At 46.8% G+C, this 72,089-nt stretch overlaps 2 protein-coding genes across 2 annotated transcripts; one reads left to right on the forward strand and one right to left on the reverse strand.

Moving 5' to 3' along the window:
* The first annotated feature begins 6,946 nt into the window (after positions 1-6,946).
* On the forward strand, positions 6,947-7,868 carry LOC136480036 (uncharacterized). Its single transcript, XM_066477709.1, has 4 exons — positions 6,947-7,109; positions 7,262-7,411; positions 7,471-7,616; positions 7,755-7,868. Exons 1-4 carry the CDS (start codon positions 6,947-6,949, stop codon positions 7,866-7,868), a joined length of 573 nt encoding a protein of 190 aa, XP_066333806.1.
* A 22,192-nt stretch (positions 7,869-30,060) lies between these two features.
* LOC136480037 (uncharacterized) lies at positions 30,061-30,444 on the reverse strand. The gene has a single exon (XM_066477710.1). It carries the CDS (start codon positions 30,442-30,444, stop codon positions 30,061-30,063), a length of 384 nt encoding a protein of 127 aa, XP_066333807.1.
* Between the last annotated feature and the right edge of the window lie 41,645 nt (positions 30,445-72,089).

The following is a 72,089-nucleotide window of genomic DNA, read 5'->3' on the forward strand; positions in this document are numbered from 1 at the left end:
TGCAACTCAATTTTGTAGTAGTAAAGCAGCCCCAGAAGAAATCTATGAGTGGGGGCAGTGAACCCACGCTAATGGAAGTGCGTGAAAGACACCACATAGTCATCAAGTGGTGACAACATCTCCTCCTCACCGAGCAGCAACCACTCCTTAGCCGAGGTCCGCATACAGAGAAGGCCACAATGGACGAGGCCCTCCATACGCTAGAATGTGATGTTAGAGCAGCACCACGGATCCATTGGAAGATGGGGGTGGGTGGATATGAGCTCGACGGGGGCTAGGATGTGGATGCAGGAGGCCTAGGCGATTTGCGGTGGTGGTTGCCAATGCGAAGGCAAGAAGGAAAGGTATGAAACCCTGGGGTGGACCCTTTTGGTTTTATAGGGGCGATGGGTGCGAGCAAACCAATCGTCCGCCTAGATCTCCATGCCAACCATGATCTGCCACAACATCACGCCACAGGATATGCGCACGCAATCCCTATTCTTTCCCTTTGAAAACTTGCTGGACATTTCACCTCTCTGGACAGGCCATGACTCATCACAAATAAGAGGAATATGGATAAAAAACACCTCTATGGCCTAGCTGGGCCCAGGAGTTCAAAGGTTGGCCCATTGATGGTTCGGCAGCCGCTCTAGACACCCTTAAGATAAGGGATGGAAAGGCATGGGCCTGCAAGTGGCTAGTATCTAGGCACACGAGCACCACAAGCATCTCAGCCCACAATCAAGGCTTAGCCAGGCTAACCCTAGCTGGATCTATGTGAACAGGATGTCGGAACCCCAATCAAACTATCTAGCTAACGAACCACCAAATCTCACGACCATACCCGCGATGGGTCTGACCTCGGCAAGAAGGAATCACCGTCCACGCCGTGGGCGACAAAAGAAGGCTAGGGCCCTTAGAGTCCTACCTTTCGTAAAAAACCTCCAAAGGAGTATTCTACTCCTCCGCAGGCTCAGGGGCTACACCCACCGGGTGCGCTCATGCGCACCCACTAACAAGTCAAAAAATCCCTAGGCAATTCTACCTAAATCACTCGGGGGCTTGGGGGCTACTGTCGAGGACCAATACTAGGGTACCCGAAGAGGAGGAGCTAATAACCATCAATGTTGATCCATCCGAGCGGTCAAGAGCGTGACTACACCTCTTGCTAGGCTTCGCCTTGTCCGACCACCAAGGCCATGGGCTCTGCCTCATCTGACCCCTGAGGGTGGGCTCTGCCTTGGTGGACACTAAGGCTATAGGCTCCATCTTGCCTGACCCCCCAGGGTTGGGCTCCGCCTCGTCTGACCCCCGAGGGCGGGCTCTGCCTCGCCCGACATCTGAGGGTGGACTCCACCTCACTCGATGTCTGAGGGCTAGCTCTGCCTTGCCCGACATCTGAGGGCAGACTCTACGTCGCTCGATGTCTAAGGGCTGGCTTGGCTCACCCGACATCTAAGGGCAGGATCCGCCTCGCCCGACATCTGGGGGCAGACTTTGCCTCACCTGACGTCTACCGGCTGGCTCTGCCTCGCCTGATGTTTGAGGGCTGACTCCACCTCGCTCGATGTCTGAGGGATGGCTCCGCCTCACCCGGCATCTAAGGGCAGGCTCCGCCTCGCTGTAACTCCCTAAAATTTCATTTGCAAATTAGTAATTAAATTGGAGCATTTATTAGATTTTCTATGCATTTAACCTAGGCCAAATAATACATTTTGGTTAATTAAAATTAACTATAAGGTTTAAAAACATGTTTGTTGCATTCATGCCGAAGCATACTATTTCTGGTTGAGTGTAGGGCCAGGTTGTTTGAGGTTGAATTCAAAATTCATTTGAATTTGATCAATTTTCAAAGCTTAGAAACTAGGAAAGGATTTTCTTTTAAAAATTTCTTCTTTCTCCTATCTAGCCAACTCTAGAACTGGCCCAATTTTTCTTTTTCTTTTCCCACATCGGCAACCGGCCTTGGCCTACTGGCGGCCTAGCCCTGCGCTTCCCCTCCCTTCCTTTCCTTCGCACTCACGGCCTGCTTGCGGCCCGCTCTGCACCTTTGTTTTGGGTCGCTCCACGCGCGTGCCCCTGCAGCTCACTCCATGGTACAGCTCGGCGCTCAACCCAGCTCTTAGTGCCCATGCCCGCATGCCCGCTCTATTTCTCTAGCAACCAGGACCTGCCCATCAAACGCGCCTCCCTCCTTTCCTTCCCTGCCTCGCTGGTGATGGCGTGCTTGCCATTGGAGGCAACCGCACCCACCGGGCCACCGGGCCAGGAATGGAAGGCATCCAAATCTGCCCTCATCATGCTCCCTTCCTTCTATTGCAGTGCCCCACTCACCTACAAAACCCCAAGCTGAGCCCCACCCTCTCTCCTTTTCCCGTTCACCGTTCGAGCTCTCATCACCGCCCCGCAATCCGCCGTTCCAGTACCCAATCAACGTCGTCGATGTGCCCGTGAGCTCCACCGTACTCCACTAGAACCATAGGTGCCTTCATCTCTATGTTTTGGTATTAAATCACTCGAATTCATCCTCACCCATGCCTTTTTCTCTCTCCAGCCGCCGTCGTACGTCGCCGAACCCCTTCGGAGCCCTCTCGAACGCCGTGAACGTCTTCTCCGGACTTGCGGTGAGCTGCTCGTACTTCCTGTGCCCTCTTTTCGGTAGTTGATGCCCTAGAGCGCCGTATCGGTGAGCTCCAGTCACGCTGGCCATGGCGCCACCATGGGGGCCATCGCCTTAACATGTTCCACGTCCCTATTTCAATAACCGAGCGAGTTCGCGAGAGCCTATACTTCATTTTTGTGTGTTCGGTTTGATCTGGGGTGGTCTGAAACGCCGTACCGGAGTTCGCCGTGGTGCTCGGCTCATCACTGGCCATGGTGGGCTCGCCGAAGACACAGTGCAGGCGGCGGGGGTTATCCCGTTCATTCCTCGCCGTTGGATTCATGTGAACGGCTCTGATTAGAGCATACCCCTTCGGGGTCTTAACCGGTCCACCGTGGACCCGTGGACACGGTCCACAGCGCCGCGTCAGCGCGCGCCCACACACACATGGTGCACCGTGCCAACAAGAGTGAGCCATGTGGCTGACCAGTCAGCTGGCGATGTGGTCAACTGTGACCTGCCGCGCACTTTTGCTGTTTAGCTCCTCGGTTTTCAGTGAATCAACCCGCGGTCCAATACATTTCAAATGAATTACTTTTTGGTCCTATTTTTATTCGTTTTAGACCCTATAGTTTTAGGAAATAGTGCGTACCATCCATAATTTGTTTAAATTCAGATTTTATTAGTTTAAATTCAAAAATGAGTTCGGTTTATTTACAGAAATGCCATTGAAACTTGTTTTATTGATAACTTTTGAATTTTAAGTCCGATTTGAGTGATTCTTTCGCTCATGTGTTCGTAGCAGTACGTAGATTAGTTTTATAAGCTTTTCAATCCATGTTTTTACTTTTTGGTGTACTATTCTAATAGAAGTCTATTTGTATGCATGTAATGATTGGATTGGATGCTTGATTGGTGAATTGGAACACATTTAGAGGTTGATCGGTTCGAGGTGACTGAGGATCAGTAGGGGGATCAGTAGTACCAAGAGGAGGACTTTGAGGAAGGCAAGTGTAGCAAAGGTCCCTTGTGCCTATGAACTCTATAATTCATTTACATGCATGTGTCTAAATTTGAATTACCTTTAAGGACTTTACCTAGATTACTATTGTACCACATATCCTTGTTACCTATGGTTTGGGATGCATTTTGTATAGATGTTGTAGCGCTCAACATAAAATAATTGTTAAACATGACTAAAGGTATTATGTAATGTGATAAAATGGAGCTTTTTAGCAATAATTAGGGGGCTAGAGTACGGGGTTGAGTGCTCTAGTGCCTCTCCATAAGGACTTAATCCTGAAGCAGCCACTAGGAGATTTCGTACAACCCCGAGTGTCATATGGCTCTGACTTTAACCTGTTAACTAGATTGTACTAGCTCGTCTATAGCTTTCCGTAAGGGCAAGAGGGGGCACTAGTTGGTATGTTTCTTTTCCTACTAGGGTGTGTACCGTGCCACGACCACGAGTGCCACTCCGAGAGAAGGGCCACATACGGCTAGACGGCTTAAACCTTAGCAGCTATGACTTGTTAGTGTGATTTGAAAAGGGTTACATAGTGAAACCCTACCACACTTCCTAGGTAGAGGTTCTGTGGGCTTTGCAAACCCCGGCATTGGGAATCACGGCTCGGTGGGTAAAGTTGTACAATTTCTGCATAAATATTTAACCTGTTATAACCGACGTGCTCACAGATACGAGCGATCTGGATCCTTCATGATTAGTGGTTACTATGGATGGTTGGGAAATGGATATAATCTTGATTATTCATTACTACCAATTGGGTTGGGATTATTTACTAAAGTAGTGATTCAGGATGCTAAAACTTGAACAGCTAAACTTGCAAACCGCAGTCAAACTGTGTCAAGCCTTTGAGCCTCATAGATCCCTTTGATATACTTGCTAAGCATGGTGAGCTTACACTTGTTTTACATTCAATGAAAACCCCAGATGGGTAATAGATAACGTGTATGAAGAGTTTCCAGAAGATGTCTAGGACTACTAGATTGTTGTTCGCCAGTTGGAGTCCCTATGGCAGTTTAGTCTAGTTTCCGCTTTGTGTAATAATGTTGCCAATGAGCAAGATTATGTGATAACAGTATGATGAGATATGCGATGTAATAAAGTACTTTACTTCGATATTATTACAATTTGATGGTATATGTGTGTTTGGACATCCTGGGTGCACATATATGAGTACTTGATTTTGCTATGCAAAATTGGGTGCGACAAATTGGTATCAAAGCTATAACTGACTATAGGACAATCAACCTAGTTATAAATGGACGTTTCTAGGATCACATTATCTTTATTTTGCTACCTTTAATTTACTATAAAATTTTGCTTATATTCTATCCTTTATCTGTTGCAAAAATTATCTTATTCTAATACTCAACCTTTTCAATCTTATAGATGGCCCGCACCAAGCTGACACCCCGCAAGCGTACCATTGTGATGCCAACAAGGAGGACGAGGTTCATGCTTGGCAAGCACGTTCCTGCACATCTAGTGGAGGCTCTGAGGAGCATGGAGGAGGAACCGCCTATAGAGGTGCCCATGGAGGAACCTCTGGAGGAGCAGATGGAGGATGAACCCATGGATGAAGAGACTGAAGAGGTGCCCATGTTTGAGGAACCCATAGAGATAGAAGAATCTAGGGAGGAGCCCATGGAAGAAAATGGACAGGGTGGTCAGGATGGAGCTGGTGACCCTGATGATGGTGATGATTCTGATAATTCTAATTCTGATGATGGGGGTAATGATGGTGGTGATGGTGGAGATGATAGTGGAGATGATGGTGGTAATGGTGACAAAGATGGAGGAGACAATGGAAATGATGGTGATGATGACCATGATGCACTGCTGGCTCAAGGGTGGACCATGGAGATCCACTATGATTTGTAGGGTGATACCTACTACCACCCTAAGCTTCTCTCCCTTGTATGTCGGTACCACGCCAGATGCACTATGTAGTACCGGACAGAGCATTGGACCCACCCTGACTACACCGGCTTCTAAGAGACAGAGCTGTACATCCATGAAGGGACTCGAGTATGCTACATCCACCGTGCCATCACTGCATGGCTCACACATGCATCCTCCATCCGGGATGCTACTCGATAGGTGTTGGTGGTCAATCATGACCGCCACTTTGACGACATTGCATGGGAGGAGGATCATTATCTCCCCCCCCCCGTCGTAGCGGCCAATCCACCTGCAACATCGCCGCACCACTTGGGGAGGCGAACCATAGGCTTAGGCCTACCTTGATGAGCTTGGCCTAGACAAACACCGACTTGGATCAAGCTTTGGATGAGCTAGATGTCATGGGGAAGGCATACTTGCAGCTTGCCTGTGAGAATCCTATGTTGAAGCAACATCAAGGAGGTCCTGACGTGGAAGCGTCAGGTATTCCTGCTCAATCGCCCCTGAGGAACAGAGGAGGATTTGGAGACCCCCAACACCAGCACCAACATCGACCCATAGGAGGATTTCCTAAAAATATGTAATAAACACGCATAGATGTGTGAGAGAGTGTTTAGTTTCTTTTCTTTTAATGGTTGAACAATTGATACTTGAGTGGTTGGATGGTTGTCATGATGAACAATGTTTGATTTGGATTTTTGTCTTGATTGTGATAGCTTGTGGGCATGTCCACAGTCATTTAGTTAAGATTAAGGCTTAAGGATGATATGAATAAATAGTTGGGTTTCTTTGATATCTTGCTGTCCATTCTGTATCATTCTGAGCAGTCTACCTTTATCAGTTCATATCTCATGTTCTAGATGTCCAATGGTCATGAAAATTTTATGGAGATAACTAGACTTCTACATCTTTCTTTTGGCTCTGGAATCACCTCAATACCTATTATGAATTGTGAGATACAGCTGTTGTTATTTGATGTTTCTGTGCTGTCAGAATTCTGGAGCAGTACTGCTTGTCGTCTGTTTTTGCCTAATGAAACGTTAGAATCTGAAAATGTGTTCTAAATGAAAGTTGTAGAGAATTTTATAAGATTTTCAGAAAGTTAAAATTCGCATTCAGATGATAAAGAGAGAGCGGGATATGCTCGTTTTACTGCACTACTATCTGTCCAACTCGCCGGAAAGTTCATAACAATTATCTTCTTGTATACCCTATATATATATTTCTTATCTTGATCTTGTGATACCTACTATCATTAGGACATTATCTCTTAAAGGTTATATATTTTGGACATGTGAGACTTATATGATGTATCTATAGATGGTGAACACCAGGAGGAACAACCACGGAAGCAAGGACTTGCCACCGCCACCCCTATCACTATGGAGCAACTGATGATGATGCAAACTCAATTGCTTCAGCAGATGGCTTAGAGCATGCAGAATATTGGGAATGGGAATGGGAATGCACCCCCTCAAGTCAGAGACAAAAGAGGAGAGTTTCTGAAGGGACATCCACCTGTCTTCAAGCATTCCACTGACCCACTCCAAGCTGATGACTGGCTACGTGTAATTGAGAGGCAACTTGATATTGCACAGTGTGATGACAGAGAGAAGGTTTTGTATGCTTCTGGATAGCTGCAAGGAGCTGCACTTGACTGGTGGGACTCTTTCCACTTTGGCCATACTGAAGCTAATCCCATCACTTGGCAAGAGTTCGCAGTGCCTTCTGCTCTCATCATGTGCCTACAGGGTTGATGAAGCTAAAGAAGAAGGAATTCTTGGCTCTCAAGCAGGGGAGCATGTCTGTTGCAGAGCATCATGACAAGTTCATACAATTGTCATGGTACGCACCTACGGAAGTGGAAGATGATGAGAAGAGGCAGGAGCTATTTATGGAAGGTCTGAATGATGGTCTCCAGTACCAACTGTTGTCCCATACCTTTGCTAGTTTCGAGCAGCTGGTGGACAGGCCTTGGTTATAGAGAAACAAGCGCCGTCAAATGGAGGACAAGAAGAGGAAATTCTAGGGGGCAACAGCAAGGGAGTAGTAACTCTCATGTCCGCACTGCTCCTCAGCAAGCTTACCCACAGCAGCGCTATCAGAGTCAGTCTGGTCTGATCAACCACAACCAGGCAACCATAGTGTGCACAGTAGCAGTGACAACAATATAGGGCACCAGTCTAATGCTAGCAGCAAACCAAAAATGTTCCTATGAGGAATAATGTCCCTAATGGTCTACAGAAGAATGGCACACCAAAGGCGTCAAATGCAGTCAATGACAACAGATGCTTCAACTATGGAGAACCAGGACATTACTCCAATAGATGCCCCGAGAAGATGGCTAATATGCAGTAGAACTATGTCCGTGGAAAGGTGAATCATGTAACTGCAGAGATAGCTTAGGAGGCACCTGATGTGGTGATCGATACGTTTACGATCAACTCAAACTCAACTACAATTCTTGTTTATTCTGGTGCTTCGCATTCCTTCATAGCATATACTTTCATAAAGAAGCATGGTATTCCCATGTGTGTTATGAAGAAACCCATGTTAGTAAATTCACCTAGAGGGGAAATGAAAGCAAATTGGATATGCTTAGCTGCTAGTCTCATCATAAGGGGGTAGAATTTCAAGCCAACCTTGTTGTCATAGACTCATCTGGAATTGATGTTATCTTGGGTATGGATTGGTTGAGGTCCCGGAAGACAGTTATAAATTGTGGGAATAGTTCCATGAATCTAACCACTCCCTCTGGAGAGAAAGTTGAGTATGTGGCAACACAGTCAGCCTTGAAATCTGTCAGGTTAATCAATTGGAGGGCACAACCCTAGAGGATATATGGATAGTAAATGAGTATCTGGATGTCTTCCCTAAGGAGTTACCAGGTATGCCACCTGAATGAGATATTGAGTTTATAATTGAACTTTTACCTATAACTGCACCCATAGCTAAGAGACCCTATAGAATGGGAGTGAATGAATTAGCGAACTTAAGAAATAAATAAGGGAATTGCTAGATAAGGTTTATGTCCAACCTAGTTCTTCACCTTAGGGTGCACCAGTATTGTTTGTAGAGAAGAAAGATGGTACACAAAGAATGTGCATAGATTACAGATCACTTAATGAGGTCACAATTAAGAACAAGTATCCACTGCCTAGAATCGATGACCTATTTGACTAGTTGAAGGGAGCTTGTGTATTTTCCAAGATCGACCTCCTATCTGGATACCATCAGTTGAGAATAAGACGTTCTAACATTCCCAAAACTGCTTTTGTGACCTAATATGGATTATATCAGTTCACAGTCATGCCTTTTGGTCTGACAAATGCACCTGCTTACCTCATGTATTTGATGAACAAAGTATTCATGGAGTACCTTGACAAGTTTGTCGTTGTGTTCATTGATGATATATTAGTCTACTCTACGAATGAAGAAGAACATGAGGAACATTTGAGGTTAGTATTGCAGAAGCTTAGAGAACATCAACTCTATGCTAAGTTTAGCAAATGTGAGTTTGGGCTAAGAGAAGTATCTTTCCTTGGTCACATAATCTCTAATGGAGGAGGAGTAGCAGATCCCAAGAAGGTTAGAGATGTGTTGAGTTGGAAGCCACCTCAAGATGTTAGTGAGATTCAGAGTTTCCTTGGTATGGCTGGGTACTATAGGAGATTCATCAAGGGATTCTCTAAGTTAGCAAAACCCATGACTGCTTTGTTAGAAAAGAATGCCAAATTTGTATGGTCTAAGCAATGTCAGGATAGTTTTGAGGAGTTGAAGAAGAGACTGACTTCTGCCCTTGTGCTTATCTTACCTAATCTTACCAAAAGCTTCTCTATCTATTGTGATGCCTCATGGCAAGGTCTAGGCTGCATTCTTATGCAAGAGGGGTAGAGTTGTTGCCTATGCATCTAGACAGCTGAGAAAACATGAGTTAAATTACCTGACTTGTGATATGGAATTAGCAGTTGTGGTACATGCTCTCAAGATTTGGAGGCATTACCTGATTGGCCATAAGTGTGAGATTTATACGGATCATAAGAGTTTGAAGTATATATTCACTCAGTCAGATCTGAATTTGAGGCAGCACAGATGGCTAGAATTAATCAAGGATTATGATTTGGAGATACACTATCATCCAAAAAAAGCTAACGTTGTAGCAGATGCCTTGAGTAGGGGGAGTTATATAAACATGGCCTATGCAACTCAATTACCTAAAGAGTTGTGTGAGGAGTTCGAACACCAAAATTTGGGTATTGTGGCTAACACTACGGAGTTAGAGGTGGAACCTACTTTAGAACAAGAGATTCGTAAGGGACAGTTGAATGATGAGAAGATCAAAGAAATTGCTGAACGTATAGTAATTGGTAAAGCCCTAGGATTCCACATGGATGATCAAAGAACAATATGGGTTTGGTAAAAGGATTTGTGTGCTAGAAGTGAAGTCTATTAGAGAGTCTATCTTGAGGGAAGCTCATGACTCGGCTTATTCCATACACCCGAGGAGTACTAAATTGTATCTTGATTTGAAAGAGAGATATTAGTGGTATGGACTAAAAAGAGATGTGGCTGAACATGTGGCCATATGTGATACGTGCCAGAGGGTAAAGATAGAGCATCAGAGGCCAGCAGGTTTACTTCAACCTATGAAGATACATGAGTGGAAATGGGAAGAAGTTGGAATGGATTTCATAGTTGGATTACCCTGTACATAGAGGGGATATGACTCTATCTGGGTAATTGTAGACCATCTGACAAAAGTAGCACATTTCATGCCTGTCAAGACAACTTATTCTAGTGCGAAGTTGGTAGAGCTATACATGGAAATGATTGTATGTTTACATGGAGTACCAAAGAAGATTGTTTCAGATAGGGGTACACAGTTCACATCTCATTTTTGGTAGAAGTTGCATGAGTCCATGGACACGAAGTTGAACTTTAGCTCAGCTTATCATCCTCAGACAGATGGGCAGACCGAGAGAACCAATTAGATTTTAGAGGATATGTTGTGTCGGGTTCATAAACCTGGGGTCCCTCGGGGACCGTCCTCCGCGCCAAGGCTCGGCCTAAGAGTCTAAATACAATAGGCTAGAAGGATGGCCCAGTTGCCGGCCAGAAGGTCTGGACCAAAAGGAGCGGCACCCGCTCATCAACACCTTCGGCCCACCACTCCGATCGGAGCACTCGCTTCGACCTCCGGCTGTCTCTAGACGCCCTCTCCGATTGGAAGGCCTAGCCCAAAGTGCTACTTCCGGCTTTGACCCTACATCTTCAACTGAGGATCACAGGAACCCTGCTCACCGCTCTTCTCCGACCAATGCACTCAGAGCCAACTAGAACCGTCCAACCGGGGACGCCCGCTCGGAAGGAACCAGGAGACGTGTGGATAAAAGCAAGGCAAGGCTCACAAGTCAAAACCACTGTACTAGGACCATACCCTACATGGAATAGTACTCTACAGCTACCCTAACACAAAGATATCTCCCTCTACAGTATTGTAGGCGCCGCTAAAAACTCCCATGTGGTAAGCGCCCCCATGTGCCTCTGGGCATCGATAGCGTTATGGGCACCGGGATTTACCGTACTAGGTGAACGTGGTGAGACTCCTCACATGCCCTCTAGGCATCGAACAGGATTTGCAGGTACTGACAACTACTGTCCCTAAAGAAGGCAGCACGACCTCCCACATGTATCTGACATTCTATAGTGACATCAATAGTGTTGTAGGCGCCTAACATTATCTTGTACCCACCGGCGTGGGCAACAAGGCTCAGTAGGCATAGGCAACAAGGCTTGGTAACATATGCACCCTTTCCCTCTCACTTGTAAAGCCATCCCCTTCATCTAAAAAAGGGGGTGTGCTTCCCCCAACAAGGGGAAACCGATTCGAGTTAATCAAAGTTCCTAAGTTCACTAGCTCACAACCACAGAACAGCCAGGTTCAGACCTCAAGCACCTGCTTGAACACTTAGCTCATAGCGAAGTTCCTGTCACTCTCAGCCCTTCCAACCAGAGCCGACCGGACCTCTTGTACACCCCATCCTTCTCCTTCTTGTCTATAACCCCACTACAAACTTCGAGCACCTAGGCTTAGGAATAAAGTCACTGACCGAACCTGACTGGACGTAGGGCACGTTGCCTGAACTAGTATAAATCCTGTGTCATTGAGTGCTAGGCCACCTCCGATCACAATGTACAACAAAACTACAAATAATCCCTAGTTGGTTACTTTTTGTACCAAATGTTGGCGCCGTCCGTGGGGAAGACGTTGTACGTTCAACACTTTTTGGTCATCGGATGGTCCATTTTTCCGCCACCCCCCACAGTGGCGGGCTCGGGCAATACGATTCGCTTTGGCTTGTTGGAGTTTCCCACACCCTCGCCCGCCGGGATGCGGGTTCCACTCATCTTCGAGCCATCCCAGGCCTTCCTCTTCGGAAGCCTGGACTTCATCACCGACCAACTCGGCGTACTACCCCTCCACGAGAAGGCTTGTGACCCGGCACTCATCGGAGGGATGTCCTCCATTGACTCCGGGATGCGCAACTTCGACGACACAGCATCTGCGCTTCATTTCGAGCAAACTCTCTGCTCAAACCCCACTGTAAGTAATAAGCATACTGTTATTCGCTTTTTATTTGCTATCTACCACCGATCACCTAGAGGGAATGTACCGCCCATGCCACAAACACCGTATGATCGGTTCCCCTATGACCTCACATCCTCCATGGATGCATACGCTCGGGGGCTCTAAAGGATGCTGGCACCATCCCCCATCATGTCTAAATTCGTGGGAATGGCAGGCTACGTTCCTGCCATTTCCCATGAACTCCCGGATGGCGAGAGCGACGGTTCTAGCATCGGTGACATGGCACCCCGCCACCGTCCGTCTCGGGAGTGCACTATGGCGGACGCTCTGGGATAGCCGCTGGTGGTTTTGGAGTTTGCGTAAACTAACACACCTCCAGACCCACGTGCTAGGGCCCTCGTGTCTGTGCAAGCACATGCTAAGGAATTATGACAATGACGGCAGAACCAGCCACCGCCTGCGCCAGCGCAGTCGGTGCGACATGTTGCACCCCATGCGCCTGGCTCGGAGGGTGGCGCCTAGGGTCATGCCCATCAGGTCCAACACGACATCATGAACAACGAGAGCAATCTTCCACAATTTGCCCGGGCCAGCCATAAAATCGCTGTTGCGGCAATGCCTCTGTGCATCATTCCTGAGCCTATCGAGCCCTAGGAGCGCACAGTCTATAGGAACCTTCAGGTTTTGGTAGAAGCCGCCGCCGTCCAATAGGCGAAAAGCTCCACATTGCAACTCCAACCCACACCCTCTCTCCCCACTGGGGAGCGAAGACGCGCCACATGGGTCACTCCATCCGCTCACCGCTACAACCATTAGGAGCGACTCGGGAAGTGGGAATCGCACCATGATCCAACCTAGCACCCGCTCCACTCCAACCACCGGTACACGAGTGGCCCAATCCGCACTAGGACACTTGTAGCATCATCAACAACTAGCATTGGGCCCGGCACGATAGTAATCTCCATCGAACGGCAGCAGCTGACACGAATCTCGGCCGAACCATTAAGGGGAGCGGTGGAACATGCCCTAGGCGCAGTCGCCGGCTTGACGACCGGAGCCCCAGCCCTGAGGGCCCAGGGCCATAGGCCTTCAGCCGGCGCATCAAGAGAGCGCCATTCCCACAGTGTTTCCGACCGCCCACCAACATCACCAAATACACTAGGGAGACAAACCTAGGCATTTGGCTCGAAGACTTCCGACTCGACTATCGGGCCGAAGGAGTGGATGATGACTATTTCATCATTCAATACCTTCCCATTTGCGTGGGGAACATGTTTGGGCATGGCTTGAATTCCTTCTACATGACAGCATCCATGACTGGACGGACCTCAAGAGGGTCTTCGTTAGGAATTTCTAGGGGACATACGTCCGCCCAGGAAACTCCTAGGACCTCAAGAGCTGTCAATAGGAGCCCAATGAGTCCCTACAGGATTATTTCTATAGGTTCTCCCAACAATGCAACTCCCTCCCCGATGCCGTCGACACAGACGTCATCAGCGCGTTCCTCTCTAGGACGAACTGTGAGTCCCTGATCCACAAGCTTGGCTGCTTGAAACCCCGTACCATCCATGACCTACTCGATGTCGCCACCAACCATGCCTCTAGCGAGGAGGTGGTCAGAGCGGTCTTTAGTGGAGGCCGAGATGAGGTCAAAGCCAAGCGCATGGACCCAGACGAAGGCCCCTCCACGCAGAGGGGCAAGAAAAACAAAAAAGATCAACGCCGGTTGGACAGCTCTGCGCTGGTCGCCATGGCCGATCGCACAGCCAAGCAGCCCCAACAGGGACTACCTGACCACTTCAACAAACTCATGGATGATCCATGCACCAACCACGCATACCCCGTCAAGCACCTCTACAAGGAATGCGAGCTCCTCAAACGCTTCCTTCGATAGGTCGACAGGCCAAAGGAGGGAGATGGCAAAGAGGTGGCAGCCAAAAAGAGGGGCGTGGCAGGCAAGGATGGAGACGGCTTCCCCGAGCCTAAGGAGTGCATCATGATCTTCAGCGGATTCGACGCTGTTTGGTCCAAGCGCTAGCATAAGATCCGCTATTGAGAGGCATGCGTCGCTGAGACGGCCATCCCCTCCTTCCTCAGCTGGTTGAAATCGCTGATCACCTTCGATCAGAGGGACCATCCCTCCCATGTCACGAGACTAGGATGGTACCCACTCGTGGTCGACCCCATCATCCACAAGAAGAGCCTCACCAAGGTGCTGATGGACGGGGGCATCGCCCTCAACATCCTATACATTGACACCTTCGATGCCATGTGCATCCCCCAATCGGAGCTTCGCCTGGCAGGCTCCCCCTTCCATAGGGTGATCCCGAGAGCGCAGGCATTCCCGCTCAGATAGATCGATCTGCCCATCATGTTCGGTAGCCGAGCCAACTTCCGCTCAGAGGTCATCACCTTCAAGGTGGTGGACTTTTCGGGGCCCTACCACGCCATCTTGGGGGCGGCCATGCTACACAAAATTCATGGCAATCCCCAACTACACCTTCCTAAAGTTGAAAAAGTCAGGACCAAACGACGTCATCACCGTGAGTAGCACCTTTTCGCATGCCTTCGTGTGCGACCGTGAGCATTATGAGCTCGCCACGGCGGTCGTCCATTTGTCCGAGCTCCCACAGCTCGGGGAATCGTTGGCCCCGGTAGTCCCATACTACAACAAACCAACTTCATCGACGGCATTCCACCTGCTCAAAGAAACCAAGGTGGTGGGGATTGACCCCACCAACCCAACCAAGATGGTTCAGATCGGGACCCAGCTCTCGACCAAATAGGAATGCGAGCTCATCGACTTCCTATGTGACAATCGCGATGTCTTCGCATGGCAGCCCTCTGACATGTCGAGGATACCGCAGGAGGTCGCTGAGCATGTGTTGTGCCTTATCCCGGGCTCAAAGCCCACCAAGGAGCATCTACGTCGCTTCGACAACGACATGTGCAGCGCCATAGGTGAAGAAACCGCCAAGCTCCTGGCAGCAGGATTAATTAGAGAGGTATTCCACTCTGACTAGCTCGCCAATCCCGTTCTTGTCAAAAAGAAGACCGGGAAGTGGAGAATGTGTGTTGATTATACTAGCATCAACAAGGCATGCCCCAAGGATCACTTTCCTTTGCCACACATAGACCAGATAATAGACTCCACCTCGGGTTGCGAGATCCTCTCCTTTCTAGATGCTTACTCAGGCTACCACCAGATCGTGATGAAAGAATCCAATCAACTCACAACCTCGTTCATCACCCCGTATGGTTCATACTGCTAGGTGACCATGCCCTTCAGCCTGAAGAACACTGGCGCCACCTACCAAAGGTGCATGTAGCAATGCTTTGTCGACCAAATCTACCCGCCTGATCGGCCTGATCAGGTCGAAAGGCCGAAACCAACAATCACCCTCTATGTTGATGACATAGTGGTCAAAACGGCTCAAGCTTGCGACCTGATCGCGAACTTGGCCACGACATTCACAAACCCTCCGCAGGTACCACGAAAGGAAGATTAGGGGAAGGATACTCGAAGTTGACGATCTCATACTCCGGAGGACCCAATCAACGAAGGAAAAACACAAGCTCCCTCCACCATGGGAAGGGCCCTATACGGTGATCGAAGTAATCCAATCGGGCACCTACCGACTGGAGGACAACAACGGCAATGCTTTCACCAACACTTGGAACATTGAACAACTACGTCATTTTTCCCCTAAATTGGGTCTAACCACCTTTTCTTTTTACCATCACATAATAAACAACTTTGTCCCTGAATGGAAACACATTCCATGTCTTTGATTATCCTACGTAACTCTGTTCTTACTCCCAACCGAACATACCCTGCCTTTCCCTATGGATACGAGCAGCCGAGCCCCACGGGCCACGCCCTAGACTCCCAAGGTCGCACCGTATGGGACAAACGGGTAGGTACGAGTGGGAAGGGATACAAATGAAGATTATGCTAGGTTACAAACAGAGAACAGATATCATGGTTCTGTCACAAGGGCAGTACTGATGTATTCATTAAATACAAAAAACTATTCACATGAGGACTCACCCACAAACTTAACTTTTACATTTTCTACTACAGCAAATACTACTGCGACTGTAAGGGATCCGCTCGGTTCCGCTCCCTCGGCTTCGACAAGCGCAACGGGTACCTCAAGGGCGTTGCACCCATAGATGCTCAGTAGAAGAACATGGAGCTCCTGATCTTCTCATACAGTCAAGGCGGCTCCTGGGTAGGGGCCCCTGAGTCTGAAAGAAATATCATCAAACTTTATTAACTGGCCAACACAAGAGACAGGTAAGGAAGCGAAGGGGCGCCCCATGTAGGCCATGCCGACTTCGTCACGAACGACGAGCATGGGTCCCAGTCAGACATTTCCAACTGAAGCTCTCCGAACCCCATCACTCAGGTCATCAAGGTGAGCATGTGTTCATTAATACAAAAACTATTCACACAATCCAATCTTCGCACCTAAAAATGCCTCGGCTGCACAATGACGCCTCAGGTGACAAAATTCCATCTTAGACAAAAAAACACACACACATGCCCAGTAAAATAGCACCCCCAAACGGTTCTGCCTGAACCGCCTGGGGGCTCAGGGGCTACACCCGCGAGTGTGCTCACACGCACCTGCCGACAAAACAGAAAACCTCCCCTGATGACACAAAACCCCCTAGACGGTTCCACCCAAACCGCTCGGGGGCTCGGGGGCTACACCCGCGGGTGCGCTCGCGCGCACCCGTCGGTAATACAAAAATCCCCTGAACGATTCTACCTGAATCGCCCAGGGGCTCAGGGGCTCCTGTCGGGTTCGTAAACTTGGGGTCCCTTGGGGACCGACTTCCGTGCCAACGCTCGGCCCAAGAGTCTAAATACAATAGGCCAGAAGGACGGCCCAGTCACTGGCCAGAAGGTCTAGACCAAAAGGAGCAACACCCGCTCATCAACCCCTTCGGCCCACCACTTCGATAGGAGCACTCGCTTCGGCCTCCAGCTGTCTCCGGACGCCCTCTCTGATCGGAAGGCCTGGCCCAAAGCGCTACTTCCGGCTCCAACCCCACGTCTTCGACTGAGGATCGCAGGAACCCTGCTCACTGCTCTTCTCCGATCGGTACACTCAGAGCCGACTGGAACCATCCGACCGGGGCTGCCCGCTCGGAAGGAACCAAGAGACGTGCGGAGAAAAGCAAGGCAAGGCTCACAAGTCAAAACCACTATACTAGGACCATACCTTGTATAGAACAGTACTCTGCAGCAACCCTAACACAAAGACATCTCCCTCTATAGTATTGTAGGCATCGCTAAAAACGCCCATACGGTAAGCCCCCCCATGTGCCTCTTATAACGTCCCACCTCTATAAGGCATGGCCCCCGTGTGCCTCTTATAATGTCCCACCTCTATAAGGCAGGGCCTGCTTACATCTGACAACTTTTCTAGGACATAGACTGCCCTCACAGACCCACACAACTCTTTTCTACGCATTTTGTCCTCACTCACGCGCACCCAGGAAGGACTTCTTGATCGGTCACCCATCCTAAAATTGCTCTAGGCCGAGCACGCTTAACCTCAGAGTTCTTTAGAGATGGACTTCTGGAAAAGTAATTGCAACTTGATGGTATGAGTATCCTACTAATCCTGTTAAGCCCTAGGTCAGGATGTTACATCCTCACCCCCTTAAGAGACCGACATCCTCATCGGTCAATCCCAAGCCAGGAACGTCATCTCTTGGCCATATCTGTGTGTCTAGTGCCAGCGCATGTGCCATGCTATGTGACCACTCTAGAACCACTCTAGCCATGCGCACCATGCCTGTGCAACTACAACACATGCACCTATGAAACCACGAGAGTCGGCTCTGATACCATACTGTAATGTCCTACCTCCACAAGGTCGGGCCCGCTTACATCTGGCAGCTTTTCTAGGACATAGACTGCCCTCACAGACCCACACAAGTCTTTTCTGTGCACTTTGTCCTCACTCATGCGCACCTAGGAAGGACTTCCCGATCGGTCACCCATCCTGAAATTGCTTTAGGCCAAGCACGCTTAACCTCAGAGTTCTTTAGAGATGGGCTTCCGAAAAAGAAGTTGCAACTTATTGGTATGAGTATCCTATTATTCCTATTAAGCCCTAGGCCAGGATGTTACACCTCTGGGCATCGATAGCGTTATGGGCACCGGGATTTACCGTACCAGGTGAACGTGGTGAGACTCCTCACATGCCCTCTAGGAATCGAACAAGATTTGCAGGTACCAACGACTACCATCCCTAAAGAAGGCAGCATGACCTCCCACATGCATCTGGCATTCTACAGTGACATCAACAGTGTTGTAGGCACCTAACATTATCTTGTACCCGCCGGTGTGGGCAACAAGGCTCGGAAGGCATGGGCAACAAGGCTCGGTAACATATGCATCCTTTCCCTCTCACTTGTAAAATCATCCCCTTCATCTATAAAAGGGGGTGCACTTCCCCCAAAAAGGGGAGACTGATTTGAGTTAATCAGAGTTCCTAAGTTCACTAGCTCATAACCACAGAACCGCTAGGTTCGGACCTCAAGCACCCGCTTGAACACTTAGCTCATAGCGAAGTTCCTGTCACTCTCAGCCCTTTTGATCGGAGCTGACCGGACCTCTTGTACACCCCATCCTTCTCCTTCTCATTTGTAACCCCACTGCAAACTTCGAGCACCTGGGCTGAGGAATAAAGTCACTGACTGACCCCGACTAGACATAGGGCACGTTGCCTGAACCAGTATAAATACTGTGTCATTTAGTGCTAGGCCACCTCCGATCACAACATACAGCAAAACTACAAATATTCACTAGTTGGTCACTTTTTGTACCGACATGTTGAGAGCTTGTGCCCTATAGTACGGAACAAGTTGGGATAAGAGTTTGCCCTATGCTGAATTCTCCTATAATAATAGCTACCAGAAAAGTCTTAAGATGGCACCATTTGAAGCGCTGCTTGGCAGAAAGTGCAGGACACCACTGTTTTGGAATCAAACAGGGGAAAGTCAAGCCTTTGGACCAGAAGTTTTGGAATAGGCAGAGAAACAGGTACAAACAATAAGGCAAAACTAGAAGGTTGCACAGTCTCGACAGAAAAGCTATGCTGACATGAGAAGAAGGGATTTGGTGTTTGAGATTGGTGATTTTGTTTGTCTCAAAGTATCACCTATGAGAGGAGTTAAGAGGTTTCATACCAAGGGAAAGTTGTCACCTAGGTAGGTGGGACCCTTCAAGATCATCAATAGGAGAGGAGAAGTTGCTTACCAGCTAGACTTACTGGAACAGCTCTTAGGTGTTCATGATGTCTTCCATGTATCACAGCTTAAGAAATGTTTGAGAGTACGTGAGGAATAGTTACCCTTGGATGAACTAGATATCCAAGAGGATCTCTCATACAAAGAATATCCAGTGAGAATTTTAGAAACAACTGAGAGAATCACAAGGAGCAGGATTATAAGAATGTGTAAGGTTTAGTGGAACAGGCATTCGGTGGATGAGGCAACCTGGGAAAGAGAGGATGATCTAAAATCTGACTATCCTAATATTTTTGAATCACTTGAATCTCGAGGACGAGATTCATCTGAAGGGGGGTAGGTTTGTAACACCCTAAAATTTCATTTGTAAATTAGTAATTAAATTGGAGCATTTATTTGATTTTCTATGCATTTAACCTAGGCCAAATAATACATTTTGGTTAATTAAAATTAACTATAAGGTTTAAAAACATGTTTGTTGCATTCATGCCGAAGCATACTATTTTTGGTTGAGTGTAGGGCAAGGTTGTTTGAGGTTGAATTCAAAATTCATTTGAATTTGATCAATTTTCAAAGCTCGGAAAATAGGAAAGGATTTTCTTTTAAAATTTTTCTTCTTTCTCCTATCTAGCCCAACTCTAGAACCGGCCTAGTTTTTGTTTTTCTTTTCCCACATCGGCAACCGGCCTTGGCCTGCTGGCGGCCTAGCCCCATGTGTAACAACCTAAAAATCCACACACCAAAAATACCAACTGCAAAATTTTTCTTAAAACTCCCATGTGATGATGAGTATCATGTATAGTAACCCAACCTAAGAAATGCATTAGGTCTAACCCCAACCCAAGTTAACACATAAGCATGGCATGTCATTAGTTAATTGTGTTTATCTAAATTCTAACAAATAAAGTATTGCATACATTGTTAATTCAAAATGTGATTTGGATTTCCATTTGAGTTATGATATGCTTAACAACTCCAATAAAATAATAAACCATAAAATAATTAAAACTCAAGCCAAGGAATAAAGGTTTAAAGAGAAAAACTAATCCTATTTTTGTATAACAAAAACCACACCTATTTTTGTTATACAAAATAGCTAAATAAATTCCTAGTATTTATATAAGTATGTTGTGGGCCTCATATCAAAAACTCCAATGAATATGGTGCACCAATTTGGAATCCAAATTTAAAAATCAAAATTGAATTCAAATAAAGAAGAAGGAAAATAAACCAGAAAAAGAAAAAGGGAAGAAGAAGGCCTCACAGGCTCGGCCTGCTCAGCTCGCGCCAGCCAGCCAGCCCAACTGGCCTACCAACCCCCTTCTCGTCTTCCCAGCACGTGCGTGTGGCCCACGAGCCAGCCCAGCACGCCCGCGCGCACTCCACTCGCCTGCTGCCGCTGCCACGCGGGCCCCACCCATCAGCTTTCTCCTGTTCATCTTCTCCACGCCATGCCCCAACCGCTCACGCCGATTTCCTTCACCGACCGAGCCTCGACAGCGGTGGCAGGGGCGGGCCAGGGGGTCACGCTCGGGGCATGGCCTTGTCCCCTTGGCGCCGCACCCACGCAACCACGCACGACCGTTGGATGAGATGCACACACCTCCGATCCCCCTTAATCTCCAGCCGTCGAACACCGAGCTCCATGGCCGAGCTTGGCTATAAGAGCCCTGATCCCGGTTGCCCTAGCACATTCCCATGCCCGCCGCCACCTTGTAGCCACCCCCTGTGCACCCGAGCCGAGAGAGAGAGCCAAGAGTGGAAGAAGGAAGGGAGCGGGAGAAAGAAGAAGGAGCCACCGACGGAGCACCTCCAAAGCCGCTGGAGAAACGACGACGCCACGATGCTGCACGGCACTGCATAGCTTCTAGAGCTACATGGCCGCAACTCGCCACTGCGTCGCCATCCCCTCTTCCACAACACCTATGGTGAGCCCTCGGTTCTTCCCCTGCTCGCCACTGGACCCTGCTACTCCGGCCATGGTGCTCCATACCATGAGCGCATAGGCTAGGGCCACCTCCGGCCACTAGGAACACACGCACCCATGCACACATCCACGACCACGCCGTGACCACCCCACCGGAGCCCCGTAGATCACCCGCGCGCCTCGCCGTCGTCACCATGTCGCCGTGGCCGCCGGGAAGTCCCTACCGGCCACCTGGGAACCTGAAGCCTCGCCTTGAGCCCTGGACGCCTTCGCCGTGCACCCACAGAACCGCAGAAGCCCCTATCTGCCTAGCCAAGCCACCGAAGAGCCTGCATGCGCGACCTCGCCACCGGCGAGCACTGCCGAGCCGCCAGCCGCCGTGGCCAATGCCCTGGAAGGCCCCGGCCACCACTTAGACCCCAGCATCATGATCGCCGTGGCCTGGGAAAGCCTTTCCCCTCCCCAATTGGAAACCAGCGCCGCCATGAAGGCTCACCAGCAAGCACGCCGCCGGTGGAAGCACAGCCACGGGAGAAATAGGGGAGACCCCCTCACCGGCCGTCCGCGCCTGCACCCGGTGTACATGGACCGTGCCTGAAAGAAGAAGGGTGGACTCGGTCCACCGTAGACCTGTCTGCGGTCCATGGACCAGCACCTCCTGGTCCACCGTGAGCCACGCTCATGCCCGCAAGCCATGGACCATGGCCCAGTAGAGGCCCACGGCTACGACATGGCAGCGCCACAGCATGCCACGTGGCGGGCCAAGCCCAGCCCAGACCGGCCCAACCCGAACCCCCTAGAGCCCTGTTTGAGACCCAGTTCGTGTTGACCGTTGACCTGGCCCCACATGTCAGTGGCACAGACACTCTAGACCCACACGTTAGAAGCTGACGTCATGATGACATCACGCGGGACCCACATGTCAGTAGCAACACAGCCAAGGTGACGTCATGCTGATGTCACAGTGATGTCAGTTGCTGATGTCAGCAGCCCTGGCCCCACACGTCAGTGACCTGACCCGTTGACTATTGACTCACCGTTGACTCGCCGTTGACTTGATATTGACTTTGGCCGGACCCACCTGTCAGTGACCCGAAAGCCCTGGTCCCACTTGCCGGACTGATGACGCTGAGGACATCATGCTAACGTCAGCTGGACCCCACCTGTCAGTACCAGAACCAAGATGATGATGTCATGTTGATGTCATGCTGACGTCAGCACACCACGTGGACCAGTCACAGCGTGACACATGTCAGCCCTAGGATTAATTCAACCTTTTTCCATTTTCAGAGATAGATTTAATCTTCGGAAATTCATAACTAATTCATACGACCTCAGAAAAATATGAAACCTAGGACCAAAATTCATCTAAAATCGAGCTCTACGCGATAAACCCATGTTTGAGTGCTTTTGGCTCTTTTGAATTTTCATTGCTTCTTTGTGCTTATTCTATAGATGTCGCTAACGCGACTATAATGCGATCGTTTATAGACTCGGAGGAGAACCTGACGGACAAGGATCATGAGTACCGTGAGGAGTATGGAGACGACTACATTGAAGGTGCCTACATCCCACCCTAATCTTATAGCACCTATTACGCATGGCTAATATAGAACTGCTATTGCTTTACTTTACTGCTACAAGCCATATTATGATAAGAATTGCATGGTAGTATGCTTACTTGAAGGCCTTTACCTTGACACAACCTTACCCCTACATACCCTACTATTAGGCTAGACACATGCTTACTGCTATATATTTCATTACTTATACTTCTACTACACTTATACTACATGCGTGGTGGAAACTGGTGTTATCTAGACTATGGGGAGAGTGCTGCGTGTGTGACTTGGTGTGTGGAGGGTGAGGGTTGTGTCAACCAAGTTGGAGTATACGACGAGCCTAGGGCAAGTCTTGCCATGGGGTGCTACCTAGGCACCCTGGAAATGGATACCTATAGTGGGTAAATGGTATATGAGGTGGTTCTGGGTGTGAACCTGTGATGGGAGGAGCCCGGGATGGAGGTGCTGTGGTGGCATGGTAAATGGAAACCCTAATGAAGACATTCTGGCTTGGTCACCCCTAAGGACTTACTAGTACTCAGATTCACTAGGAAGCATTACGTACCACTCGCCCTATATGGTGCAGGATGGTCGGACTACTTGGTAGGATATTGCCACTACTGCTAGGTTGATAGCGAACAGTGTAAGGAGGTACGGGGCGCGGAGGATTTCCCCCACACCCTCCCGAGACTTCATGGAGACTTGGTAGACCCGGCTCATGACTCATAGTTTCAGCCACCCCAGACTAGACTTGGGGTGTACCAGGGCTGAACTGGTAGAGTGGCATTATCCTAGGATAGCAAGCGGCCGGAATCAGCCCAGTTGACTACGGTCAGCGAGGAAGGCAGATCTTGTGGTTATGTGAAACCTCCTGCAGAGTGTATGGTTGATCGATCGATACATGTGCCGACTTGTTGGCTATGGACCTTTCCTGGGTTTCGCTTAAACTAGATAGTGAGATGAGTCCTTCTTCCCCCCTGGGAGTGAGTGTTCGGTCAGTAGCCAGGGGCTATGGGCCTTGAGACAAGTGCCTGAGAGGGAGTTGGCCTAGTCGACCGAGCGATGGTATGGTTATGGTGATGGTGTGGTGATGGTGGTATATCAATCCTAGGATTGAAACCCGTCTCTAGGAAGGGAATGGGGTGGAATGTGTGTGGGAATGGTGTTAAAACTTGACTACACTTTTATATACTTGATATGCTAAATGCATAGGAAACCCCTAGCCTTATAGGTTCCTTTGATTATATCCAACCTGCATCCAATTTCCACAAAGCAATGCTCATAGGGTTGGGAGTGGCCAGTACAAATCGTACTGATAAACTTTGGCACACAGGTTCTGCTAAGGAGTATAGCTCCGAGGAGTTTGATGGTTGAGGGGTTCGTGCCTATGCTCGAGTTTGGCGATCTTATCTTCAAGCTGTTTCTGAATGAATGCTACTTTTGATTCCGCCAATGCGGCAATGTAATAATTTATGTAATTCCACACTATTTGTACTCTGATATTATAGTTGTATGGATGTGATATTCGACTGGAATTTGGGTAATATGATCTACAATGGTCTTATTACACTTCGACGCTGTGGATTTCCCTTCGCGGAAATCGGGGTCGCTTCACCGCGCCTCCCCTCCCTTCCTTCCCTTCGTGCTCACAGCCTGCTCACGGCCCACTCCACACCTTCACTTCACATCGCTCCATGCATGCGCCTATAGCTCACCCCGTGGTCCAGCTCTCTATGCCCACGCCCGCATGCCTGCTCTCTTTCTCTAGCAACCGGGACCCACCTGTTAGACGCACCTCCCTCCTTTCCTTCCCTACCTCGCCAGTGATGGCGTGCTTGCCATCGGAGGCAGCCGCACCCGCCGGGCCACCAGGCTAGGAATGGAAGGCATCCAAATTTGCCCTCATCACACTCCCTTCCTTCTACCATAGTGCCCCACTCACCTACAAAACCCTGAGCTGAGCCCCTCCTTCTCTCCTTTTCCCATTCACCATTCGAGCTCTCACCGTCACCCCGCAATCCACCGTTCTAGTGCCCAATCAACGTCGCCGATGCACCCATGAGCTCCGCCTTACTCCACTGGAACTATAGGTGCCTTCATCTCTCTGTTTTGGTATTCAATCGCTTAGATTCACCCTCACCCACGCCCTTTTCTCTCTCTAGCCACCGTTGTAAGTCGCTGAACACCTTTGGAGCCCTCCCGGACACCGTGAACGTCTTCTCTAGACACACAGTGAGCTGATCATACTTCCCATGACCTCTTTTTGGTAGTTGACGCCCTAGAGCACCGTATCAGCCAGCTCTAGTCACGCCGGCCCTAGTGCCGTCATGGGGGCCTTCGCCTCAACATGCTCCCCATCCCTATTTCGGTAACCGAGCGAGTCCACGAGAGCCTGTACTTCATTTCCGTGTGTTCGGTTTGATCTGGGGTGGTCCAAAATTTCGTACCAGCATTCACCATGGTGCTCGGCTTGCCACCGGCCATGGCGTGCTTGCCGAAGACACAGTGCAGGTGGCAGGGGTTATCCCATTCATTCCTCGCTGTCGGATTCACGTGAACGGCTCTAATTAGAGCATACCCCTTCGGGGTCTTAATCGGTCCATCGTGGACCCATGGACATGGTCCATAGCACCACATCAGCATGTGCCCATGCACACGTGGTGCACCGTGCCAACCAGAGTGAGCCATGTGGTCACCCAGTCAGCCGGCGACACGGTCAACTGCGACCCGCCATGCACTTTTGCAGTTTAGCACCTCGGTTTTCAGTGAATCAACCTGCGGTCCAGTACTGTTCAAATAAATTAATTTTTAGTCCTATTTTTATTCATTTTAGACCCTGTAGTTTTAGGAAACAGTGCATGCCATCCATAATTTGTTTAAATTCTGATTTTATTAGTTTAAATTCAAAATTGAGTTCGGTTTATTTATAGAAATGCCATTAAAACTTGTTTTATGCATAACTTTTACGTTTTAAGTCCGATTTGAGTGATTCTTTTACTCATGTGTTCGTAGTAGTACATAGATTAGTTTTATAATCTTTTCAATCCATGTGTTTGACTATTTGGTGTACTGTTCTAATAGAAGTCTATTTGTATGCATGTAACGATTGGATTGGATGCTTCATTGATGAATTGGAACACGTTAGAGGGTGATTAGTTCGAGGTGACTAAGGATCAGCTGAGGGATCAGCAGTACCAAGAGGAGGACTTTGAGGAAGACAAGTGTAGCAAAGGCCCCTTGTACCTATGAACTCTACAATTCATTTACATGCATGTGTCTAAATTTGAATTACCTTTAAGGACTTTACCTAGATTACTATTGTACCACATATCCTTGTTACCTATGGTTTGGAATGCATTTTGGATAGATGTTGCAGCGCTCAACATAAAATAATTGTTAAACATGACTAAAGGTATTATGCAATGTGATAAAATGGAGCTTTTTAGCAATAATTAGGGGGCTAGAGTACTGGGGTTGAGTGCTCTAGTGTCTCTCCATAAGGATTTAATCCTAAAATGGCTCGATGGGTAAAGTTGTACAATTTCTACTATAAATATTTAACCTGTTATAATAGCCATGCACACGGATATGAGCGATCTAGGATCCTTCATGATTAGTGGTTACTATGCATGGTTGGGAAATGGATATGATCTTGATTATTCATTACTACCAATTGGGTTGGGATTATTCACTAAAGTAGTGATTCAGGATGCTAAAACTTGAACAACTAAAATTGCGAACCGCTAGTCAAACCAGTGTCTAAGCCTTTGAGCCTCATAGATCCCTTTGATATACTTGCTCAGCATGGTGAGCTTACACTTGTTTTACATTCAATGAAAATCCTAGATGGGTAATAGATAACGTGTATGAGGAGTTTCCAGAAGATGTCCAAGACTACTAGATTGATGTTCACCAGTTGGTGTCCCTATGGCAATTTGGGCTAGTTTTCCACTTTGTGTAATAATGTTGCCAATGAGCAAGATTATGTGATAATAGTATGATGAGATATGTGATATAATAAAGTACTTTACTTTGATATTATTATAATTTGATGGTATATGTGTGTTTGGACATCCTGGGCGCACATATGAGTACTTGATTTTGCTATGCAAAATTGGGTGACACTCACCTGATGTCTAGGGGCGGACTCCGCCTCACCCAACATCTATAGGCTCGCTCCGCCTCGCCCGATGTTTGAGGGCTGGCTCCGCCTTGCCCGACATCTGAGGGCTAACTCTGCCTCGCCCGATGTCTAAGGGCTAACTCTACCTCACCCGACTTCTGAGGGCTGGCTCCACCTCACCTAATGTTAGAGGGCTGGCTCCGAACTCCCTCGATGACTGAGGGCTAGCTCCGCCTCGCTCGATCCCTTGGGCATGGCTCCTGACGGAAGCTCATGTCGCTGCCAACCACTATGGGCCAGAAAGTATAACCCAAGGTCAAACTTCTGGCATCAGTACAGGGAGCAGTCACATCTCAACATGACCTGTCCCCACTGATATGTCATTCCAGGGGACTCACATCACCCACAGTGATAGACGCATGGTCACTATGCTGCCTACTCCCTGTATGGTTGCTGATCAGCATGATGGGTCAGCCACGTCGCCTACTGGGGTAGGATGGAATAGCATGACCCGCTGACAACACTAGGGCATGGCATCATCAGGCGAACAAGCGCTTGGCGTGGGGCTATCCCTATCACCACCGGTCATGTTAGTGGGGCCCGCACAAGGGAAGGGAAGGGTCCAGCGACCCTAAAGGACTTTCTCTCCCTCTTATTCTTCTCTTTTCTCCCATTGTAACCTAAGCTTTCCCTTGGCCTATAAAAGGGAAGGCAGGGCACCCCACTAAGGGGCATCAAACAAATGATCCATCGCATATCACATTGCATAATGGACACTCGATCCGAAACACATCCGAACCAATTGGAATTCATCACAACACACCACCTAGAGACTTGGGACCTATCCCTGTCTGGACTATTTGAAACCCCTACTGTGAACTTTCAATGCTAGTCACATGAGCAGCAATGATGAACTGGACATAGGGACATTCTGCCCAAACCAGTATAAATGTTGTGTCTTCTTAGCACACCATCTGGGCCAAACAGCGCAATAATACAAATTTACTCATTGGTGTTTACTCAAAACACCGACACTTGGCATGACGATGCCGAGCCACTGAGCCTCTATTTTGTCCATGGGCAGCACCTCATAGAGGAGGTAGTCGAGGTAAGGCATCCTCCCGTTAGACAGAGGTTCAGGCTCTATTGCTGGATCCTCATCAAGCTCCATGACTTTGGGGTCGGATGGAGCCACCAGGCTAGTTAGCCCCCAAACCTAGGGTAGGCGACGAGTCACCAGTTTGTTTTGGCTCCTCATAGTGTACCGAGGGATTCTACTGATTGCTGGAGAAGATGCCCATCAGCACTGGTTCTCAGCTAGACACCATTTTTGCCAGCGCATCGGCCGCCTCGTTGAGACACCTCGGGATGTGACTTCTCGGCAATATGCAGCCATCTTGGCATTGTGGTAGCTTGATTCCTTCATGACTTGGTCGATGACTAGCTGGGAGTCACCCCAGACATCGATCCATCAGATACCCAACTCGACGATGATGCGTAGGCCGTTGATGAGTGCCTCATACTTGGCCACATTGTTGGAGGAGGGGAAATGGATGCGAACCATATACCTCATGCATACCTCAAGGGGCAAAATGAAGACCAGCCCTGTGCTAGCGCTTTTCTTCATCAGTGATCCATCGAAGTACATTATTCAGTACTCTTGTTCGATGACTATTGGTGGCATTTGGACCTCGATTCACTCCGCAACAAAATTAGCCAGCACTTGGGACTTGATGGCCATCCGAGGGGCATATGAAATGCCTTGACCCATTAGCTCGAGTGCCCACTTTATGATTCTTCCTGTGGCATCTTGGTTTTGGACCACCTCACCGAGAGGTAAGGATGTCACGACCATCACCAGATGTGACTCGAAGTAGTGACGCAACTTCTTCTTGGTGATGAGGACGGCGTATAGGAGTTTTTGGATTTGTGGGTAGCGAGCCTTATAATTGGACAAGACCTCGCTAATGGGTACATGGGACACTACACTTTGAGGGCATGTCCCTCTTCTTCTCACTCTACCACCTAGGGCAGCGCTGACCACTTGTGTGGTGGCCACAATGTAGAGCAGAAGCAGGTTCCCCATCGGTCGGAGATACTAGGATGGGGGCCTTCATCAGGAGCTGTTTAACCTTATCAAGTGCCTCCTAGGCCTCGAATTGGTTAGCCTTTTTTAGAAGCTAATAAGGGGGAGACCTCATTCGCTGAGGCATGAGATAAAGCTGGTGGAGCATGGCGAGGCACCCTATAACTCGCTGTACCCCCTTTATGTTCTGAATCAGGCCCATTCTTGTGATGGCCGAGATCTTCTCTGGGTTGGCTTCGATGCCACGCTTAGAGACGATAAAACCCAGTAGCATACCCTTTGGGACCCCAAAAACGCACTTCTCAGGGTTGAGCTTAATGTCGTTTGCTTGGAGTTTTGCAAAGGTCTGCTCTAGGTCGGCTACGACCTGGTCAGCTCATTTGGATTTGACCATGATGTCATCTACATAGGCCTCAATGGTCCAGCCTGATGAGATCTCTGAAACACTTTAGCATGCAACATTGGTACAACCCCCCGTGTTCTTCTAACCGAATGACATTGTGACATTGCAGAATGATCCGAATGGGGTGATGAAAGATGTCGCAAGCTGGTCAGACTCTTTCATCATGATTTGATGGTACCCAGAGTACGCATCAAAGAAGCAAAGGGCTTCGCACCTGAAAGTCGAGTTGACTACTTGGTCTATGCATGGCAAAGGAAAAGGACCCTTTGGACACGCTTTGTTGAGACCCATGTAGTCAACACACATTCTCTATTTCCCACTCTTTTTTCATACAAGAATAGGATTGGCTAACCACTTAGGGTGGTATACTTCCTTGATGAAACTGGCCACCAAAAGCTTCACAATATCTTCGCCGATGGCCCTACCTTTCTCCTCGTCGAAGCGATGTAGGCGCTACTTTACCGGCTTGGTGCTCGGCCTGATCTTCAAGGCGTGCTCAGTGACTTCTCCCGGAATGCCTAGCATGTCTCAGGGTCTCAATGCAAAGATGTCTCTATTGGTACGAAGGAAGTTGACAAGCACGCTTTCCTATTCAGAGGAAAGCATGGTGCCAATGCGCACCACTTTGCCCTTGGAGCCGCTAGGGTCTATGGGGACCTTGTTAGCACCCTCTATAGGCTCGAAAGAACTAGCCGACTGCTTGGGGTCAGGTACTTCCTCGATGACCTCCTCCCTAATGGCTGCAAGCTCTTTGGAGACGACAATTGTCATGGCATGTTCATAGCACTCGACCTCGCACTCATAGGCGTGCTGGAAGGAGGTGCCGATGGTGATGACCCCACATGGACCCAACATCTTCAACTTTAGATAGGTGTAGTTGGGGATGGCCATGAACTTCATGTAGCATGGGCATCCCAAGATGGCATGATTGATTTCATGGAACCCGACCATCTCGAAGGTAAGGGTCTCCATCCTATAATTGGTCGAATCCCCGAAGGTGACGGGCAGATCGATCTGCCCAAGTGGCACGGCCTGTTTTCCTAGCATGATGCCATGGAAAGGTGTAACACCTCTGGTGTTTTGACCTAGCACTAAAACTTGACATGTCATCATATGCATTTCAAAGCATTCATAAAGTAGAAAAAATTTGAATGCATTCACTAAATAAGTTTTATTTCATAAGTTGTTATTTTATGTGATGTAATGTGATCCAAAACTCTAAATAAAGATTATGACCACAAGGGTCAAATTTCATGTGATCATGTGAGACCATGTGTCAATTGACTCAAATAACCCTAATGGGCCATGTAATTGGTCAAATATCATAGTTAAGTAAAAAGGTAAACAAATCAAATTTGAATTCAAATTCAAACCATAAAAGTCCTTTTTGCCCCTTTTGTCTAATTCAAAATCCATTTGGAATTTGGGGGTGTGACAAAAAGCAAAGTTGAAGATTATTTTATAAGGATCAACTTTGGTATTCAAAGTTTTTAAAGTTTACATATAAAATTTGGAGTAATTTTGAAATGATTCAAATGCTCAAATGCACCCCAAATTCAAATTTCAAAATGGACGAAGAATTTGAAAATGTTCATTTAAGCAAAGTTGTAGAACTTTTGATTTTGAACAACTTTTATGTTTGGAGATTTTTGAGTTGTTATACAAATTTGGGAGTAATTTGAATTTTAAAATGGATGGCAATTCTGTAATTCTAGGTGAATAGTGCAGCGACCATCGCCCCACCGCCGGCGTCCTTTCTCCGACCTTCTAGATGTGCCCGTGGCCGCCCTCGGCTTCGCGCTGGCACGGGAAGCTCACTGCGTGTCGTTCCCTCACTCATTTGGCCGTGCTATAAAGCTTCGACGACGTTATCTGCTTTTCTTTCTCTCCTCTGTTTCTCGATGCCGCCGCCTCAGCTTCGACGAGCTCCCCTCGTCTCCTCAGCGCAAGTCAGTCTTGGCAAAGTAGTGTTCCAACTCCATCTCCTCCTTGTGAACCCATCCCACCAACTATAGTTGTCTGAGTCCACCGAGAACCACCGCTAGCGACCCTTCTTCCTTGCGGCTGGCGACCTCACCCGAAGCTCCGTTTCACCACGGCCAGCGTTATCCGGTGAGCCGTTGCCCTTGCTTGTTGTCTCTACAGCGACTGTATAGTTCAAATGGAATTTTTCTATTTTTAGAAATGGATGAATAGTGTCTATTTTTGTTATTTTTGTGTAGATTTATTTAGAGCTCCAAAATTCTGAAAATTTGTGTGTAGCTTCTGTACATGTTCTATTATGGTTTAAAAATATGAAACTTGAAATTTGAATAAATTTGTAATGTTCAAAAATTAGTCAATGAATTGATAAATGTAATTTCCATGATTTTTGTAGGCCACTGTATAACTTCAAAAATTATGAAATTTGTTTGGTACACTAATTTGTCATGAGAAAGCTTACATAAAATTTTGAGGTCATTTGGAACAAGTTCATTTTAGGCTTATTTCCAAATTAATTCAAAAATGAATAAAAGCAAACCCTAAGTGTTTGGTTAGAGTTTGATCTTGTTTTGGTCATGTTTTGTGACCTAGTAGGGTTTCAAGATCAATTTAGTCAAGTCACTTGTGTGGTCCTTGATGGTAGAATTGCAAGTTGGTTTTATTGGCTTGCAACTGTACCGTGAAGGAAAGTTATATTCAAGGTGTTATTATATTTCATGCACCATGAAAGCATCATAGTTTACATTATCATCATGTTGAAGCATATGTTATTATTTCATGTAGAATCCAAGAGTGATCTGATCCTAGTTGAGCAAGTTGTGGAAGGATCCCTGATTGTCTCGGGATTCGATATTTGTGGTACTGATCCAGAACCCGAGATCGTCAATGAAGGCAAGCCCCGGTTTATGCATTAAACCATTACCTTGTTTACTTTGAAAAGTTTATTACCTATGTTACCTATTGCATTAAGTTGATTAATTCAAATGTTACCTACTTGATGCATTGCCTACCTTGTTAATTGTTTACCATCCTTGAAGATGATTTAATTTGCAAAGGCTGTAGAATGCTTAATTTGCTTTATGGTAGGCTTTCAAAGTAAAAGTTTCGATACAATCAAAGATGGCATCCTGGCCAAAGAAAGAAAGAAGGTAGAATGAACTAGAGACTAGTCGGGTGACTTATCTTGAATGTTGGGTAATGTTGCCGACTATGTTGTTTAAAGGCCACTCATTGTGCATCTTCTGAACGAGACACTTTGTAGTACTGGTCACATACTCCGGTAAGCCTACTTCGGCTAATCCAATACTAAGACGAATGTCCACGCACTAGGAGTGGAGAGATGGCGGGAGTAGCGTGTACCCTCGTGGCTAGAATGTGGCCGGATTTGAGGTGTGCTATGCTCTCGGGTGGCGTGGAGACAGCTTAGTATAGGAGGATCCGGTAGCGAGGTTGATATATGCAAGATTAAGTTCTACATATGTTGTGTGATAAGGAATCCTCAGCTGGGACTTGAATCAATTCAAATTGCCGGTGCTCCACGGATATGGAGACTCGTTTCATTATAGAAGCAATGCAGGACTGGTGACTTACTAAAATTTGAGAAAAGGAATGGAATGAAAAGGATTAGAACATGGGATATAAACACTTAGTTTGAGATAATGAACCAATAAGACTTAAGGGTAAAACTTGAAAATAGGATCAAGAATAGTAAGCTTTTGGCAAAGAACTTTTGAATCTTGCTACATCCTTACCTTGCCCCAACACCTGCATCTCTAAAAGTCCTACACCCCCTTTACGTCGGGTTAGTCTTGTTGAGTACTTTTGTACTCAGGGTTTGTTAACCCTTGTTGCAGGTGAGTCACATGCGCAGGCTTGTTTTGGTCCCTGCTGCATGTCTGTGTCCGAAGTCAATGACGATGTGGAATGATGAATGGCCTTTGGACAAGGCACTAGTTTGTATGATAAATAATGTTAATGTAATATTATCCCGCTACTATGGTTGTATGACACTTATGGTTTTGTAAGTTTGAAACAACTGGTTTTGTAAACTATGTTATCGTAAGACTTCCGCTATATTTTACTCTGATGTATATATTTGAATAAACTATTGTAATCTACAATGTCTGTGATTGGGTTCTTGTTCGGAAAGATTCGTGGATGATTCAGGTTTCCCGAGGACACACGACAGACCTATTAAGTTGTTGGCAACTCGTGTACGCTATCAGAGATCTGTTGAGACAACGATAGATGCACGTGGGCCCGATTTCTTAGGAGGTTCTGCCACAGCTGGTATCAGAGCAGGTCCTATCTAAGATCATTGTAGGTTACTTTGGAAAACCTTCAAATTGATTTGGATCAAAGAAAGTAAACTTGATATTTTGAAGTTCAAATTTCTTTCTTCTTACCTCTGATCTAGTCTCAATCATATCTTATTTGAAAGTTCGTGGCGGATAATATGATTAGGTTTGTCCTATGTATTAAAAATCTAGTACTTTTGATTATATGAATCTTTTGTACCTAGATTCGTAAGATCGATTTATGCATCATGCTTGAACACCTTGCATAATAATTCCCCTTAAAAGTGGTTGGGTAAGTAATGTCAATCCCATTCTTGCTAACCTCCATTATCCTCAAGCTATTCTTATAGTCCTACCCTAACTTCTACAGGCTATGGCAAAGACCAAGATAACCGCACGCAAGTCCACCGGACCTCACGGAGTCCCTCGTCACCAGTTGGCACCGCAAAACCATGAGCTTGGTGAAGGAAGTTCCAGGACCTTAGGAGAAGAAGGATCTTCGAGCAATCCCACCAACATCGAGAACCTTACCATGGAGCTCAACACTCTTCATCGAGCTCATGCCAAAGATCAAGAGAAGCTGGCAGAAATGTGAAGGGACATCACCAAGAACACCGAGCTGCGGAATGAATCCTAGACACGAGAGGATGCGGCCAACGAACACATCCATGAGTTGGAGTTCTACGTAGAAGACCTAGAGATGGACAATGCCATCCTTCATGAGAATGTTCACATGATGTACGCTCAACTTCATCCTCCTCATGGGGATGGTGAAGTTACAGATGAAGAAATGATTGTAGATCCAGGAGAAGTCCACGATGAAGAAGAGGAGGAGGACCCTGAGGAATTAGTGTACTTCTCAGATGAAGAAGAGGTCTCGTCCAGTATGGGCACGGACGCCGATGACTGAGAGCTTGGAGTAGTAATAGTTCCTTTACTGCTTTTCTAGTAAACCAGGGTTGTCTTGTGGGATACAAGACATGTAATATAAATAACTAACCCTTTGTAGCATGAAACCTTTTTAACTGCTTTCAATAAATAATAATGTAAATAAATGTGTCTCTCTAACAGATGCCTCGTCCTATCACCCGAGCTGGTGCAAGTACTTCGCATGATCAGGATGATATCCCAAATCCTCCACCAATGCCTCCAACTATGGCAGATGCCATAGCCGCACTCATCAATGCAACGACAGAGAATGCTAGGTTGTTAAGGGAATTGGCTCAGAATCAACAAGCACCACACCCTAATCGTGGCTGCCGTAATAATTGAAATGATGAGTCCACCTATATTGATTTTACTGACACACATCCACCTGTGTTCTCTAAGGTAGAAGAGCCTTTAGAAGCTGACGATTGGCTTAGGACAATAGAGCAAAAGTTTGAGCTGATTCACTGTACCGAGATTCAGAAACCAAGGTTTGCGGCATAGCAACTCCGAGGAGCTGCTGGTGCCTGGTGGGCAAATTTGGTAGCTGTATAGCCCGCTAGTCACCAAATCACCAGGATGGAGTTTAAGGATGCCTTCAGGGCACACTATATTCTAGATGGTGTGATGACCATGAAGTTAGAAGAGTTCTTAGCTCTTAAGCAAGGGGAGCACCCAGTGATGGACTATGTTGGGTGCTTCAATCACCTGTCACAATATGCTATAGAGTATGTGAATACTGATAGGAAGAAGAAGAATCATTTCCTTAGAGGCCTGAATACCAAACTTCAGACCATGATGGCAACTTGTGGCAATGCAACTTATCATGAGACAGTCAACATTGTTATCGCTTCAGAGGAGAATTACCGCTGACATAAGGAGGCGAAGAAAAAAGAGAATATCTGCTTCCGGATCGTCGAGTGGAAAGCGTCAAAAGATAGTCTACCATCCTCAGAATCATGGCCGTGCGCCATTCCACCCACAACAAAGCCAAAGCAGGCAACAAATCTTTATTCGCCCTACAACTAATACGCCTTATCCTCAACAAGCACCGCAGCAGCAAAAGAATACAAACAATGCAAACCGCACTGCTACTCCCCAGAAGCACAATTATCCATGTTATAATTGTGGTAAACCCGGACACTTTTCCTGAGAACGTCCGTATCCCAGGAAGAGTGATCCTAATGCACCTAAAGCCCCTATTACTCAAGCTCAGAATCAGTACAAGGGCAATGCTCAAAACAGTCAGAAGGGTCAGGCTGAGAAGAAAACTGGAAGAGTCTTCTATACTTAGGTGAAATCTATTCCAGAAGGAGAACCAGTAATGATTGGTATGTTTCCCATTGCTAAGCATCCTGCAATTACCTTATTTGATTCTGGTGCATCCCATACATTCATCAATCATACATTTGTTGTGAAGCATGGCATAACTATTGGGGAAACAAAAGAACCATATCATATACAGTCACCCGGGGGATGAATCTGTACAAGGGAGGTAGTTCAGCATGTACATATTGATTTGGGAGGTTATGAGTTCCCTACCAATATGCTGATATTAAAGGATCAAGATATAGATGTGATCCTTGGTATGAACTGGTTAACTCAACATAGGGCTGTCATAGATGTCATGCATAGAACCATAAGGATAAATGTACCTGACAGCAAAACCCAACTTCTCATCCAACTTCCCTTTCCTAAGAGTATGGTTGGAACAGTCTATGCAACTACTGTTGAAGAAGCCGAGAAAATTTCGATGGTATGTGAATTCATGGATGTCTTTCCCGATGATCTGCATGGTCTGCCACCAGACCGAGATGTAGAGTTTAGAATTGATCTGAAACCAGAAACGGCACCTATGTCTAGAAGAGCATATAGGATGCCACCCAAAGAACTAGCGGAATTAAAGATTCAACTACAAGAGTTGTTAGACAAGGGTTTTATTCAACCCAGTTCATCACCTTGGGGATGCCCTGCTATCTTCGTGAAGAAAAAGGACCAAACCTTAAGGTTATGTATTGACTATTGGCGTTAAACAAAGTCACCATAAAGAACAAATACCCCTTACCCCGAATTGATTTGCTTTTTGACCAACTTGCGGGAGCTAAAGTGTTCTCGAAGATAGACTTGAGATCAGGCTATCACTAGATTAAGATCAGACGAGAAGATGTGCCGAAGACAGCATTTACTACCCGATATGGTCTATATGAGTATTTAGTCATGTCTTTTGGGCTGACCAATGCCCTGGCTCATTTCATGTACCTGATGAACTCAGTTTTCATGCTTGAGTTGGATAAGTTTGTAGTGGTGTTCATTGATGATATTCTTATCTATTCTAAGAGCAAAGAGGAACATGCGGAACATCTCCGCATTGTTCTACAACAATTAAGAGACCACCAATTATATGCCAAATTCAGTAAATGTGCATTCTGGTTAGAGGAAGTACAATTTCTGGGTCATGTGTTATCTGCTAAAGGTATAGCGGTTGATCCGAGCAAGGTAGAAGTCCTTAACTAGAGAGCACCTACCACTGCTCATCAAGTTCATAGTTTTCCGGGGTTGGCAGGATATTATCGTCGGTTCATCCCTGACTTCTCCAGAATTGCGAAGCCGATTACTGAACTGCTGAAAAATCAAACTAAGTTTATATGGTCAACAAAATGTGAGAAGGCCTTTCAAACATTAAAGAAGTTGCTGACAACTACACCAGTATTAGCACAACCTGATATCGAGAGGCCGTTTGATATCTATTGTGATGCATCTGGAATTGGTATTGGCTGTGTTCTTATGCAAGAAGGCAGAGTCATAGCGTATGCTTCTAGACAACTCAAGAAGGATGAAGAACATTATCCCACCCATGATCTTGAATTAGCCGCTGTTGTTCATGCACTCAAGGTCTGGCGACATTATTTATTGGGTAATATCTGTCATATCTATACGAATCACAAAAGTTTGAAATATATCTTCACTCAGTCAGAGTTGAATATGAGGCAAAGAAGATGGTTAGAACTTATCAAAGATTATGACTTAGAAGTGCATTATCATCCGAGCAAGGCTAATGTGGTTGCCAATGCCCTGAGTCGCAAGAGTCATTGCCATTGTCTGACTGTGAAACCTATGCAACGAACATTGTGTCAAGAGATGGAGCATCTGAATTTACAAATCATAGAACAAGGTTCCTTGTCCAATATTGCAGTTGAGTCCACTATCAAAGATTAGATCATTGCTACTCAACGGAAAAGTAAGGGTATAGCCCATATCAAAGATAAAGTCAAATCTGGAAAACCAACATGTTTCAATATTGATGAATCCGATGTCGTATGGTTCAAAGATAGATTGGTAGTACCCAAAAATCTGGAGCTGCTAAAGCAGATTCTTGATGAAGCTCATTCTTCAAGATACTCCATTCATCCAGGTAGCAACAAAATGTATCATGATCTGAGAAAGATATATTGGTGGACCAAAATGAAAATAGAAATAGCTCAATATGTGGCCAAATGTGATACTTGTCAGAGAGTCAAAGCAGTTCACATGAAGACTGCAGGTCCATTACATTCATTGCCAGTTCCATCTTGGAAGTGGGAAGATATCTGTATGGACTTCATCGTGGGATTGCCTAGGACATCTGCAGGCTACAATTCAATATGGGTTATTGTTGATTGCCTAACCAAGATAGCTCATTTCCTACCAGTCAGAGATAAATATCGAGCGGAACAGTATGCAAAGCTTTATCTTGATAGAATCTTCAGTCTACATGGGGCACCCAAGACCATTGTATCTAACATAGGGTCATTGTTCGTATCCAAGTTTTGGAAAAGTCTACATGAGTCTTTAGGAACCAAACTTATCCGCAGTTCTGCTTATCATCCGCAAATAGATGGATAGACTGAAAGGGTAAATCAAATTCTTGAAGATATGTTGAGAGCATGTGTCCTTTCCTATGGTGCTAAATGGGATGAATGCCTTCCCTTAGCTGAATTCTCATATAACAATAGCTATCAAGAGAGCATTAAAATGGCACCATTCGAAGCATTGTATGGCCGTAGATGCCAGACACCTTTAAATTTGTCAGAAGCTAGAGAACGTTGGTTCTTTGGGCCGGATGTGGTCAAGGAAGCTGAAGAGAAAGTTAAACTCGTACAAGCTAATATGAAGGTAGCTCAATCCCGACAGAAAAGCTATGCTGATAAGAGGAGACGATCGCTAGAATTCAAAGTGGGAGATCATGTCTACCTCAAGGTATCGCCGATGAAAGGAGTTCATCGTTTTGGGATTCGGGGAAAGTTGGCACCCCGTTATGTCGGTCCTTTTCAAATCGAACAACGATGTGGACCGGTCGCCTATCACGTCAAGCTACCAGATCACATGTCAGCGGTGCATGATATCTTCCATGTATCCCAGTTAAAGAAGTGTCTTCAAGTACCTGACTAAGTGATCAACTTTGGTGATGTAGAACTAGAACCTGATTTGACTTAAGCTAAGTACCCTATTAGAGTCTTAGATCAGAAAGATCGAGTCACTCGAAGACGTACAATCAAGTTCTACAAAGTACAATGGAATCAACACACTGAAGATGAAGCTACTTGGGAGTCCGAAGATTACTTAGAAGAAAACTTTCCTGACTTCTTCGCTTCTATTTAGTTGCAATACCTTGTTTATGTTGTAACTTGTCTCTTTTGTCAAAAGAATGGAAAACCCCCTCACTAGCTTTTCGAATAAAGTTATGATGTGTTAGCTTGACACATTTCCTTTTCCATTACTTAGCCTTAGGTTTTAAATCTCAGGACGAGATTTCTTTAAGGGGGAAGGGTTGTAACACCTCTGGTGTTTTGACCTAGCACTAAAACTTGACATGTCATCATATGCATTGCAAAGCATTCATAAAGTAGAAAAAATTTGAATGCATTCACTAAATAAGTTTTATTTCATAAGTTGTTATTTTATGTGATGTAATGTGATCCAAAACTCTAAATAAAGATTATGACCACAAGGGTCAAATTTCATGTGATCATGTGAGACCATGTGTCAATTGACTCAAATAACCCTAATGGGCCATGTAATTGGTCAAATATCATAGTTAAGTAAAAAGGTAAACAAATCAAATTTGAATTCAAATTCAAACCATAAAAGTCCTTTTTGCCCCTTTTGTCTAATTCAAAATCCATTTGGAATTTGGGGGTATGACAAAAAGCAAAGTTGAAGCTTATTTTATAAGGATCAACTTTTAGTATTCAAAGTTTTGAAAGTTTACATATAAAATTTGGAGTAATTTTGAAATGATTCAAATGCTCAAATGCACCCCAAATTCAAATTTCAAAATGGAGGAAGAATTTGAAAATGTTCATTTAAGCAAAGTTGTAGAACTTTTGATTTTGAACAACTTTTATTTTTGGAGATTTTTGAGTTGTTATACAAATTTGGGAGTAATTTGAATTTTAAAATGGATGGCAATTCTATAATTCCTGGATGAACAGTGCACGACCACCGCTCCACCAGCCGGCGTCCTTTCTCCAGCCTTCCAGACGCGCCCGTGGCCGCCCTCGGCTTCGCAGCTAGCATGGGAAGCTCACTGTGTGTCGTTCCCTCACTCATCTGGCCACGCTATAAAGCTCCAACTGACGTTATCTGCTTTTCTTTCTCTCCTCTGTTTCCCGATGCCGCCGCCTCAGCTCCGGCAAGCTCCCCTCGTCTCCTCAGCACAAGTCAGTCTCGGCAAAGTAGTGTTCCAACTCCATCTCCTCCTTGCGAACCCATCCCACCAACTATAGTTGTCTGAGTCCACCGAGAACCGCCGCTAGCGACCCTTCTTCCTCGCGGCTGGCGACCTCACCCGAAGCTCCATTTCACCGCGGCCAGCGTTATCCGGTGAGCCGTTGCCCTTGCTTGTTGTCTCTACAGCTTTGTCTCGATGTTGTAGTGCTTAATCCACTCTTGCTTGGTCATTTTGCCCACTGTAGTCGCCGGAACACCGTCGTCTACGAGGTCTGCTCCGCCGTGATCACTGTCACCGTCGAACCGCGTCACCGTAGCTTCTCCGGTCTCGCTCATTGCTTCAACACGTTTCGGGTGAGCTACTAATGCTTCCTGGACTCTTTGTTTCACCGTTACCGGCCTTGTTTCGCCAGCGTAGCACTACCGTGCCACCGCAGTCCGCCATGGCTGGAGTCAGCCTTGTTTCGTGTAGTATTTAACCTCCGTAGTGCCACAGACCGATGCGCCTAGTCTTTGTGAAGCGTTTTGGTACTTTGGCCGTTCGCCGTTGGGCTTACCGTCGATGAGTTAGCGTCGGTCAGTGCCAGTCGTCGTCGCGGTCAAAGCCGGAGGTTAGGGATGACAAGTGGGTCCCATATGTCAGCGACTAGTATAGTTCAAATGGAATTTTTCTATTTTCAGAAATGGATGAATAGTGTCTATTTTTGTTATTTTTGTGTAGATTTATTTATATCCTCCAAAAATTCTGAAAATTTATGTGTAGCTTCTCTACATGTTCTATTATGGTTCAAAAATATGAAACTTGAAATTTGAATAAATGTTTAATGTTCAAAAATTCAGTCAATTAATTGATAAATGTAATTTCCATGATTTTTGTAGGCCACTATATAACTTCAAAAATATGAAATTTGTTTTGGTACACTAATTTGTCATGAGGAAAGCTTACATAAAATTTTGAGGTCATTTGGAACAAGTTCATTTTAGGCTTATTTCCAAATTAATTCAAAAATGAATAAAAGCAAACCCTAAGTGTTAGGTTAGAGTTTGATCTTGTTTTGGTCATGTTTTGTGACCAGTAGGGTTTCAAGATCAATTTAGTCAAGTCACTTGTGTGGTCCTTGATGGTAGAATTGCAAGTTGGTTTTATTGGCTTGCAACTGTACCGTGAAGGAAAGTTATATTCAAGGTGTTATTATATTTCATGCACCATGAAAGCATCAAGTTTACATTATCATCATGTTGAAGCATATGTTATTATTTCATGTAGAATCTGAGAGTGATCCGATCCTAGTTGAGCAAGTTGTGGAAGGATCCCCGGTTGTCTCGGGATTCGATATTTGTTGTACTGATCCAGAACTCGAGATCGTCAACGAAGGCAAGCCCCGGTTTATGCATTAAACAATTACCTTGTTTACTTTGAAAAGTTTATTACCTATGTTACCTATTGCATTAAGTTGATTAATTCAAATGTTACCTACTTGATGCATTGCCTACCTTGTTAATTGTTTACCATCCTTGAAGATGATTTCATTTGCAAAGGCGTAGAATGCTTAGTTTGCTTTATGGTAGGCTTTCAAAGTAAAAGTTTCGATACAATCAAAGATGGCATCCTGGCCGAAAGAAAGAAAGAAGGTAGAATGAACTAGAGACTGGTTGGGTGACTTATCTTGAATGTTGGGTAATGTTACCGACTATGTCGCTTAAAGGCCACTCATTGTGTATCTTCTGAATGAGACACTTTAGTAGTACTAGTCACATACTCCGGTAAGCCTACTTTAGCTAATCCGATACTAAGACGAATGCCCATGCACTAGGAGTGGAGAGATGGCGGGAGTAGCGTGTACCCTCGTGGCTAGAATGTGGCTAGGATTTGAGGTGTGTTGTGCTCTCGGGTGGCATGGAGACGGCTTAGTATAGGAGGATCCGGTAGCGAGGTTGATATATGCAAGATTAAGTTCTACATATGTCGTGTGATAAGGAATCCTTAGCTAGGGACTTGAATCAATTCGAATTGCTGGTGCTTCACTGGATATGGAGACTCATTTCATTACAGAAGCAATGCAGGACTGGTGACTTACTAAAATTTGAGAAAAGGAATGGAATGAAAAGGATTGGAACATGGGATATAAACACTTAGTTTGAGATAATGAACCAATAAGACTTAAGGGTAAAACTTGAAAATAGGATCAAGAATAGTAAGCTTTTGGCAAAGAACTTTTGAATCTAGCTACATCCTTACCTTGCCCCAACACCTGCATCTCTAAAAGTCCAACACCCCCTTTACGTCGAGTTAGTCTTGTTGAGTACTTTTGTACTCAGGTTTTGTTAACCCTTGTTGTAGGTGAGTCACATGCACAGGCTTGTTTTGGTCCCTGCTGCATGTCTGTGTTCGAAGTCAATGACGATGAGGAATGATGAATGGCCTTTGGATAAGGCACTAGTTTGTATGATAAATAATGTTAATGTAATATTATCCCGCTACTATGGTTGTATGACACTTATGGTTTTGTAAGTTTGAAACAACTAGTTTTGTAAACTATGTTATCAGTAAGACTTCCGCTATATTTTACTCTGATGTATATATTTGAATAAACTATTGTAATCTGCAATGTCTGTGATTGGGATCCTGTTCGGAAAGATTCGTGGATGATTCGGGTTTCCCAAGGACACCCGATAGACCTATTAAGTTATTGGGAACTCATGTACTGCTATCAGAGGTCTACTGAGACAACAATAGATGCATGTGGGCCTGATTTCTTAGGAGGTTCTGCCACAAAAGGTGCCTTGGTCGGCTAGATTGATGTCGGTCAATGCCCATGGCGTCGAGCAGTTTCAACATACATGATGTTGAGGCCGCTGCCTCCAGTCCATCAGCACCTTGGTGAGCCATTTTGTGCCGATGATCAGGTCGACCATGAGTGGATTTCTTCCCAGCTATGGGACACTTTCTTGGTGGTCGATCCGATCAAAGGTTATGGTGGACTCCAACCAATGAAGGAAGGTAGGCGTGGCCGGCTCGGCCGTATAGACCTCATGGCATGCAAGCTTCTAGCGGCGCTTGGACTCATAGGTTGCCGACCCTCTGAAGATCATGAGGCAGCCATCTAGTGTCGAAAATTCACCATCCTTCCCCTTGGCATTATCTGCGATCGGCCTAGGCTCCTTCCTATGCTCCCCCTTGTTGGAGCCTTCGGACAAGAACCGCTTCATGAGGATGTAGTCCTTGTATAGGTGCTTGATGGGGAAAGCATGGTTTGGACATGGTCCTTCAAGCACCTTCTCAAAGTGGTCTGGGGTACCCTCAGTGGGCTTCTAATCCCCCTTGCGGTCGGCGGTGGCCATGAGCAAGCCCTCGCATCATTGCTTATTCTTCTTCTTGTTGTGACGGTTGGAGGCGCCTTCACCGGCATCCTCGTCCCGCTTTGCCTTGCCTTTGAGGTGGTCAAAAATTGCCTCGACAGCCTATTTGCCTGAGGCATTGCTGGTGGAGATGTCGAGGAGCTCCTTGGTGGTTTGTAGGCCCTTACATCCCTAGCTTGTGAACCAGGGACTCACAGGTGGTCCCCGATAGGAAAGCTCCTATGACGTCGGCGTCGGCGATGTTGGGCAGCTCATTGCACTGGTAGGAGAAGCGACGGATGTATCAACGAAGAGTCTCCCTAGACTTTTGTCGGATAGTTTTTGAGATCCCATGGGTTCCTAATGATGCATGTATGTGCCCTGGAAGTTTCCCATGAAGATCTCTTTTAGGTCTGCCCAACTTTGGATTCAGGTTGGGCGGAAGGTGTTCCAACCATGCTCGCGCCGAATCGACCAAGAATAATGGAAGGTTGCGGATAATGAAATCATCATTATCCGCTTCATCAGGCTTGGCAAGCAAGCCGATAATCAGTCGAGCCACTAGTCTAGGGTTCATTTCCTAGAGTATTTCAACATGTTGGTCGGTGGTCGGTACCTTGGTGGGAAGACGGCATTGAGGATGTGTTGGCCAAAGGCCTAAGGTCCCGACAAGTTAGGGCTCAAGCTTTGGTCTCACTTATGTAATAGCATTTGCCACGATGAGGGTGGTAACCATAGCTAGCCTCCTCCCTCGCATCGTTGTGGGTACACCTACGGGCATCGGGGGTGTTGCGCGCATCATGGTGGAGGCCAAGACGCTCATGCACCAAGACTGTGGCGCATGGCCTGCCGCCTTGCTATGCCTGGTGGACTGACACGTCCCTATTGGGTTGCTCTGAGGGCGCGTGCTAACTAGCGTCGAGCTCACGTCATTCGGACAGCGAGCTCTCGGCCTGTTGCACCGCCATACACTCGAGTAGTGTGTGAATCTCGCGATGGGCCTAATGATCCTCAGGTGTCATAGGCCCTAGAAGCCCCTAGAGCAAGGCCGCCGCAACAGCAATGTTCTGGCTTGCTCGAGTGAAGTGTGGGAGGGCTTTGTCATCCTTGATGATCCTCCTATTCATGTTGTGGGCCACGGTGCATGCACACGCACCGTCTCCATGGTGATCGATCTCTTGCTCGAGCTCCGCATGTTCCTGCTCGAGCTAGAGTCATGCTTCCTCGAGCTCTTGGTGCCAGGCCTTCAGCTGCTCTACCCGCAGGTGAGGTAGGGCCCCTACATCTCCCTCAACCTCGTCATCGAAGCCATTCATTGGGGTAGCCTCTCCCTCATGGATGCTTTCAATGTACCCCTTAGGGGTACCGGCCATGAAACATTCATGAGAGGGGTGATGGCTTCTTGTTGGAGTCCAAGTTGGAGGGTGACTCTAATTCCCCTACAAGGAGGTCATGGAAAGATTTCATGACATATTCAGTCATCCCCATGAACTCATCGTTCATGGGGGATGGAGGCCAGCGTTGTGCCACAAGGTGGCCAATGGTCTTTGCAGTGTTACACAGACCGAATGAGAGCATTGTCGGGGCACTCCGGATGAGGTATTCTAGGTAGAGCGGCTCTCCTCTGGCAAGCTACATCATGATGTTGGCAAAAGAGAAGGTGAGGCAGCCTAGGTCCCTGTCAGGATGGTCGGGGTCCTAGGAAGGCACTAGAGTTGGCGCTCTAGCCTCCCATAATCAAAGCTGAGGAGTTGGTTGCTCCTAAGGGTGTGGGCCTCTGGTGTGTGCAGCCGCAGCTCCTTGAGCGCCTTGGTGATCTCATTGAGGCTGGTGGAGTTGAGAGGTTGGATGGCGACAGGAGCCTGCACCAACTCTCCCCCATCATAATGATGAAGTCTAGGATCTCGAAGCGCACGTGTGCATCTAGGACCTAGCTAATGCCATGACTAGCCATCTGAGGCCTGATGTGGATGTTGAGATGGGCAAAAAGCCCCTACCTAGTGCACCAACTGTTGGTGTTTTTCGGACCATCGATGAGTAAATTTGTATTTGCGTGTCTAGGCTTGGATGGTGTGCTTGGAGGACACAAGGGTTTATACTAGTTTAGGCAGAATGTCCCTATGTCCAATTTGCTGCTGCTCGTGTTACCAGCACTTGGTTTGCAGTAGGGGTTACAAACAAGTTAGAGAGGGAAAGGATCCCAAGTCTCTGGTGAAAGGAGTGAACAGGTGCTGAGAGCTCGATCGCTGCTTAGCTGTATGCTTGTGTCATGCTCTTGTCTTTTTATGTCATGGTTTGGTCTCGTGTGGATCTATATCCCCCTTCATGGAGTGCCCTGCTTCCCCTTTTATATGCAAAGGGAAAGCAGCGGGTTACAGCAGAGGAAAAGGAGAAGAACAAGAGAGAGAAGAAGGCTTCTAGGATCACTAGGTCCTTCTTCTCCTTCATGGCTGGTCCCACTGATCCTGTAGATGTCAATAGGGATGGCTCCACATCATGGCCCTATTCGTCACTAGGCGCCTTGCACCCAAGGGGTCAAGTGCAGACGTAGCACGCACCTAAGGGGTCGGGCGAGATGGAGCCCACGTGGCCTTGGGCAAGATGGAAACCAAGTACTTGGGGGTGGGTGAGATGGAGCCCGCACCCAAGGGTCGGGCGAGACAGAGCCCGTGGCCTTAGGCGAGACCCCAATGGTCTCGAGGTCGAGCGAGATGGAGCCCACACCCAAGGGGTCGAGTGAGATAGAGCCCGCACCCAAGGGGTCGGGTGAGACAGAGCCCCGTGGCCTTGGGTCGGGTGAGACCTTTTAATACATCTTGCTCCATCCGAGGAAGTCAGCGTGGGTGCTAACTGCCTTGCTTTGGGTATCCCTACTATCAATACCCGACAATTGGGTAAAACATAACATGATGGGAGACTTGGTGATGTACCTTGCCATGCACAGTCATGGCCACGGTACCACCGTGACATGGTCACTAGAGTCAAAGTTGTAACAGAACCGTCCAATTTATAAGAGCACAAGTACAATAGCAATCGCCGAAGCAATCAAACCATCATACTCGAGCCCATATAAACCTAGTAGTCTGGTGAATGTAACACCTCTGGTGTTTTGACCTAGCACTAAAATTTGACATGTCATCATATGCATTGCAAGGCATTCATAAAGTAGAAAATTTTGAATGCATTCACTAAATAAGGTTTATTTCATAATGTTGTTATTTCATGTGATGTGATTCAAAACCCTAAATAAAGATCATGACCACAAGGGTCAAATTTCATGTGATCATGTAAGGTCATGTGTCATTTGACTCAAATAACCCTAAAGGGCCATGTTACTGGTCAAAGATCAAAGTTAAAGTAAAAGGAAAACAAATCAAATTTGAATTCAAATTCAAATCATAAAAGTCCTTTTTGCCCCTTTTGTCTAATTCAAAATCCATTTGGAATTTGGGGTTGAGGCAAAAAGCAAAGTTGAAGATTATTTTATAAGGATCAACTTTGGTATTCAAAGTTTTTCAAGTTTACATATAAAATTTGGAGTAATTTTGAAATGATTCAATTGCTCATATGTACCCCAAATTCAAATTTCAAAATGGAGGCAGAATTTGAAAATATTTCTTGAAGCAAATTTGTAGAGTTTGAAAAGTTGAGCAACTTTCATTTTTGGATATTTTCAACTTCTTTAGAAAATTTGGGAGTAATTTGAAAAATAGACGCAGTGGCAAATCTGTAAATACTTCAAAAATCTAGATAAACACAGGATGTCACCGCCCCACCGCCGGCGTCCTTTCTCTGGCCTTCCAGGCCCGCTTGTGACTGCCCTTGGCTTCGTGCTGGTGTGGGGAGCACGCTGCAGGTCGAGTCCGCGCGCTCCTGGCCAAGCTGTAAGACCCAGACGACGCCGTTCACTTTTCTTCCTTCCCTCAGTTTTCCCGACATCGCCGTCTCAACTCCGGCGAGCTTCTCTCGTCTCCTCAGCGCGAGCAAGCCTCGTAAAAGCCATGTTCCAGTTCCGCCTACTCCTCGCGCATCCGACCGAGCTGTTGCTACCGCTTGATTTCACCGAGAGCTTGTTGTCCATGTTCATCTTCCTCGCAGCCGGCGACCTCAATGGAGACTCCAATTCACCGTGGCCAGCCTCATCCGGTGAGCCGTTGCCCTTGTTTGTTGACTCTATGGCTTCATCTCGATGCTGTAGTGCTTATTCCACTCTTGCCTACTCGTTTTGCCCACTGCAGTCGCCGAAACGCTATCATCGACGAGGTCCGCTCCGTCGTGATCCCGGCCACCGTCAAAACGCGTCGCCTTAGCTTCTCCGGTCTCGCTTGTTGCTGCAACACGATCAGGGTGAGCCACTGATGCTTCCTGAACTCTCTATTTCACCATTACTGGTCTTGTTTCACCGACGTAACGCTGCCGTACCACCGCGTCCGCCATGGCCGGTGTCAGCCTTGTTCCATGTCGTAATCACCCTCCAAAGTACCCCTGATCGATGCGCCTAGCTCTTGTGGATATGTTAGTGCTTTGGCCGTCGCTGTTGGGCTCACCGACGGCGAGTTAGCGTCGGTCAGCGCCATCGAAGCCACGGTCTATGCTCGAGGTTGGGGATGACAGGTGGGGGCCGGCTGTCAGTGAGAGCAAGAGAGAGAATAGTGAGTTTTGTTATTTTCTGATTTTGAATAGTGCTAAATCTTTGGAAATTTGTAGGAAAATTATCATAGCTCCAAAAATTCTGAAATTTTGTGTGTAGCCTCTATACATGCTCTAGTATGGTTTAAAAATTTGAAACGTGAAATTTGAATAAATTTTTAATGTTCAAATATTCAGTCCATTAATTAATAAATGCAATTTCCATGATTTTTGTAGGCCACTAAATAATTCCAAAAATTATGAAATTTGTTTTGGTACACTAATTTGACATGAGGAAGCTTACATAAAATTTTGAGGTCATTTGGAACAATTTCATTTTTGGGCTTATTTCCAAATTAATTCAAAAATAAATAAAAGCAAACCCTAAGTGTTTGATTAGTGTTTGATCTTGTTTTAATCATGTTTTGTGACTAAGTAGGGTTTCAAGATCAGTTTGGTCAAGTCATATGTGTGGTCCTTGATGGTAGAATTACAAGTTGGTTTTGTTGGCTTGCAACTGTACCGTGAAAAACAGTTGTATTCGAAGTGTTGTTATATTTCATGTACCATAACAGCATCATGTTTACATTATCATCATGTTAAAGCATATGTTATCATTTCGTATAGAATCTGAGAGTGAAACGATTCTAGTTGAGCAAGTTTTGGAAGAATCCCCAGTTGTCACGGTATTCGATAATTGTGGTACTGATCCGGAACCCGAGATCATCAACGAAGGCAAGCCTTGGTTTATGCATTAAACCCTTACCTTGTTTACTTTGAAAAGTTTATCACCTACGTTACTTATTGCATTAAGTTGATATGTCAAATGTTACCTACTTGATGCATTGCCTACCTTGTTAATTATTTACCATCCTTGAAGATGTTTTCATTTACAAAGGCGTAGATTGCTTAGTATGCTCTATAGTAGCCTTTTAAAGTAAAAGTTTTGATACAATCAAAGATGGCATACTGGCCAAAGAAAGAAAGATGATAGAATGAACTAGAGACTAGTCGGGTGACTTATCTTGAATGTTGGGTAATATTGCCGACTATGTCGCTTAAAGGCCACTCATTGTGGATCTTCTGAACGAGACACTTTGTAGTACTGGTCACATACTCCGGTAAGCCTACTTCGGCTAATTCGATACTAAGATGAATGCCCATGCACTGGGAGTGGAGAGATGGCGGGAGTAGCATGTACCCTCATGGCTAGAATGTGGCTAGATTTGAGGTGTGCTGTGCTCTCGGGTGGCATGGAGACAGCTTAGTATAGGAGGATCCGGTAGCGACGTTGATGTATGCAAGATTAAGTTCTACATATGTCATGTGATAAGGAATCCCTAGCTAGGACTTGAATCAATTCGAATTGCCGGTGCTCCATGGATATAGAGACTCGATTCATTACAGAATCAATGTAGGACTGGTGAATTACTAAAATATGAGAAAAGAATGGAATGAGAAGGAATGGAATATGGGAAATGTACATTTAGTTGAGATAATGAACTAAACAGACTTAGGGGTAAAACTTGAAAATAGGATAAGAATAGTAAGCTTTTGGCAAAGAACTTTGAAGCTTGCTACATCCTTACCTTGCCCCAACCCCTGCATCTCTAAAAGTCTTACACCCCTTTACGTCGGGTTAGTCTTGTTGAGTACTTTTGTACTCCAGGGTTTGTTAACCCTTGTTGCAGGTGAGTCACATGCGCAGGCTTGTTTTGGTCCCTACTGCATGTCTGTGTTTTGAAGTCAATGATGATGAGGAATGATGAATGGCCTTTGGACAAGGCACTAGTTTGTATGATAAATAATGTTAATGTAATATTATCCCACTACTATGGTTGTATGACACTTATGGTATTGTAAGTTTGAAAACAACTGGTTTGTAAACTATGTTATCTTAAGACTTCCGCTATCTTTTACTCTGATGTATATATTTGAATAAACTAGTTGTAATCTGTAATGTCTGTGATTGGGATCCTATTCGAAAAAGAATCATGGATGATTAGGTTTCCCGAGGACACCCGATAGACCTTTTAAGTTGTTGGGAACTCGTGTACTGCTATCCGATGTCTGTTAAGACAATGATAGGTGCACATGGGCTCGATTCCTTAGGAGGTTCTGCCACAGTGAAATCATGAGGGATCTCAAACAAACCAACATACAAACCAAGATCGTACATGATTCAACTTAACCGGTCACATGTTACATCATAGTTCACAAATAGTTCACCATTTTGTCACATACATCAGAGTTCACATAGTGTGGGGGGTACGACCCTGGATACCCATGGCAGACCACATGGGCTACGCTCTAGGGGTAGGCCAGCCCACAAGATGAAGCCTTGCAGGGCACGACGCTGCTCGACGTCTCCCGCAAGACACCGGGAAGATATCCTGAAGGTACTATGAGATCTGTTAGGATACATATGATCCCATTATTCCTATAATCTGTTATTACTTTTTGGTTATCTCCTAGATCTAACCGACTTGTAACCCTACCCCCCAGACTATATAAGGTAGGCAGGGACCCCCTCCAAACTCACGCAATATCATACGGTAGCCAATACAATCCAACTAGCCATAGGAGTAGGGTATTACATCATACTGATGGCCTGAACCTGTCTAACTCATGTGTCTCTGTTGCCTTCTTGTTCTTGATTATACGCATCTCTACCGATCAATCTACCTTTATGGGATACCCCTCGAAGGACTACCAATGATAGTCTATTGATAGTTGGCATGCCAGGTAGGGGTTTGCATGTTGTTTCCATGTCAAACAAGATGGTATGTTTTGCAGGCTCTTTGTCCCTCCCACAGCCCAGCCAGATCTTCATGGTCGGATCGATCTCGTGGATCATTAATGCTGATGGTCAAGCAATCAAATTTGGGCACAGCTAATGGTACCAATAGTTCATAGGCATCATATACACTCTAGAAAACAAGATGGTCAAGCCCAAGTAAATTATTTAAATGCATTTATTAATTTATTTGGACACTAAGGAGAAATAAAGAAAATATATCAAAGGTGCACCATAAATTCTGATAAAATTACAGTAGCCTGCTTATGCCCACAGAAGTCTACTGTACAAATTTCATGCCATTTGGATAAATATAGCCATCCCTACAAAAATGACAAGATGCATAGGTTCATTTTAGCAAAAATAGTTTAGCCTAGTGAAAAGTATCAAACAACAGATTTTATATTTTCCTTACATGTATCCTAGTACCATAACACTATGTAAAAATTTGTAGGATCATTAGTTATGTTAGGTTCATAAACCCAGGGTCCCTCGGGAACCGGCTTCTACGCCAAGGCTCAGCCCAAGAGTCTAAAAACAATAGAGCAAAGGAACGGTCGAGCAACCGATCGGAAGGCTAGGCCCAAGAAGAGCAACGCCCGCTCATCAGCTACTTTGGCCCACCTCTCCGACCGGAGCACTCAATTCGGGCTTCAGTCACCTCCGAACTGGCCTCTCCGATTGGAAGGCCTACCCCGAAGCCCTACTTCCGACTCTGACCCCATGTCCCTCCGATCGGGGCTCGTAGGAACCCAGCTCATCGTTGTTCTCCAACTAGCGCACTCAGAGCCGACTGGAGCCATCTGACTGGGGACGCCCTCTTGGAAGGAACCAGAAGGTGTGCGGAGAAAGGCAAGGCAAGGCTCAAGTCAAAACCACTATACCAGGGACCATACCCTGCACGAAACAGCACTCTGCGGCCACCCTGACACAAACAGTGTTGTAGGCGCCGACGTCTCACACTACAGTATTGTAGGGGCCGCTAAAACTCCCATACAGTAAAAACCCCCGCGTGTCCCTAGACATCGATAGCGGTATGGGAACCAGGATTTACCATACCAAGTGAACATAGCGAGGCTCCTTACATACCTCTAGGCGTCAAACAGTTTTTTGTAGGTACTGACATCAACCCTTATGCCATCTCCTACATGCACCTGACATTCTACAATGACATCAATAGCGTTGTGGGGGCCTACCACTATCTGATCCTCGTCAGCATGGGCAACAAGGCTTAAAAACATCCGTACCCTCTCCCTCTCACCTGTAAAGCCATCCCCTTCATCTATAAAAGGGGATGGACTCCCTCCAATAGAGGGGACCAGAATGATCGAAGACCAATTCCAGTAGGCTAGAGTTCCTTATATCGATAGCTCACAACCATAGAACCACCATGTTTCGACTGCAAGCACATGCTTGAACACCTAGCTCATAGCGAAGTTCCTGTCACTCTCAGCCCTTCCAGTCAGAGCCAATCGGACCTCTTGTACACCCCATCTTTCTCCTTCTCATTTGTAATCCCACTGCAAACTTCGAGCACCTGAGCTTAGGAATAAATTCACCGACCAACCCCGACTAGACGTAGGGCACGTTGCCCAAACTAGTATAAATCCTATGTCATTGAGTGCTAGGCCACCTCCGATCACAATGTACAGCAAAACTACAACTATTCACTAGTTGGTCACATTCTGCACCGACAGTTGGCGCCATCCGTGGGGAAGACGTTGTACGTTCAACACCTTTTTGGTCATCGGATGGCCCATACTTCTGCCACCCCCGCCGTGGTGGGCTTGGGCGATACGATTCTCTTCATCTCGTTGGAGTTCCCCGCACTCTCGCCCACCGGGATACGGGTTCCACCCGTCTTCGAGCCATCCCAAGCCTTCCACTTCAGAAGCCTGAACTTCATCGCCAACCGGCTCGACGTACTACACCTCCATGAGGAGGCTCGTGACCTGGCACCCATTAGAGGGATGTCCTCCATCAACTCTTGGACGCGTGACTTCGATGACGCAGCATCTGCGCTTCATTCTGAGCAAACTCTCTGCTCAAACCCCGCTGTGAGTAATATACACATTGTTATGTACTCACTATTCTCTATCTTCCACCGATTACCTGGTGGAACCCTGTTGTCCCTAACGCAACCACCGTACAGCCAATTCCACTGTGGCCTCATGTCTTCTATGGACGCATACGCCTAGGGGCTCCAAAGGATGCTCGCATTGCCCCCTATCGCATCTGAATTCATGGGAATGGCGAGCTATGCTCCCACCTATTTCTTCGACCTCATGGATGATGATGGTGAGAGTGACAGCTCTAGCATCAGTGATGTGGCACCTAGCCACCATCCGTCCTGAGAGTGCGCTATGGCAGACCCTCTGGGACACCCACCGACGGAAGCAGAGTTCTCACGAACTCACGCCCCTTTGGGCCCTCATGCGGAGACCCTCAAGCACATATGTGAGCACGGGGAGGAACTGCATGAGCCACACTATGCCCCGTGCGCATAGACCGGTGAACGGTGCTCGAGGTCGCGCATGTCAGCCTCAGTGCAACATCCCAGTTCATGGGACTAATCCCCCATAGTTCGCTCGGGCCAGTCAAAACGTTGCCGCCGCGGCAATGGTCCTACGTTACCTACCCGAGCCAAACGACCCTCATGAACGGGCGATCCACCAGAACCTCTGGGCACTACTGGAGACCGCCGCCATTCAACAAGCGGAGTGCTCCGTATCATGATGCCGACTCGCGACCTTGCTCCTCGTCCAGGGAACAGGGACGCAGCAGATGGGGCACTACACCCTATCACCGCAACAACCACAGAGTGCGGCACAGGAAGTCGCAATGGCACCTCACCTCGACTTGACGACCGCCCTGTGCCGACCTATCACACCCAATTTTGCATAGCAAAACCAAGTACTCATATATGTGCGCCTAGGATGTCCAAGCACACACATATATCACAAATTGTAATAGTATCAAAGTAAAGTACTTATTACATCGCATATCTCATCATAAAGTAAATACAAAGTTTGCTCAAAGGCAATATTATTACAATCACAGTGGAATAACTAGCCCAACTGCCACTGGGACTCCAACTGGTGAATGTCTCCCTATTGGTCCTGGACATCCTTCGGAAACTCTTCATATCCATTATCTATTACCCATCTGGGATTTTCATTGGATGTAAAGCAAGTGTAAGCTCACCATGCTTAGCAAGTATATCAAAGGGATCTATGAGGCTCAAAAAGGCTTGACACTGTTTGACTGCGGTTTGCAATTTTAGTTGATCAAATTTTAGCATCCTGAAATACTACTTTAATGAACAGTCCTAATTCCCAAGTGATATTAAAGTATCATCAAGTTCATCTCAATTCCCAACCATCCATCGTCCATAGTAACCACTAACCTCGAAGGATCCAGACCACTCATATCCATGAGCATGGCTGTTATAATAGGTTAATTATGTCTACATAAATTGTATAACTTTACCCACTAAGCCATGATTCCCAATGCCGGGGTTTGCGACACCCACTACACCTCTTCCCTAGGAAGTGTGGCAGAGTTTCACTATGAAACCCTTAGCTAGTTGCACTAATAGGTCGTAGCTACAAAGGAATGGCACACTGTGGGCATCGTAGCATGGTGCACACCCTAATAGAAAAAGGAAAGATACCCTCTTACCCCTTACTGAACCTACAGACGAGCTAGTACAATCTAGTTAATAGGTTAAAGTCAGAGCCATATGACACTCGAGGTTATATGGTCCCTCCTGGGTTGCCGCTTCAGGATTAAAGTCCTTAGGGAGAGGCACTAGAGTACTCAACCACGTACTCTAGCCCCCTATTTGTTGCTAAAAAGCTCCATTTTATCACATTGCATATAGCCTTTAATCATATTTAATAATATTTCATGTTAAGCGTTGCAACATCTATCCAAAATGCCTACCCAATAATCCCAGGTATTCAAGGATATGTGGTACAAGTAATCATCTAGGTAAAGTCTTTAAAGGCATTTCAAATTAAACACATGCATGAATGTAAGTGGTAATAGTTCATAGGTAACAAGGGGCCTTTGGTACACTTGCCTTCCTCAAAGTCGTCTTGGGAGTACTGCTGATCCTGCTAGGGTCCTCAGTCACTTCAAATGGCTCACCCTCTAATTGTGATCCAATCATCAATCAAGCATCATACCAATCATTACATGCATACAAGATAGACTTCCATTAGAACAGTACACCAAACAGTGAAAACATAAGTTGAAAAGCTTATAAATCTATTCTACGCATTGCTACAAACACGTGAGCGAAAGAATCACTCAAATCGGACTTAAAACGCGACAGTTATGCATGAAATAAGATGTAATGGCATTTCTATAAATAAACTGAACCTATTTTTTAATTAAAACAATTAAAAATATAAATACTCACGGTTATAGGACTACGGGCACTAAATCTAGGAAAATACAGGGGCCTAACCTGAATAAAAACAGGACTAAAAAATAACTACTTTGAATTAAAGTGGATTGCGGGTTGATTCTGAGGAAACCGAAGGGCCTTTCTGAAAAATGCGCGCTGCTTGACTGCGGTTTGGACCATGGCTGTTGACTAGGGCGGCCACATGGCGGCTAGGGGATTGGTGCGACGCACCATGCACGCAGTGGGCGCAGCGCTGATGTGGCCGGGTGGACCGGGTCCATGGCTTGCTGTGGACCGGCCACTTAACAGCGAAGGGGTATGAAATCTTGATCACACATTCAAGATCCAACGGTGCTGCTTACGACGGGACAGGGGATCACCGGCGACAACGGCTCCCTCGGCGGCGCCATGACCGCATGACTTGAGATCGGCGGTATGGTGTTCCATGGCACAAAATCATGAATGGAAGGCACAGGGAGAGTCAGGAGCTCACCACGAGTCTGATGAAGGTGTTCTTGCCGTTCGGGATGGGCTCCAGGGGCTTGGTCGATGGTGGTGGAGCTCTAGAGAGAGAGAGAACGTGTGGGTGAGGTTCAATCCAAACATGGAGTCACCAAATCGATGAGAGGGAGGTACCTATGGCGTGGGAGGTCGCGGTGAATCTCCGGGTGGCGTCGACATTGAGCTTCGAGGTGTGGGAGAGGGAAAGCTATGGTGGTGGTGGTTCTCGGCTGTGAGCAGAGGATGGGAGAGGAGGCAGGGCTTGGCTTGGGGTTTTATAGGCCAGACGGTGAGCAAAAATAGGAAGGGAAGCGGGCGGATTTGGGCAGAATTGGTCGCTTTCCTTCTGTGGGCGATGGCGCGGTGGCTTGCCATACGGGAGCGCCATTACCAGGAGAAAGGAAGGAAAGAAATAGCATGAGGAAGAAGGAAAGGGCCAGCGCTGATGGGCAGGTCCCATGGGGTAGTGAGGGAGAGAAGAAAGAGAGCGGTGAGCATAGCGTTGCAGGCCGTGGTGCAGGGCTAGGCCACGCGCTTGCATGCGGTGTGCGCACGGGAGGAGGACGTGTAGAGCGTGGGTGGACGCCGGTGCGGCAGGCCACCAAGTGGGCTATGCGGTGCGGTTTGTGGGCCAGTGCGAGGAAAAGAGAGAATGGAGGAAGCGCTGCTGGGCTACTAGTGGGCCAGAGCGGGTAGGGAAAAAAAGAAAAAGGGTGGGCCTAAACCAAGGGTTGGGCCAGAATGGAAGAAGATGATTTTTTTTCCAAAACCAAATCTTTTTCCAATTCCATTTCCACTATTTTCAATTTTAAGCCAAATTCAAATGGGATTTGAATTCAACTTCAAATCATCTAACCCTACACTCAATCAAAACCAATATGCTTCAGCATGAATGCAACAAACAAGTTTCTAAACCTTATAGTTTATTTTATTTATCCAATATTTATTATTTGGCCTAACTTAAAAATATCTAGAAAATGTAACAAAGGTTAAGAATAAATTGCTAATTTGTAGTAGAATTTTTAGGGTGTTACAAACCTACCCCCTTAAGATGAATCTCATCCTTGAGATTCAGATAGTTCAAAGAGATTGGGATAGTCAGTTCTCAGATCTTCCTCTCTTTCCCAAGTTGCCTCGTCCACAGAGTGTCTGTTCCACTGAACCTTGCACATTTTTATTATCTTGCTCCTTGTGATTCTCTCTGCTATTTCCAAGATTCTCACTAGATATTCTTTGTATGATAGATCCCCTCAGATATCTAGTTCTTCCAAAGGTAGTTGTTCCTCAGGTACTCTCAAACATTTCTTAAGTTGCGACACATGGAAGACATCGTGAACACCTGAGAGCTGCTCCGGATAATTCTAGCTGGTAAGCAACTTCTCCTCTCCTATTGATGATGTTGAATGGTCCCACATACCTGGGTGACAACTTTCCCTTGGTATGAAATCTCTTAACTCCTTTCATAGGTGAAACTTTGAGATAGACAAAGTCACCGATTTCAAACTACCAAATGTCTTCTTCTTGTATCCGCATAGCGTTTCTGTCGAGACTGTGCAACCTTCAAGTTTTGCCTTATTGTTTGTACTTGTTTTTCTACTAGTTACAAAACATCTGGTCCAAAGACTTGACTTTCCCCCTGTTTGATTCCAAAACAATGGGGTTCTGCACTTCCTGCCATACAATACCTCAAACGGTGCCATCTTAAGACTCTTTTGGTAGCTATTATTATAGGAGAATTCAGGCATAAGGTAAACTCTTATCCCAACTTGTCCCATACTATAGAGCACAAGCTCTTAGCATATCCTCTAAGATCTGATTTGTTCTCTCGATCTGCCCATCTGTCTGTAGATGGTAAGCTGAAGCTAAAGTTCAACTTCGTATCCATGGACTCATACAATTTCTGCCAAAAATGTGATGTGAACTGTGTACCCCTATCCGAAACAATCTTCTTTGGTACTCCTATGTAAACATACAATCCTTTCCATGTATAACTCTACCAACTTTGCACCCGAATAAGTTACCTTGAACCGGAATGAAATGTGCCACTTTAGTCAGACAGGTCCACAATTACCTAGATAGAGTCAAATCCTCTCTGTGTACGGGGTAATCCAACTATAAAGTCCATTCCAACTTCTTCCCATTTCCACTCGGGTATCTTCATAGGCTATAGCAAACCTACTGGCCTCTGATGTTCTGCTTTCACTCTTTGGCATGTGTCACATATAGCCACATGTTCAGCTACATCTCTCTTTAGTCCATACCACCAGTATCTCTCTTTAAGATCAAGATACATTTTAGTACTTCCTAGGTGTATGGAATAGGCTGAGTCATGAGCTTCCCTCAAGATAGACTCCCTAATAGATTTTACTTCTGGCACACAAATCCTTTTGCCAAACCATACTGTCCCTTGATCATCCATGTGGAATCCTAGGGCTTTACCAATCACTATACGCTCCTGCAATATCCTTGATCCTCTCATCATTCAGCTGTCCCTTATGAATCTCTTGTTCCAGAGTAGGTTCTACCTCTAACTCCATGGTGTTGGCCACAATACCCAAATTCAGGTATTTGAACTCCTCACACAACTCTTCAGGTAGTTGAGTTGTATAGGACCATGTTCACATAACTCCTACTCAAGGCTGTCTGCTACAACATTAGCCTTTCCCGGGTGATAGTGTATATCCAAATCATAATCCTTGATTAACTCTAGCCATCTGCATTGCCTCAGATTCAGATCTGACTATGTGAATATGTACTTCAAACTCTTATGGTCCGTATAAATCTCACACTTATGACCAATCAAGTAATGCCTCCAAATCTTAAGAGCATGCACCACAGCTGCCAATTCCAAATCATGAGTCGGATAATTTAACTCATGTTTTCTCAGCTGTCTAGATGCATAGGCAACAACTCTGCCTTCTTGCATAAGAACACCACCTAGACCTTGCTGTGAGGCATCACAATAGATAGAGAAGCTTTTCGTGAGATCAGGTAAGATAAGCACTAGGGAAGAAGTCAGTCTCTTCTTCAACTCCTTAAAACTGTCCTAACATTGCTTAGTCCATACAAATTTGGCATTCTTTTCTAACAAAGCAGTCATGGGCTTGGCTAACTTAGAGAATCCCTCGATGAATCTCCTATAGTACCTAGCCATACCCAGAAAACTCTAAATCTCACTAACATCCTTAGGTGGCTTCCAACTCAACACATCTCTAAGCAATTATGTGACACTGACAACCAAGGAAAGATACTTCTTTTAGCCAGAACTCACATTTGCTAAACTTGGCATAAAGCTGATGTTCTCTGAGCTTCTGCAACACCAATCTCAAATGTTCTTCATGTTCTTCTTCATTCTTAGAGTACACTAATATGTCATCAATGAACACGATGACAAACTTGTCAAGGTACTCCATGAACACTTTGTTCATCAGATACATGAAGTAAGCAGGTGCATTTGTCAGACCAAAAGACATGACTGTGAACTCATACAGTCCATATTGGGTCACAAAAGCAGTCTTGGGGATGTCAGTACGTCTTATCCTCAACTGATGGTATCCAGATCGAAGGTCGATCTTGGAAAACACACAAACCCCTTTCAACTGGTCAAATAGGTCATCAATTCTAGGCAGTGGGTACTTTTTCTTAATTGTGACCTCATTAAGTGACTTGTAATCTATGCACATCCTCTGTGTACCATCTTTCTTCTCTACAAACAGTACTAGTGCACCCCAAGGTGAAGAACTAGGTTGAACATAACCCTTATCTAACAATTCCCTTAATTGTTTCTTAAGTTCTGCTAATTCATTCACTCCCATTCTATAGGGTCTCATAGCTATGGGTGTAGTTCCAGGTAAAAGTTCAATTATAAACTCGATGTCTCATTTAGGTGGCATACCTGGCAATTCCTCAGGGCAGACATCTGGGTACTCATTTAGTATCCTTATATCTTCTAAGGTTGTGCCCTCCAACTGATTAACCCGATAAATTTCTGTAGCTGACTGAGTTGCCACATACACAACTTCCTCTCCAGATGAAGTGGTAAGATTCACATAACTATTGCCACAATTAATAACTGCTTTCTGCAACCTTAACCAATCCATACCCAAGATGACAGTCAATACTGGTGGAGTTTATGACTACAAGATTTGCTTGAAATTCTACCCCCCTTATGCTGAGACTAGCAGCTAAGCATATCCACTCTACTTTCATTACCCCTCTAGGTGAGCTTACTAACATGTGTTTCTTCATAACACTTACTGGAATACCATGCTTCTTTATGAATGTATATGCTATGAAGGAACGCGAAGCACCAGAATCAAAAAGTATTGTAGCTGAGTTTGAGTTGACCGGAAATATACCTGATCACCACATCTGGTGCCTCCTGAGCTATTTTCAGCAGTCACTATGGTTCACCTTTCCTGAACATAATTCTGCTGTGAGTTAGCCGTCTTCTTGGGGCATCTGTTAGGAGTAATGTTCCGGCTCTCCACAATTGAAGCATTTATTATCATTAACTGCATTTGGCGTTTTTGGTGCGCCATTCCTCTGTGGAGCATTGGGGGCATTATTCCTCATAGGTACATTGTTGGGCTACTACTGTCGCTGAGCTGGTGCTTTATACTGCTGCTGCTGCTGTGCACGCTGGGGTCGCTGGTTACGGTTGGGACCTGTCTGACCTTGATAGCGCTGCTGAGGTTGAGCTTGTTGAGGGTTGGCATGGAAGCGAGAGTTGCTCCCGGATTGCTATCCTTGAAATTTCCTCTTTTTGTCCTCCATCTGGTGGTGCTTGTTCTCAATCACTAAAGCTTTGTCCACTAGCTATTGGAAGTTAGCAAAGGTATGAGACAACAGCTGGTACTAGAGTCCATCATTTAAGCCCTCCATAAATAGCTCCTGCCTCTTTCCTGTCCTCATCTACCTCAATTCGGTGCATACCATGACAATTGCATGAACTTGTCACGATATTCAGCAATGGTCATGCTCCCTTGCTTGAGAGCCAAGAACTCTTTCGTCTTCGGCTTCATCAGTCCTGTAGGCATGTGGTGAGTGCAGAAGGCACTACGAAACTCAGCCCAAGTGATGGGATTAGCTTCGGTACGGCCGAAGCAGAATGAGTCCCACCAATCTAGTGCAGCTCTTTGTAACTGTCCAGAAGCATATAAAACCTTCTCCTTATCATCACACTGAGCAATCTCTAGTTGTCTCTTAATGGCACGTAGCCAGTCATTAGCCTAGAGTGGATCGGCAGAGTGCTTGAATATAGGTGGGTGTCATTTTAGGAACTCTCCCCTCTTATCTCTAGCATGAGGGGGTGTGATATGATCCCGCTAGGATTTGTTCCTGATCTTTCGATGAGAGGTGTGGGATAACTTGATTGATGGGTGGAGACGACATTCACGGCCCGACTACAGCCTTCCAAGCTGCGCCTTAGCAACCGATACACCACCTCCAATGGCTACCGTGATCTTGTGGAGCGCGTCACCCGGCCACTAGGGCACTCGTCCTGCAAGCAATCGAAGAACTAGCAAGAACAAGTATAGCAAGTACTGAATTACTAGATGTAGATGAAAGTTTCAAACTCAATCTCAATTAAGGTGGGGTTCCGAAGACAAGAAGACGGGCTGGCTGATCCAGCACGTGCTGCTTACAAGCAAGTAGCGAGAGCTAAACTTGATCTAAACAAAACCCAACTATTCTTGGTGGCAGCTAAGGAGTATATGAAGGTGGAAGGACTGACCACCAGGGTGTTGGGGTCGTTCTCCAACCCTAGGACGCGTCCCCTAATAGGACCCAACTTGATACACGGCCCATTGGACCAAACTAAGGTGATGCAGCACCTTTGGATAGACAAGCTCTTAGTCAGTAATTCAGTCACTTGCGGCCTGCCTCAAAACAGATATGGACTTGATTCTGGATCCATATGAAAATAGACTTCATAAGGATTCCATGAAGTACTTGAATGCCCCAATCTGAGTTCGTATGCGACCGTGGTGACCATCACAAGTTGGAGCTGTCCTGGCGTCCGAATTCAGCCTCCGCGAATCCTTGTCCCTTTCGGTCCTCTCCCTGGTTCCTAACCAAAACAAGAGTGCACGCGTCTCCATGGTCTAAATATGATGGACTAGAAACTCAAGAGTGAACTTACTTGATGATTAATGTGACGAGCACTGGACGCGAGTAATAGGACCAGAAACTGGTACTCGTGTCGGCGTGGATGTATCGTTGGTGTTGATGTCCTCATCAGGGTGCATTCTCATTTCCTTGCCCCATGTTCTGCATGTTCTGGGCCATCTGCTAAAGCAACTGTGTCTGCATCATCATCAACTGCTCCATGGTGACTAGTGGTGGTGGTGGCAGTTCCTCGTCTCCCTGGTTGTTCCTCCTGGTGTTCACCATCTATAGATGCATCATATAAGTCTCACATGTCCAAGCATATAACTCTTAAAAGATACTGGTGTAACAAGAGGAGGTGTAGACAAGAGATATATGTAGGGTATACAAAGATATTTGTTCTGAACTTTTCCAGCGAGTTGGACAACAGCAGTGCTTGTAAAACGAGCATATCTCAATCTATATTTATCATATAATTGCGTATTTTACCTTTCTAGAAATCTTATGAAATTCTCTACAACTTTAATTAAGAACACTTTTCCAGATTCTGACGTTTACTTAGTCAAATACAGACAACAAACAGTACTGTTCCAGAATTCTGACAGCACAGAAACCTCAACTTACAACAGCTGTATCTCACAATTTATAATAGGTATTGAGGTGATTCCAGAGCCAAAAGAAAGATGTTGAAGTCTACTTATCTCCATAAAAATTTCATGATCATTGTACATCTAGATTATGAGATATGAACTAATAAAGACAGACTGCTCCGAATGATACAGAATGGACAACATGATAAAACGAAACCCAACTATTTATTCATAATATCCTTAAACCTTTACCTTAACTAAATGACCGTGGACATGCCCACAAGTCATCACAATCATATCAAAGATCCAAATCAAACATTATTCATAATGATAAACATCCAACCATGCAACTAACACTTGTCCAACCATTAAAAGAAAGAAACTAAATACTCTCTCGCATAACTACGCGTGTTTATTATATATTTTAGGAATCTTCTATGGGTACGGGTCGATGTTGGTGCTGGTGCTGGGGTCTCCACACTCTCCTCTGGTCCTCAGGGGCGACTGAGCAGGTACTCCTGGCTCTTCCACATCTGGACCTCCTAGCTGCTACTTCAGTGTAGCGTTCTCATGGGCCAGCTGCATGCAGGCCTTCCCCATGACATCGAGCTCGTCCAGGACCTGATCCAAGTCAGTGTGGGTCTCAGCCAAGCACAACAAGGTAGGCCTCAGCCTCAGGTTCGCCTCTCCAAGTGGTGCAGCAATGTTGCATGTAGACGGTCTGCTCCGATGGTGGGGAAGATAGCGGTCGTCCTCCCAGGCGATGTCGTCGAAGTGGCGGTCGTGGTTGACCATCAATGCCTGTCGAGATGCATCCCTGATGACGGCCACACATGTGAGCCATGCAGTGGTGGTGCATGGTGGATGTAGTGCACCCGAGTCCCCTCTCGGATGTACAGTTCTGTCTACCAGAAGCCGGTGTAGTTGGGGTGGGTCCAATGCTCCTGTCCTGTACTAAACAGTGCCTCCTAGGGTGGTAGCGATGTACAAGTGCGAGAAGCCTAGGTGGTAGTAGGCATCACCCTCCAAGTCAGTAGTGGATCTCCGTTGTCCTATCCCTGAGCCAATAGTGCATTATGATCATCATCACTGTCATCATCCCCATTTCCACTATCTCCTCCATCATCACCACCATCTCCACCGTCTCCACCATCTCCACCAGTCATCACCTCCATCAGCATCAGAATCATTAGAGTCATCTCCATCGTCAGGGTCACCAGCTCCCTCCTATCCACCTTGTTCATGCTCCTCCACAGGATCCTCCTCAGACTCCTCTATCTCAATGGGCTCCTCGAACATGGGTCCCTCTTCTATTTCTTCATCCATTGGATCCTCTAGCAAGTCCTCCAGAGGTTCCCCCATGGGCACCTCCACAGGCTGGTTCCTCCTCCTGGTTCCTCAGAGCTTCCACCAGATGTGCCAGGACACGCTTGCCCAATGTGAACTTGGTCCTCCTGGTGGGCATCAGGATGGTCCTCTTGTGCGGGGGTCTGCTTGGTACGGGCCATCTACAAGAATTGAAAAGGTTGAGTGTTAGAACAAAATATTTTTTGGCAACAGATAAAGAATAGAATATAAGCAAAAATTTTATAGCAAATTAAAGGTAGTAAAATAAAGATAATGTGATCCTAGAAACGTCCATTTCTAACTAGGTTATTTGTCCTACAGTCAGTTATAGCTCTGATACCAATTTGTCGCACCCAATTTTGCATAGCAAAACCAAGTACTCATATATGTGCGCCCAGGATATCCAAACACACACACATATATCACAAATTGCAATAGTATCAAAGTAAAGTACTTATTACATCGCATATCTCATCATAAAGTAAATACAAAGTTTTCTCAAAGGCAATATTATTACAATCACAGTAGAATAACTAGCCCAACTGCCACTTAGGACTCCAACTGGTGAACGTCTCCCTAGTAGTCCTGGACATCCTCCGGAAACTCTTATATCCATTATCTGTTACCCATCCAGGATTTTCATTAGATGTAAAGCAAGTGTAAGCTCACCATGCTTAGGAAATATATCAAAGGGATCTATGAGGCTCAAAAAGGCTTGACACTGTTTGACTACGGTTCGCAATTTTAGTTGATCAAATTTTAGCATCCTAAAATACTACTTTAATGAACAGTCCCAATTCCCAAGTGGTATTAAAGTATCATCAAGTTCATCTCAATTCCCAACCATCCATCATCCACAGTAACCACTAATCTCGAAGGATCCAGACCGCTCGTATCCGTGAGCACGGCTGTTATAACAGGTTAATTATTTCTGTCAGAAATTGTACAACTTTACCCACCGAGCCATGATTCCCAATGGTGGGGTTTGCGAGACCCACTACACCTCTTTCCTAGGAAGTGTGGTAGAGTTTCACTATGAAACCCTTAGCTAGTTGCACTAACAGGATCATAGCTATAAAGGAATGGCACATGTGGGCATCACTAGCATGGTGCACATCCTAACAGAAAAAGGAAAGATACCCTCTTACCCCTTACTAGAGCTACAGATGAGCTAGTACAATCTAGTTAATAGGTTAAAGTCAGAGCTATGTGACACTCGGGGTTGTACAGTCCCTCCTAGGATGCTGCTTCAGGATTAAGTCCTTAGGGAGAGGCACTAGAGTACTCAACCCCATACTCTAGCCCCCTATCTGTTGCTAAAAAGCTCCTATTTTATCACATTGCATATAGCCTTTAATCATATTTAATAATTATTTCATGTTAAGCGCTACAACATCTATCCAAAATGCCTACCCAATAATCCTAGGTATTCAAGGATATGTGGTACAAGTAATCATCTAGGTAAAGTCCTTAAAGGCATTTCAAATTAAACACATGCATGAATGTAAGTGGTAATAGTTCATATGGTAACAAGGGGCCTTGGGTACACTTGCCTTCCTCAAAGTCATCCTAGGAGTACTGCTGATCCTGCTGGGGGTCCTCAGTCACCTCAAATGGCTCACCCTCTAATCGTGATCCAATCATCAATCAAGCATCATACCAATCATTACATGCATACAAGATAGACTTCCATTAGAACAGTACACCAAATAGTGAAAACATAAGTTGAAAAAGCTTATAAATCTATTCCTACGCATTGCTACAAACACGTGAGCGAAAGAATCACTCAAATCAGGACATAAGACGCGAAAGGTATGCATGAAATAAGATGTAATGGCATTTCTGTAAATAAACTGAACCTATTTTTGAATTAAAACAATTAAAAATATAAATATTCATGGATTATAGGACTGCGGGCACTAAATCTAGAAAATATAGGGGCCTAACCGAATAAAAACAGGACTAAAAAATAAATACTTTGAATTAAAATGGATTGCGGGTTGATTATGAGGAAACCGAAGGGCCTTTCTGAAAAATGCGCGCGCTTGACTGCGGTTTGGACCTAGCTGTTGACTGGGTGGCCACGTGGCGGCTGGGGATTGGTGCGGTGCACCACGCACGTGTGGGCGCGCGCTGATGTGGCCGGGTGGACCGGGTCCATGGCTTGCTGTGGACCGGCCACTTAACAGCGAAGGGGTACAAAATCTTGATCGCACATTCAAGATCCAACGGTGCTGCTTACGACGGGACAGGGGATCATCAGCAATGATGGCTCCCACGGCGGTGCCATGACCACATGACTGGAGATCGCCGGTATGGCATTCTAGGGCACAAAATCGTGAATGGAAGGCACGGGGAGAGTCGGGAGCTCACCACGTGTCTGATGAAGGTGTTCTCGGTGTCGAGACGGGCTCCAGGGGCTTGGTCGATGGTGGCAGAGCTTTGGAGAGAGAGAACGTGTGGGTGAGGTTCAATCCGAGCATGGAGTCACCAAATTGACGAGAGGGAGGTACCTACGGCGCGGGAGGTCACGGCGAATCTCCGGGTGGCATCGGCGTCGAGCTTCGAGGCGTGGGAGAGGGAAAGCTACAACAGCGGTGGTTCTCGGCTGCAAACAGAGGACGGGAGAGGAGGCGGGGCTCAGCTTGAGGTTTTATAGGCTAGACGGCGAGTGGAAATAGGAAGGGAAGCGAGCGGATTTGGGTGGAATTGGTCGCTTTCCTTCTGTGGGCGACAGCGCGGTGGCTTGCCATATGGGAGCACCATTACCGGGTGCAAGGAAGGAAAGAAACAGCGCGAGGAAGAAGGAAAGGGCAGGCGCTGACAGGCAGGTCCTGTGGGGCAGTGAGGGAGAGAAGAAAGAGAGTGGCAAGTGCAGCGTTGTGGGCCATGGTGCTGGGCTGGGCCGCACGCTGGCGTGCAGTGTGCGCGCAGGAGGAGGGCGTGTAGAGCGTGGGTGGAGGCCGGTGCGGCAGGCCGCAGAGTGGGCTACACGGTGCGGTTTGTGGGCTGGTGCAGGGGAAAAGAGAGAAGGGAGGAAGCGCTGCTGGGCTACCAGTGGGCCAGTGCGGGTAGGGAAAAAAAGAAAAAGGCTGGGCCTGAACCAAGGGTTGGGCCAGAATGGAAGAAGATGAACTTTTTTCCAATTCCATTTCCTCTATTTCCAATTTTAAGCCGAATTCAAATGGGATTTGAATTCAACTTCAAATCATCTAACCCTACACTCAATCAAAACCAATATGCTTCAGCCTGAATGCAACAAACAAGTTTCTAAACCTTATAGTTTATTTTATTTATCCAATATTTATTATTTGGCCTAAGTTAAAAATATCTAGAAAATGTAATAAAGGTTAAGAATAAATTGCTAATTTGTAGTAGAATTTTTAGGTGTTACACGACCGCCTATCTATGCGTGGCTTGGGCAAACTAAGACACTGCGCAGCGTCGACCGGAGTCCCTAGCCCAGACCGCCTGGGATCCACAGGACCTTTGTCCAACCGTTCCAGCAAGCGCCAGTTCCCACCATGCTTCAATGGAGGCCGTGACAAAGGTAAGGCCAAGCGCTAGGATCAAGACGAGGGCCCCTCCATGCAGAGGGGAAAAAGAATAGAAAGGATCACCACCAACCGGCTAACTTCGCATCGGTCGCCACGACCGATCATGCGGGCACGCAGCCCCAGCAAGACCCTCTAGGGCCACTTCCACGATCTCATGGAGAGCCCGTGCACCAACCACTGACTACCTCGTCAAACACCTCTACAAGGACTGCCAGCTCCTCAAGCGCCTACTGAGGTAAGCTGGTAGGCCAAAGGAAGAAAAAGGAGAGGAAGCAGCAACCGAAGAAGGGGGCAGCAGCGGGCAAGGATCCAGATGACTGAAGGATGAAGTGATCTGACCGGATGCCTATCGACTGAAGGACAACAATGACGACAGCTCTCTCTAAGCTCCTTGGAATAGCTATGTCATTTCTTCTTTTCCTAAGTTTCAGTCTTACCTTTACTTAGCGAACTGCTCCTATAAAAGCAGCCTGACCCGAACACTTTTCGGCTCGAGGCGCTTGGGGGCTCCACTAGGGGGCTCTACTACCCCTCTATTTTGTTTTTACTTTAAGTACTCTTTTACTTTCATATGGAGAAACTCCTTTCTACCCAAACAAAAGGGCAGTTCGTTCCTTTGATTTACCTTACGTAACTTTGCTTTAGAACATTCCAACTGACCGCACCCCGCCTTTTCCTATAGTTACGATCTGGCCGAGCCTCGCAGGGCCACGCCTCAGGCTTGCAAAGTTGCAGCCTATAGAACAAATGGGTAGGTACGAGAAAGAAAGAAATGTAAAACAAAATTATGCTAAGGGAAAACTAAGGAACGAAAGGGAATAAGCTTCCCGAATGGAGCAACTCCATCACAAAAACAAAAACCAATTGCAGTCATTAAAACACACACGAGCATTTTACACAGGGTCCCCTTCCCATGAACTTAAACTTCTTACATTTACTAATTACTTATATTTATCAAGGTATTAAAACGGCCCGGTGGCATCAGCTGACGGTGCGACCGACGAAGGCATAGGCTGCTCACTCCCCGGCAGCATGATGTTCGGCTCGATCGGGGCCAAGGCAACGTTCCCCCCCTGAACTAGGCTCCGTGCTATCTGCAGGCTCAGAGGCATCCTCCCCACGCATGCTTCCGGCCATGTCTTCACGGTGAACATCCATACCCACTCGGTGGAGACTTGCTCTAACACCGACCGCGCGTGCGGCAGCAGGCTCTCCCCAATTGACTAGATGTCCTCCATGCTCAGGCCATCAGCATACCCACCATAGATAGTGGCAAAGTCCAGATTCGGGTGGTACGTCGCCACCGAGGTCAGCACCCCTGATGCCCCATAAAATAGCTCGCTCTTAACAAGGTCCTTGATCGTGTCCGGGACCTCCGCCAGCTGGACAGCAGGCGCGCTAGTGCTTGGCACTGACCCGAAGACTTCCGAGACGACAAACTAGGCAACGTTGCGGATCTAGTCAAGGTCTCCCTCAAGAGCACGTCAGTTCTTCATGGGACTTGGCTAGCTCCTCCACATTCCAGCTGAGGGTCGCCTTGGTCATCTCTAGGCCCTCGCTCTAGCATCTTTACCTTTCCATCTAGCTCTAAGAGAGGGGCGACAAGATTAGGAACATGCTGAAGAATGAAACCAACGCAATGAAGAAAGAAAGGGAACATACCAGCATGAGAATTCTCAAGGGCGGATAACTCATCCAGCCTGTCGAGTCACCTGCGCGCACAGCCTGGGTGTTCACCTCCTTCCGTCTCCATCACCCGGCGTTGGAGCACGAGCACCTCCTGGTCCACCTCCGACCGAGCCCTCTGCTCTACCTCTAGGGCCTTCCTTGCCGACTCTAAGGTGACCCGCTCTGACGCTAGAGCACTCTGCTCTAGCATCAAGGGCCGCCAAGGCCTCTTGAAGCGCCATCTCGGTGCTCACCAGGGACAGCCCACAGCTCCACCTGGTAGGCTTTCGTCGTGTCGAGCCCTTGCTTGGCGGCAGTCGCTCGCTCCACTACACACTGTCCCTTTGCCCACGCCATGGCCGCCACGGCCACCTGGTCCTAGGACTCATGGCGAGTAGACTCTACCCGACGCTCAAGCTTAGCCATTTGGGCTTGTTCTGCTCGGAGGAAGGAAGACTTGTGGGATGACATCTTCCTTATATCCTACAAAAAACAAGCATGCTAAAGACAACCAATGAAAGATTCAAAGGTTGAGGACAAGTACCAGAAACACACCTCCGTGGCGAGCTGCAGGTCGCCCTCAACCAACTGCCGAGCGAACTGAGCCTGTTTCTGGGCGCTTTCAAGCTTCATGGATAGCTTGGTGAGCTCAGACACCATGACATGCCCTTGCCCCCCAAAAATGTCCTAGAGCTGACGCTCTCAGGAATCCTAGAGGATGAAACCTCGCCTTCGATGGGTCATCTGGGCAGGGCCACTCTAGGTCACCCTCCGATGAACCGCTGGAGGGCCCAGTCTCCAACTAGACCACTGCCAGCTCCCGCAGCGACACCACCGCCAGCTCCTGCGGTGACACCGGTGGCTCCGCCGCAACGTCCACCTCATCATCGGATGGGATCTCCACCACCTCATCCACGTGGAACACCACCGGGCGTCCCAACTCCGTCCCGGTCGCCCTTTCCTCCGGCGCCTTTGGCTCCAACGGCAAGGATAAGGCGTGCGGCCCTCCACCCGGCGAGATAGGGAGCTTGCCCTCCCTCATCTCTTCCACCATGACCGGTGCAGGAGGGGCCGTGAGGGTTACCTCAGACACAACCCCCGCCATCGGCACCAGGATCGCTGCCAACACCGCCACTGCCACCGCCTTATTAGTAGCCGCCCTGAGGGGCACCACCCCTAGGAGGGAACGCTGCAGGGTAAGCCTCCAAATCTCCTGCATAGGGGTCGGAGCGGTGCTCAACCCTAGCATCCCCTGGCCACTAACAGAAATTATAGATGGGTCACACTCCAAAAGGACTCAACCAGCAAAAGATCGAAGGACAGCAAAGGAAACATACCGAGAGGTGAGTGTCACTCCCTAAAGGCAGGCCCTAATAGCAACAGACCTATGGGACGAGGGCCGCTCCCAGACTACGACCCATGCCCCCTCACTTTGAACATGGGTAGAGTCATCCTGACCGGCCCTTGCCCCGCCTCCGGGTCACAACGACCACCGGCTCAGGACTCCTCGACCGGAGCAGCGAACGGAGCATCCTCCGACCGCAAGTCACGCGTCGCCCGAGCACTAGTCTGCTCCTCAGACCGCCTGAACTGCTTGACCGCACCCACGATAGGCAGGGCCTCCTCCGGCTACAAGCTAGACATTGGCACCGGTCCCATTGGCACACGAGTGCCAGTCCGCTCCTCGAACTGCCCGGCTCACTCGGTCGTGTCCACCATAGGCGACGATGGAACTAGTGATGCCATCGAGGGGCGCGGTGACCGTGTCTGCTTCGCCGCCCATTTGCCGATGACGTCCACACTAGCAAGCGTGCTTCCTCAATGCAGGAAGCTCCACATGCCACGCGGCCTCCTACTCCTCACCAGCGGACGCCGTCGTAGGGTCACGACGCTCCACCGAGGTCACAGCGACCTCTCGACTCTCCTCCTCATTGGAGAAGACCTTGTCATCCAAGTCCATAGGATCATCCGACATGAGTTCCGACTCAACATCGCTCCTACGTTCCCTAGCCCTCACACGTCGGGCGACCTCCTTCTTCTTCTCTTCCATCCACCAAACCTCCCTAGTTCTCTTCTTCTTCTGGGCATCTGCCGCCTCCTTCTAGGCAGCTTGCCAGGCCCTTCCCTCCGGTCCCCTAGGAAGGTGCGGTTGGGACTTGTACCTTTCAAGCCCCTATAGAATGGATGCCCCAGGATCAAGAAATAGCAAAAGCAGAGGAAGAAACACGAACAAAATAAAGGATCATACTAGGTTAGACACGACCGAGGCATTAAACGGTATCGGTTTCCCCACAACCATATCCCTGGGCCTCAGCTGTAGCACCTAGCCAAGGCGACTCTAGACCTTGTCATCCGATAGGTCCTCCAACGACACATGGTCTGGGTCTGACTAGCCACCGTACATCCACATTGGCCGCATCCTCTCCGCCGATGGTGCAACCCGACGGTGGAAGAGGGTGTGGAACACCTGCACCCCATCGAGGTCGAGCCTTACGAGCTTCCATAGCTCCTCCTCGATGACATCCACCTTGTGCCTCTCCATGCGGGTGCAACCCCATGACAAACTTTTCTGCTTCACTGGCCTCCCATAGGTGAACGCTAGAAATGGCGCCTCTGCCAGATTCTAGATGTAAAACCACTCCCCATGCCATCCACGGTTGGAGTCGCATGGGGAGTATGTGGGATACACACCTCCCATGCTCGGCTTCTTCTATAGGGTGAACCCTCCCACCGGTGTAGTCTCAGCTG

Source organism: Miscanthus floridulus, chromosome 9 (assembly GCF_019320115.1).
Source record: "Miscanthus floridulus cultivar M001 chromosome 9, ASM1932011v1, whole genome shotgun sequence".
NCBI classification, from domain to species: Eukaryota; Viridiplantae; Streptophyta; class Magnoliopsida; order Poales; family Poaceae; genus Miscanthus; species Miscanthus floridulus.

Bases quoted from the DNA above. Each gene is read 5' to 3' on its own strand.
- LOC136480036 (XM_066477709.1), top strand. From the start codon at position 6,947: ATGCAGAATATTGGGAATGGGAATGGGAATGCACCCCCTCAAGTCAGA. The intron at 7,412-7,470 runs GTCTGAATGATG...AGTTTCGAGCAG, and splicing joins GCAGGAGCTATTTATGGAAG to CTGGTGGACAGGCCTTGGTT. The intron at 7,617-7,754 runs GTCAGTCTGGTC...AATGGTCTACAG, and splicing joins CCCACAGCAGCGCTATCAGA to AAGAATGGCACACCAAAGGC.
- LOC136480037 (XM_066477710.1), bottom strand. From the start codon at position 30,444: ATGGAGACCCTTACCTTCGAGATGGTCGGGTTCCATGAAATCAATCAT.